The sequence below is a fragment of the Pezoporus wallicus genome, unplaced genomic scaffold (genome assembly GCF_028554395.1).
Source record: "Pezoporus wallicus isolate ANWC-B61680 ecotype Strahan unplaced genomic scaffold, APGP_CSIRO_Pwel_v1 contig_8542, whole genome shotgun sequence".
NCBI classification, from domain to species: domain Eukaryota; kingdom Metazoa; phylum Chordata; class Aves; order Psittaciformes; family Psittacidae; genus Pezoporus; species Pezoporus wallicus.
This window is the reverse complement of record NW_026640148.1, coordinates 3,187,983-3,242,647: the sequence shown is the minus strand read 5'-3', so window position 1 is coordinate 3,242,647 and position 54,665 is coordinate 3,187,983. Positions and strand designations below refer to the sequence as shown.

The 54,665-nt window shown below is 44.0% G+C and overlaps 4 protein-coding genes across 5 annotated transcripts; 1 reads left to right on the top strand and 3 right to left on the bottom strand.

Moving 5' to 3' along the window:
- Window positions 1-271: 271 nt before the first annotated feature.
- Window positions 272-10,875, top strand: ABHD6 (abhydrolase domain containing 6, acylglycerol lipase). 2 transcript variants are annotated; one of them, XM_057417694.1, is made up of 9 exons: window positions 272-816; window positions 2,439-2,586; window positions 5,898-6,054; window positions 6,471-6,584; window positions 6,788-6,920; window positions 8,151-8,308; window positions 9,128-9,182; window positions 9,642-9,742; window positions 10,145-10,875. In XM_057417694.1, the coding sequence occupies exons 2-9, from the start codon at window positions 2,468-2,470 to the stop codon at window positions 10,319-10,321; spliced, it is 1,014 nt and encodes a 337-aa protein (XP_057273677.1). In that variant the 5' UTR covers window positions 272-816; window positions 2,439-2,467; the 3' UTR covers window positions 10,322-10,875. The 2 variants fall into 2 exon arrangements, with proteins under 2 accessions (XP_057273677.1, XP_057273678.1); XM_057417695.1 differs by lacking the exon at window positions 272-816 and adding an exon at window positions 1,974-1,991.
- Window positions 10,876-19,453: 8,578 nt separating this feature from the next.
- IRAK2 (interleukin 1 receptor associated kinase 2) lies at window positions 19,454-36,806 on the bottom strand. The gene is made up of 13 exons (XM_057417673.1): window positions 36,589-36,806; window positions 35,409-35,588; window positions 29,449-29,616; window positions 28,665-28,777; window positions 27,096-27,290; window positions 26,592-26,656; window positions 26,017-26,131; window positions 25,196-25,305; window positions 24,622-24,817; window positions 23,866-23,928; window positions 22,625-22,825; window positions 21,949-22,459; window positions 19,454-21,623 (listed from the first exon to the last, which is right to left on the bottom strand). Exons 1-13 carry the CDS (start codon window positions 36,773-36,775, stop codon window positions 21,505-21,507), a joined length of 2,223 nt encoding a protein of 740 aa, XP_057273656.1. The 5' UTR covers window positions 36,776-36,806; the 3' UTR covers window positions 19,454-21,504.
- Window positions 36,807-41,681: 4,875 nt separating this feature from the next.
- VHL (von Hippel-Lindau tumor suppressor) lies at window positions 41,682-43,235 on the bottom strand. The gene is made up of 3 exons (XM_057417697.1): window positions 43,031-43,235; window positions 42,567-42,677; window positions 41,682-42,210 (listed from the first exon to the last, which is right to left on the bottom strand). Exons 1-3 carry the CDS (start codon window positions 43,215-43,217, stop codon window positions 42,026-42,028), a joined length of 483 nt encoding a protein of 160 aa, XP_057273680.1. The 5' UTR covers window positions 43,218-43,235; the 3' UTR covers window positions 41,682-42,025.
- Window positions 43,236-43,887: 652 nt separating this feature from the next.
- Window positions 43,888-49,233, bottom strand: THUMPD3 (THUMP domain containing 3). Its single transcript, XM_057417696.1, has 9 exons — window positions 49,001-49,233; window positions 48,680-48,757; window positions 47,646-48,185; window positions 46,465-46,595; window positions 45,997-46,066; window positions 45,526-45,641; window positions 45,222-45,332; window positions 44,859-44,982; window positions 43,888-44,604 (listed from the first exon to the last, which is right to left on the bottom strand). Exons 1-9 carry the CDS (start codon window positions 49,214-49,216, stop codon window positions 44,473-44,475), a joined length of 1,518 nt encoding a protein of 505 aa, XP_057273679.1. The 5' UTR covers window positions 49,217-49,233; the 3' UTR covers window positions 43,888-44,472.
- Window positions 49,234-54,665: the final 5,432 nt, after the last annotated feature.

The following is a 54,665-nucleotide window of genomic DNA, read 5'->3' as shown; positions in this document are numbered from 1 at the left end:
GGGGCTCACGTGGTGAGCAGTGGCTGCCATGGCCCTGCCAAAACTGCCAGCACAGCGGGGACGGGAACCCTGCAGCCATGGCAGAGGGGATCTATAGGGGGTTTTCTGCTTCAAAGCAGCCCTGGGCAGTCGTATGGGGGCTGGATCTGGTGCTCCCGCTGAGCCTCTAGCGTGATTTTCCGCGGCCGAAAGCTGCTGGCGAGTTCAGCCAGTGTTTCCCTGCCTCTCCACTAATTTCCTGCGGCTGCGCTGCCTTTCAGCCTGACTCGCATAGGGAAGGCTCGGGGAGGGGAGACACTGGGAGCGCTTGGAAAATTACATTTAAGACGAAGAGGAAGGAGATAGGAAGCAGCTTATCTGGCTTTGTTCTAATAGCTGTAATCACCTGAAGCGCAGCCATGAGCCTTGTTTCGCTGGGGGCTGTGCAGCCCTGCTGCGGCGGGGGCTGCTGGTGCTGGCTCTCCCCTCTGCACCGCGCTGGCTTTCAGTTCATCTCGGATGGCAGCTTGCACTTTGTTCCTGCTTGGAACAAGTGCCCTCGTTGGGCTTTATTGTACAAAAGACGACATTTACATAAACAGGGGAAGGGTTGGTCACAAGGTGAAGATGAGGCGTCTGGAGGGGAAGCCAGTGGCTTAAATACCCAAACTCGCTGTCCTCAAACTCGCCGTGTCACCAGCTACCGAGCCTGAAAGGAAGAGAAAAGCAGAAGTGTGATTTTAACCTTTTTTTTCCTCTTCTGACAGTGTTTTCAGGCACTGCCGCTACCCCCAGTGCGCGGGACCTGTGCCGAGAGGAGGAGGGGATCTCTGCAAAGTAAGCTGGGCTTTTTAAAGGCTTTTCCCTTGTTTTGCTTTCCAAGAGCGGTGGAGGCGGTGACCCCGTGCTGGGAACCACAGGGGCTCCTGTACCCCACGCTTTTCCCTAGCTGCAGCTTTCTCTTGTTACCGGTTGCCGATGGGAGTGACGGCAATATTCTGTGCTTCATTTCTTCCCGGTTTCAGTGACACAATGAAAGGCAGCAAGTGCTCTCAGGTGGGCTCCCGAGCCCCCCTGCTCTCCCGTATGCAGTTTATCTGTTGCACAGTGTTCAGCTATGCAGAGATCAAAGATCGTTCTGCAGAATGTTAATGAAACGAATAATGGTGTGTTGTTGGGGCTTGAAAAAGGAAATGAGGTTTAGCTTTGAAAAGGAGGTGCCTGGTGGAAATATTTACACTATTCCTCAGATTTCAGTTATTCCTATTTTCCCTGGGGAACGAGAGCAAACCTGGCTGCTGCTTCAGACGTTCTGTTGTTTTAATTAGTCATGTGTAAGGTGGGGGGGTGTGATGGCGTTGGAGGGGGAGAGGATGTGACTGCAGTGATTCTGTTCCTGTTTTACGGCGTAATACGCAACATGCCACATACTGCCATGAGTCTTGCAGGAAGCAGGAATTAATCTGCCTATCCTGGCATGGAAAAACGTGGGGTGGTGATGAAGGGTGATGGCTGGTGGGAGACCAAGCATTGAGGAGGTTTCGTTTTATGAATGTGTGTCAGAAGAGCTAGTGCCGAGGAGAAGGCAAGGCGTAAGTTGGTTAGCAAGGGGAATTAGAGGAGATGTGTGTGCCACAGGGTTTAATCTCTTAATAAGAATAATATCTCCCAGCTGCTCGTGGTGGGGCGAGCTCAGGGACTAGAATGGTGTTGCGTGAAGAGTCATCCTTGTACCATGTGTCCTCTGCCTGCCTCAACCCCCGAGATTTGTCTGAAGGATGCTCGGGAGCCAGGATGGGAGCCTGTGATTGACAAGTGCAAAACATCCGTGGGGCAGGACAGAGGATGTGGGGGTGGGGATGGGTTTGTCTCAGCTAAGGGCTAGTCACCAAGGAGTGCCCTGCCAGGTTGTTTCCTTCAGCCCCCGAGCCCATTAATAGGCTCTGCTCCCTTGATTAGTTCATGCCTGTGCGGAGTGGTAATGAGAGCCAGGCTCAAGCCATCAATTCTAGGTCAGTGGTTGTGTGCTGGGGATTTGGGACCGGGCAGGGGGAGGGGAGCTGGAGATGGACGCCTGCCTCCGAAAAGAAACGTAGAGCCTGTTTAATACAGCCCTGCCTGCACCCCTGGGGTGCTGTGCTGCCTGTGTCTGTAAACTGCCCCAGGGGCCATGTTGTGCTTTGTTGCCCCAGATGTGGTCCATGCCTGTTAGGAGGCTCATTGTGTGTTTGAGACGTGCTCTCCTGAAAGGTTAACATTGCAGTATTAGATCCATCAAGGAGCCGAATGAAATAATTGAGTTATTAAAAGTCAAAGACTTTTCTGTGGTCCTGCCTGGTATCCTTTGCCTCTCACAGAGCTGCTTTCCTCTCTCCATGGGAGCAGAGGGGGTGTACTACGTATAGCATTGACTTGTCATCATTTCTGATGTTTAATGTCTGATCCTTCCCTAAATGCAGGCAGGTGAGGCCGGGAAGTAAAAAGCAGCATGGACCTGGATGTACTGAACATGTTTGTCATCGCCGGTGGCACCCTGGCCATCCCCATCCTGGCCTTTGTGGCCTCATTCCTTCTCTGGCCCTCAGCGCTTATCCGCATCTACTACTGGTGAGTTCTTAGCCTGGCTGCTCTCATTTCAGCCCGGGGGTGGAATTACTGCTGCTCCCCAGCCGGTCCCCGCACGCACGCAGGCGCATGGGGCTTATTGCAGAGAGCCCGTGGGCAGCAAGGCAGTGTGGACAGAGGGGGGTGTTCCTGCCCATGATGGCGATTGCAGTGGGTGAGGTGGTGTTTCCAGGGGCTGTGTGGGGCTTTGAGCATCTCTGGGAGAAGGAAAGGGCACTTTCTCAATGCATTTTTGCTGCTGAGGCTTATGAGTGCAGGCTCGGCTGGGCTGCCGGCGTCTTGCTGTCCTGCAGCGGGGCTCCTGGGCTGCTGAAGCACCAGCTCGCAGGATGTCTCTGAGTTTCCTGGGTTGTTTTCCCCAAGGACAGGGCTGTGGTTGGGAAAAGCGTCATCGCTACTGTGGGCCCCCAGCCTGGTGACCTCCCACCTCATCAATGCAGCTGTCAGCAAGGGTGTCCTTGGCTCTGCCGCGGGTCCCTGGGCTCATGTGCTGCCTCATGTGCTGCTCAGCTGGCAGGGACTTTTCCCTTGCTAGCAGTTACAGATAAGGCTTTTTTCATTTTCTCCCTCTCTTCTGGGCTGCAGCAGCAGAGAAGATGGAGTGATGCTTTTCCTGACCCCCTTGCATCTCGTCCTTTCTGATACCAGGAGGCAGGCTTTACATCCTCCACCCTTCCATCCTCCTCTGTCCCTGGAAATCAGTGATAAGCATGTTGGCAGCTTTCCTGCCTGGATTTGTTGCAGGGGAAAGCTGGAATAAGGCTCCCTTCAGAAGCTGGGGCAGTGTCTCATCGCCTGGCGCAGGCAGCAGCAGGCAGCATGGCAGGCTGCCCTCACGTGCTGCTGGCAGATGGTGGTTCCTGCAGTTTTGCTCACGGGGTGTTTCCAAATCAAAGTGACCTCCTGTGAGAGGAGGACGTTAACCCACCCAAGCGCTCATGCAGCAGCGTGATGAAGCCTGTTTCTAGCGGCACGTTTATTACCAACCGTTTAATCAGAGCATCTGGAGGCTTGAGAGAGGAGGGAGGACGGGATGAAAACCCCAGTGATTAGGTTGACACAGGGGAGAATTTCTTACCATTGTGTGTTGTATGGGTAGGCCAAACGTTGTTCTCCAAAGGAGAGCAGGGTCCTGCCAGTGTTTTTGTTTCCCTTTGGACATAGAAGTGGTCGGTGGAAGCCAGGGAGGACCCTGATGGGCTGATGAACCTCATGGGTTCAGAGGAGGATCGCCAAAGGGATGCTGCTGCACCAGAGCAGAACCTTTGGAGGTCCACAGGCAGGGGTGGCAGGACAGGGAAAAAGAGGTGCAAAGGGATGAGTTTTGAGGAGCTGGGTTGAAAGGGAGGTGAGGAAGACCCTGTTGCCTTGTCCTTCAGGGTTGCAAGTTAGGGGCTGAATGTAAATGCACCGTGGGTAGGTGGGTCTGTGTTCAGCTGAGGGAGGGAGTGTGTGAGTGGAGATCAGCAGGGATGTTTTCTTTTGAAGGGTAAGGTCCCTCATCTCTTTTTCTTCCAGCATTTCTGGAAGGATCAGCTCCTTGCGGGAGTAACTGCGATGTTGTGCGTGTAAATGGGCTTCTGTTTTCTTTGGGTCATTGGAAAAAGAAGAGTGGGCTTGCCCTTCACTCTTCCTTTCCTATTTGTTTCTTTCTGAGTCACCTTTGTGGGGGGAAAGTCGTTGTGTTTCCCCATCAGCAGAGGCAGGAGAGAGGGCAGGCAGCATTCCGTGCTGCTCCCCCCTTTCAGCCCCATACAGCATCGCTCCTGGCAGGTCCCCGGGGGTCCCTGGGGGCACTTCTCCCTTCTCCCACCACTCACTGCCCCTCTTCTCCTCCCTGCCGCTGCTCTGCATGTCCTCAGCTGGCTCGGGCAAGGGTCACACTGGGCTCTGTCACTGGTGGCCTCTCTGCCTGCCCTGCTGCTAATGCGCCTCCATGACGTCCAGGCTGACCCCGGCCCCGAGCCTGCCTGCACTGCTGCCAGGGGTTAATCGGTTGAGCCGCTGCCGCTAAGCGTGTTAACACCTTGCGAGGGATCAGTTCAGCTTTGCACAGATTATTTTGCCTTCTCCTGAATTGATCCATCAGGATCAGTTGCTAAAAATGTTATCATCTTGCCCATCGGCAGTTTACACCGGTGCCTTTGAGGCGAGGGCTCTTAAGACACTTATTAGGGAGAAATTCACCTCTCCTTGTAGGACCAGCCCAGAGCTGAGATGCTGCTTAAGTCCCACTAACTCCCTCTAAAAAGAGATTATGCTAAAAGAGGATTGCACTATGCATAAGCTTTGAGTGGGCAGAGAGCTAGGACAGCCCAGCAGCGTTGGTGACCTTGCTCTTGTATCTCAAATAAATACTGCTATCACATATAGAAGTATTTGCCAGCATCTTGCCCATCAGGACCAGCCCAGCAGTTGTCTTGAAAAGGTTTACATCTGAGCACAGGGGAAATGCTGAGGAAGTGAGCCTGTTCCCCTGTCTTGGACTGCACACACACATCATGTGTCCAAAGTGTCACCGGTAATCTCTGTCTGGGTTCCCTCTGGGCAGTAGTTTCATTGCATCCTCTTCAAGCAGGCTGCAAGCACACGCTGCAGGAGCCATCTGCCTCTGCTTTCAGAGGAACAGCCTGGGCTTCCCTGGGGTTAACCCAGGAGTGTTTGACCCTGTGTAACGATGGTCCCTCTGGTCCTCTCTGTGTGTATGAATACATTTGAAAGATTGTACAGTTGTCATTTTGGAACTGGGTCTCTGTGTTATTCCTGGGTAACACAGTTGTTTTGGCTGGGATTCAATATGCTTGTCTGTGGGGTGATGTTCTGCCATTGATGTGGGACTGTGTCCAAATAAACCTGTGACAGATCCACCTTACCCACCTAGAACAAGTGCCTCCCTTGGCCTGCCCATCCTGCACACTGCCTCTGTTCTCATATCAACCTTTGGGCATTTTCAGTTTCAGGGTTGCTATTTTGGCCCATTTCCACTGCCAAATCAGTTGGTTAGGGTCTTTTTATAAGTTTTAAATAAGAGTGTCTCCAGAAGCCATCTGCAGTGCAGCCGTGAGTAACCAGCTGCCAGTACTGCACCTGTAAGGGACACATGTAATCCAGGGACCAGATGCTCAGGATTAGTCCCAGTTAGTCGCAGACAGTCCCATGACATGAGCACAACCTAACTGGCTTTAGCTAACTAGCCAGTCTGGAGCCTGAGTTTGAACTTGTCACCTGGTTTCTATTGCCTCTGGGTCCTGGTCTTGCCTCACTTATTGGTATTGTTTTCTCCTTGTTTCCAGGTACTGGCGCCGAGCCCTGGGTATGCAGGTTAGATACACAACCTACGATGACTATCAGTTCTGTTATTCCTATAGAGGGAGACCTGGATACCGACCATCCATCCTGATGCTACATGGGTTCTCAGCCCATAAAGACATGTGGCTGTCCATAGTGAAGGTGGGACTCCATTTCTACCACGTTGCTACTTAGTGAAAGTTGATGGTCCTGGGCTGGGGGGGGGAGGTGGGCACCCAGTGGTTGTGTTTATGGGATGTGACGATTGCTGTAACATGCTGGAAACACCATTCTTATCTCTGCGCTCATTGCTTGTTGGATCCCTTTCATCCCTGCGACGTGCAGAGCTGCAGGCGAATGGCAGTATGTACCTGCCTCCTCCATGGGAAGCAAGTCTTGGCAGTGGTTTCTTGTCATGTCATCCTTGGTACATCAGCTGACTTACTGTGGTGCATGAGTAACCAGGGGCTGCTAGGAGGAGAGCGACTCCCTGCTCCCACCCGTGGTCGTCAGTTCCCATCCCTGGGCTTCGCAGCAGATTTCCTGCACCAATAACCACCCCTGGTTTGTTTCTGCAGTTCCTGCCAAAGAACCTGCACTTGGTGTGTGTTGACATGCCCGGGCATGAGGGCACAACCCGCTCAGCCTCGGATGACTACTCCATTAGTGGACAAGCTAAGAGAATACACCAGGTAAAAGCCCAGCATTGCATTGCCTCTGCAGAGGGATGCAGGGACTTGAGGGTTGTAGGGACATGAGGGATGTTGCCTCATGCAGCCCCACTCCTTTCCTTCCCAGGCAGGCAGAGCCACCAGCCTCAGACCTTTGAGTTGCATTTCTCTAATGACCCCATGCTTGCTCTCCCCTAACAATGCTCCTTTTGCTCCCCTGCCAGTTTGTGGAATGCATCAACCTGAACAAAAGGCCCTTTCATCTGGTTGGCACGTCCATGGGGGGAAATGTTGCCGGTGTCTATGCTGCTCAGTACCCAGAGGACATTTGCAGCCTGACCCTCATCTGTCCTGCAGGTGGGCAATGATGGGGAGGTGAGATAGGCAGAGGGCACACAGGAGCCGGTGTGAAAGTCCAGAGCAGTGCTGGAGGCACATGAGGCTTTTAGGCTTTTGAACTGATTTGTATTTACAGTCTGAAAATCTCTGCAGGGCGCATGAGGAAATCACAGCCTTGTCCTGACTGCACTTCTCCAAGACTTTGGAATTTGCCCCACTGTGCCTTTGTGTGACTCGAGCTGGGACTTAGGGCAAATGGCACAAATTCTGCTCCGGGGAAAATGCCTTTTCCCTTTGATGGCAGGCATTTTACATGGCATGTCTGCAGCCTCTCGGGTCTGGAGGGGGAACCTGAGCAGCCTCCCCAGTCTGGCCTCTTGGGAGCCCTGGTGTGCTGGAAGGCTGGGGCTTCAGGAGCCAGAGAGCTCTGTCCCCACATGTTTGGGTGCTCTGAGTGGGAAGGGTGCTTGGTGGCTGGGTATGGGTCAGTGGGGTGCCCGTGTGCCCATGCAGCACCTCTCCATCCCCACCATCCCCTTGACCAGGGGCTTGGGAAGCCTGGGCATGATGTGATACAGGAGGCATGGGGAGCTTCTCTGCTGGGAAGGGCTTTGCTGCATCCCGGTTGTCATGGCAGCTCCTTCCCCCTCCCACACACGGAAAGCGGCTCCAGATAAGACACAAGTAATGAAGCACAGTGAATGTTACCTAGCTACCAGGCTCTGGAGGTGGCAAGGTGGGGGTAGGTCCTCTCTGGAGAGGGGTTAGCTGCCTGCTTGGATCTTTCTGGATGTAAAACCTCTGTGTGGGGGCTGCTGTTAGCTGTGGAGTTTAAGCTGCTGAGGGATTTTCCCCACAGTGCTGCCTACAGAAGGAGCATCTGAAATTTTCTGTCTGAGCCTGCACTGGGTGGCTGGGTGGGCATGGGCATTACTGTTTGCATCTGCTGGGTACATGGAAAATAATGCTATAGTTTTCGCCAAAGAATTAATGAATGTCTACAGGGAATATACCTCGTGTTGCTTCGAGGGGCTTGGCAGTGTCAAGCCCTGGAGCATCTCTGAGTGCACATTGAGGTGCTCTATGTACAGGTTGTTTTCCTTCCCCTGTTTTTCACTGTTATGTACTTTTTAATGAGTGACAGGCAGTAGGCCAGAGACAGGGATGAGGGAGGTTGGTACAGCGATGCTCTACCTCTGGGGGTCTCATATGGGTTTTAGCTCATGCCCCTTTCCTCCTTCAACACAGGTCTGCCAAGTACCACCGACAGCAAGTTCATTAAGCAGCTCCGGGAGCTGCAGGAGTCCGAACTCATCGACAGGATCCCTTTAATTCCCTCGACACCCGAGGAGATGGCGGACATGCTGAAGCTTTGCTCCTATGTGCGCTTCAAGGTGCCGCAGCAGGTGAGGAGCCCGGGCTGGCTGCAGCGACTGGGAAAGGGGGGGTCAGAGGTGGAGAGGGGTTTGCTTCTCCTGGAGCCTGCACGGTGGGAGATGAGGTGGTGCCAGGGCTGAAGCCAGCGCTGCCATTCCCCGGTCACCTGGGCGGGCGGCACAGCCCTGGCACCACTTCCATTGCTTTCCCTTCAAACTCACTTTTCCCACTCCCTCTGCCAGCGCCCACTGAAATTCTTCCTTCCCTGAGGTCTTTGGCAGCGAGCTGGGATGTCAAAGGGTTTTTTAAGCAAATATGGCTGGCAGGAAGCATTAAATAACTAAAGCGGCTGTTGTCCGGCTGGAAAGCAATTGTTTGTGGCTTTTTTAGCAAAAGTGATGGAAATGTTATTCCTCTATTGTCAGGGAAGAGGAACTTGGCGAGGAGCTGGCCATTAAGCTGGTTTTCCTTAGGAAGTCTGGCATCAGTAGATTGGAGAGTAAGAAAAAACCATAAGGGAACACCCTTCTGGCAAAATAATAAGGGAAGCAAGAAAAGCACGGTCATGGCTGAGGTGTGCTGCTGGCTGTGGGTAGCCGGCCTGGGGGAGAAACTTGGGTCTGCATCATAGAAGGCAAAAATACTTGTTGCTGAAATATGTGTTACTTAAGCGCAGTTGTGAGAGCCAGATGTGAATAGGAGGATGCTTGTGCTGGGGCCAGGCTGTGCAGGGCACATCGGGGCGGTGGGGGAACGGTTCCGGCTGCCTGCCACGCTCTTGGGTGCTCTTGGGAACACTCAGCCCCACACGGGTTCCACCTCAGCAGCTCTCCTCTTCTCCCCTGCAGATTCTCCAGGGCCTCGTTGATGTTCGCATCCCACACAATGATTTCTACCGGAAATGTAAGTGTGTCCAGCAGCCCCTCACCGGGCTTTCCAGCCAGACCTTGGGGTGTGGGGACAGGCTACCCCGTGTCCCCTGCTTGCTGCTCAGCCCCAGCACACCCCTGCAGCCTTGCTGAGGGTGGGAGGGGGCAACATCAATAACAGGTTTGGGGATGTGCCTTGGTCACTGGTAGCAGTGCACTGCCAGCCCCATGGGCAGTGGGGTGGCTGCTTCACCCTCACCCTCCCAGCTGGGTACATCAGTGCTAATACCTACAAGGAGATGGGCTTGGGAGAGGGTCCTTCCACAGCGGGACTTGGTGGCTATGCAGGGAGAGCCCACTGGGGCTCTGCACATCATCCCTGCCTGGGTTTCCCAGTGAGGGGACACTAGCAGGGCTGACCCACAGGGACCCTGTGAAAAGGGAAGGCAGAGCATCCCCCTGGTCGGACTGACTGTCCTCTTGTCCCCTCTAGTGTTTTTAGAAATCGCAAATGAGAAGTCCAGGCACTCTCTGCATGAGAACATGAGCAAGATCAAAGCGCCAACGCAGGTCATCTGGGGAAGGCAGGACCAGGTATGCAGCCCCCTTCTCTTTACCCACAGCACCACATTTCCATCCCTGCCCGTGCCCACCCACAGGGGCGCAGTGTGGCACATGTGTGTCCCTGTCCCCTATGCAAAGGGCTCTGTAAATACAGAAGTGTAAGCATTTGCCATGACTCCTTTGCACTGAGCTGCCAGTCAAAAAACATTTAAGAGTTCCTGGCTGTATGAGGAGACAGACACCATGCAGCCTCCCTGCCCTATTCCCAGGCATGGGTACCATGGGATGGAGCTGGCATCACAACGATTGTATCCACATCCCTGCTCAGCATCTCACTTGAGCTTGCAAAGTCACCTCCAGTGGGGTTTCTATGGTGTCCAGCAAAGCCCAGCTCTGCCTGTGGGACTGACTATGTTTTCCCCTGCCATCCAGGTCCTGGATGTTTCCGGTGCCAATGTTTTATCGAGCGCTATCCCAGACTGCCATGTGTACATCCTGGAGAACTGCGGGCACTCGGTGGTGGTGGAGCGGCCCCGCAAGACAGCCAACCTCATCCTGGAGTTCCTGGCACTGCTGCAGAGCACGGACAACAACAAGAAGCAGGCATGAGCGCGGCGGGTAGCCAAGCACCCATGCTGGGTCTTTTAAATTGTAAAGTACTGCAGCTTTGATAAGTTCTCAGGGATCTTGTATGAATCGGGTTGAATGTGCCAAAGTCCCTGAGGAAGGCAGAATCAGAACCACTGAGACCTAAACCTATAGCACCGCCAGCACAGCGACCTAGGGGTCATTGAGCATCCTCCATAGATACAGGAATGGAAGCAGAATCTCTCCCTTTTCTACTTAGAGATAAAGTAGAAACGAGCTGAAATCACCAAGCGCTAGCCATGCCGTGTGCTGAAGCTCCTTACGCAGTGGCCCGTCTTACCCAAGTTACCAGCACGTAGTTGTTAATGACTTTTACCTAAACTATATAAGTGTAGGAAGGTGGAAGAGTCCTGCACCGAGACTTAACAATATTTCTACTACTTAGAGTCCCGTCACGTTGCATGCTGCTGTGCTGTAAGAGAACCCCAGTGCTCCAGCTCGAGTGCTCTTTGTGTAGCTCCTTAACTCGTGATTTATGCAGAAAACAACAGAAAACTTCATGCGTAGGAGTCCAATGACTGTATGTGCAAAATGTTTACACTTTGAGTGGGTTTTCTAAATCCCTGAACAGCTCCCGTGTATATGTAATGCCTTAACATTGCCCAGGGTACGGCGTCCACGCACAGCCTGCCTTGCCCATGGGATGGTTCCCCCTGAGGGTGAACATAGAGAGTCAAAACTTGGGATGCAGATGGTGGCATGTGAGCCAGAGGGATGGAAACGACCCGGGGCAATTCGGCCCCCAAGCCTGAGTCAGCAATAAGCCCGTGGGCAGGGTGCGAGTCAGCAAACTCGGGCAAACTCTTGTCTCAGCTCTTCCATCACATCGCGCTGCTGAACACGTTGATGTAAATAGCGACTTCCTTAATGAATTCCGTGAATTCTGCGAACGCCAGCGTCGCTGAAACCAGGCGTGAGGGCTGGAGCAGGCTGTGTGTGTGCATAGCGCAGGGGATGCGGGCTCCTGGGCTTGCTGGGTGGGGAGGAGGGGGGCAGGTCTCCTGCGAGGCTCTGGACGGTGGATGTGGGAAGGTTTGGTGTGCCTGTGCGTCCTCTGGATGGTTGTAACTGCTGAGTGATGAATTGTAGGTGGAAATGGGAGATGCAGACAAGATACACTTTGCAGCCTGCGAGGAGACAGGTCCTGCATGTCCCTGGGTGAGACACTCACCACGGGGAAGGGGCTGGTCCTGTCTCGGGCAGGACTCAGGCTGTTGGAGGGCATGGAGGTGCATGGGTCTCTTGAAGGTGAATCAGCAGATGGCATCACCCCCAGTGCTCCTCGGGGCTGACACCCCTAGACCAGAGCCCTTCCGACTGGGTGCGCAGGCTTGCGGTGCTGACAGCCATCTTCGCGACGTCTCTCTGAGGTCCCCAGATCTGTACAGGTATCTGAAACTCCCTGTCAGCTTCTCTGCTCTTTTTGAGAGAAGAAGCATTGTTCTTTTAGCAGATCAGAGGTTTGCTGTTATTGCTTGGTTATTGTTTCTACTACAGGAGTTGATCTAAAAAAAACAAAATAAAAATTGCTGATAGTTTTATGTGGTTAAAGCCAGAAAATGTTGTTTGGTATCTCTATGGTTTCTCATATGCCACAGATTGCTGTATGCAAAGGATTTATATGGCTATTAAAATCTAGTGATTGAAGGAGTCTGCTATGCAATGATTATTTTTTCCTTTGAGGAATGCATTTAAGGTGAAAGAGAGTAGATTTTGATTATACATTGGGAAAAGGCTCTTCCCTGTGAGGGTGCTGAGGCGCTGGCACAGGGTGCCCAGAGAAGCTGTGGCTGCCCCATCTCTGGCAGTGCTCAAGGCCAGGTTGGACGGGGCTGGGAGCAACCTCCTCTAGTGGAAGGGGCCCCTGCTCTTGACAGGGGTTGGAACTGGGTGAGCTTTAAGGTCCCTTCAACCCAAACAGTTCTGTGATTCCGTGAATAAGAGGGCTGTGGTGTGGCATGATGCACAGCACAGGGGACTTGCTCTGCTGGAGGAAAGTCCTCCCCACATTTCTGGGAGATGCAGGTTTTGCCTTGAGCAATGGCGAGGAGATGGTGAAGAGCAGGAAGGCTCGAGCCTCATCTCTTCAAACACAATACAGATTTTGCTTTTTTCCCTTTTATTAAGAGGAGTCTCTAAACACTCGAGAAGCAAGATAGCGTGGTGCTACTCCTCCTGACTGAGCCCATGCCACCCCAAGCTGACCCCATAGCATCAGCTGAGCCCACTGATCAGAGGTAGAGAGACCCAGTAACACTGGCAGCTGTTCCCAATAGCCCCCATTTCCTGCTGGGAGCCATAAGAGCCCACACTCTGCAAAGGTTGCTTTCTTAGCACTGAGCCCTGCAGTGAGCCCCAGCAATGGCTCGGGTAAGGCTGTGCTCCTGGGGCAGAAGAAGGTGCTGCTGCTCCAGGTCGTTTTGGGGGTCCTGTGGACAGAACTGGGGGAGCCAAAAGGAAACCACTGGATCCCAGTCTTGGTGAGCCTGGCACTGGAACCTGCACATAGCCTGACCATGCTGGCATGCCAAGAGGGAGAGGTTTGCCTTTTGTTTTGTTGTTTGGTGTTTAAGTGTTGTTTTCCTTGTAGTTACATGAATAAACTGGGTCAGTACTGAGGATGGGCTGGGTTGCAAGGCTCATGGATGAAGAGACTCATAGGAAAGCTAAGTAAGGAGTCAGCCCTTGGCTGTTACGGGTCTTGCCAAGACTCATTCACTGTATCCTGAGAAAAGGCTGCAAAACACAACAGGGCTGGCTTGCTGAGAAACTTACCAATGCCTTAGAGCAAGCTGTTCTGCTGCTGAGAATCCAGGTCCATGGTGGTGCCCATCACCCTGCCCCTGGGGTGTCAGTGGGAGCAGAAGGGCAGAGCTGGTGGCAGCAGCTCCTGGCACTTTGTATGTACCCAGCTACTGCTGAAGAGGAAAATACGGTGCCCTCAAAACGTGGGCAAAATCACTTCATGCTTCTGCTTTCAACCTGCCTCTCAAGATTCCAAGCTCCAATCTCTGTTTTCCCCAGACTTCCTCCTGAAGGGCTGCTTCTATGGCCATTAAACAAGTAAGTCTTGCTCTGATGAAATGCAACTACGTGAAAGCCACCTTATCTTCTGCCTGCATAGAAACCTGGGTGAAAAAAACAATCAAAAAATCAAGGATGCTTGATTTGTCTTCAATTTTACTTTAAAATGAAATTATTACTGATTTCACAACTCTGAAGAATTATGTGAACCTGAATAGTTTGCCCTGACAGACACTGGAACAGATGATCTTTAAAGGAAGAATATAAGATCAAGGGCCAAAATAAAGGACAATGTTAATCACAGGCTGAATGTACATATAATTAATGTATAATACATGTTATATAACTATACCAATATATTTTATGTATTATAAACAATGCATTTATAAATATATACTTATATATTTACATGTAAATATGTATAAATATATATCATTATTACATATATGACTATATAATATATAAAAAGATATATTTATGTACTTATAAATATATAAAAACATACATAAATCATATACAAATATAGAACATTTATAAATTTGTTTTTAAAAATATATATAAAATATGAATTATTATTTATATACTTATATATATTTTATATACTTGTAAGTATATATAAGCATTTATGTCTGAATATATATAACTATAAATTATTGTTATAATTGTATGAAATATGAATATATAATATTTATGTATAGATATGAATTATTACTACAATTATATACAAAAAGGTTTAGATTTATAAATATCCATATATAAAAATAAGAATAAAATATATTTTAATTATATTATATTTATATTTAAATAATATTATATAATATTAATATATTCTATTATTATATGTTATTAGTATATTTATATATAATTTATTACAATATCAATATATAGTTAATATATTAATTTTATATAAACTATTAAGAATAATATATAATTATATAATATCATATATTATATGTACTTATTTTATATATGTATTTATAACCTGTGATTAGCATTGCCCTTTATTTTGGCTCTTGATCTTTTATTCTGCCTTAAAAGATAATCTGTTCCAGTGTCTGTCAGGGCAAACTGCTCAGGTTTTATTTAAACATAGATAATTTTTTATATATAAAATTAAGTATTTTATTTATATATTAAAAGTTTATATAAATATATATAACTATATATAAACATATTTTTATATAGATATATATAAATATATCATTAAATAAATTTTTATATAGTTATATGTACATATATCTTTAAATATATTTATATATAGTTATAGATATAACAGCTATATATTTTAATATAATATCTATATATTTTTATACATATATAAAATATATCTCCTAGAATACTATAAATAGATGTATAGCATATATATGATATAATGATGTTTAATAATATAGCTTTATAATATATATGTATCTAGGTATTGCTATAATTACATACGAATATTCATAAATATATGAATATGTATAGAAAATATGTCTTTATATTTATGTGTATGTTTTTATTTATATATAAAGACCACATAAATATATAAAACATAAATTTATATAAATATATATAAATATACAAGTATATAAATATATATTGATACATGATATATGTTGATTTATAAAATGTATATTAATAGATCTTTATATATTTTTGTATTATATATAATATATAGTTATATTTATTGGTATTTATAAATATGCTTCTATAGAAAATGTTTATATATTATATACTAGTATATATAAATAAAATATATGTATTATATATAGATAATATAAATTATATATAAAATATAAATGTATGTATAACATATTTATAATAATGAACATATAAATACATACAAATAAAAATATAAAATATAAATTTATAGATAAATTATTGTATAATTATGTAATATATAAAACATATAATGTATTATATACCTTTATATACATATAGTTATATGTTAAAATATATAAATATATGTACATAAATGTGTATATTTATATTTACATATAAATATATATCATGTATAACATGTAATATATATATTTTTAAGTGTGTGTGTATATATATATATATATATAAAACTAACTGGTGCAAGCCTCTTTTTATACTTGTAGAGTTGCTACCATAGAGAGTAAAGCTTTTGCTGAAACTGCACTTCTGGGTTTGTTTTGGTAGTTTAAGAGTAGCTCAAACTACAGTTTTTGTAACAAACTACACAAACGAGATGGACAAGGACTTAACTTGCCAAATGAGCTTCATTGCCAAGGGATTTGTGAAGATGGGTCTTATTAAGGAAACCAGCTAATGTCACTTTCAGTTTAAAAGAACCAACACACACATACACACACAAAGAAAACCAACCAAGAAAGTGAGTTTTCCAGTTTATTTGTTTGAATTCAGAATCGAATCCATACTGGTGCATATATCAGAGGTCCAAGGTAAGTTTTCGTGCCTTCAAATGCATCACCCTACATGCTCCAGTGTATCACTTGTTCCCTTCTCTACCTCAGTCTACCTCAGCACATAGAGATCTGTGATAATCCATGAATGTCTCCTATAATTTCCTCCTGAAGAGATTTGTAACAGACTAATGCAATGAATTAAGCACAATCACAGTTTTTATTGAACATATTCTCTTCTGTCACAGAATTATTCACCTAACTGAAGTGATCCCTTTGGCACCAGTACTGTCTGGTGCTATACTGCACCAGAAGGCAAACAAGAAATAGAAGTGAAGAGGGAAGTGGGTTAAAAAGGATTAATCTTGGGGGTGTAGCCCAGAGTAAGGATATGAACACGTACTTTTTGAATCCTGCAGAAGTGTTATAAAAAGGAAGAGTCAGAAAGACCACTGAAGCTACATGTATTAAGTTGAGCTCTAATCATCACTTCCACGGCAGATCTTTGGCTTGTGTTCTATTTATATTTCATGTTTTCTAAGCATATTCCATGGAAACAGCCAACCAATCGGCTGCCCAAAGTATAGGAAATGAACTGTCAGCTAGAGATACTGCATGAATCTTCTTAAAATAAACAGCTCTGTAGTCAGGATGGCTGTTCCTAGATCTCTGACAGTTGGGTAGGATACAGTCTACCCACTGAGAGGAAAAAGCCCTGGCTAAGCTAGGCCACAGAATAAAGAGCGTGGCACAGGCTATCATGCTGTGTTGCTGCTTCTCCAGCTTATTGATCTGTCTTAATAAAAATACAATAAAAAGGCAGCACAACCCCACCAACTTTTCCTGGTGATCTAGAGAAAAATATTCTTGGACCTATAAATCCGTGCCAGCACATTCTCTCTTGCAAATATGACATTAACCAGAAGAGGGTAGCATAAACCAGCCTACGTTACAATAGCTGAGCTAGGATTTTTTCCAAAGCAGCTATGAAATCCATTTGACAAAATAAGCTCAGTCTCTCCCCTCTGACACAGTACTGGTATTTTTGAAACTGGCATTCTCATTATCTTATTTCTAAGCAATGATTGAGGTGAAAAACCCCACGTCTAACAGAAGGTGGGTAAGCACCTGGCTATTGACTACAACTGGTTGTTCTGCATACAGTGGATGCCAAGGTGACCTTGTGAAGATGCAATGAATTAACAATGAACTAATTTAACAACAACAACAAACCCCCCTCAATCAAATGGTGTAGCTGAATATGCTTGTTTCTTTGTGGATCATTCTTACTAATAATTTGAGGTAATGAAATATATATGTATATGAATATATATATTTCATTATATATATTTATATAGAGACATAAAATTGTCTTCCACTAATTTGATTATTCAATTGTGAAAATGAAATAAGGTGACTAATTAGGCTATAATCAACCTAGTTCCTATGCAAAATAATATCTAAACAGTAATGTCCCATTAAAGTAGTAATAATCAAGAGTCACTCAAAATAGGTAATATTTTATAATTACTTGAAGTGTTTAATTCTTTACAGATAAGGGAAGTGGAAAATATCCAGTCACTTCAATTATAATAGTTCCTCAATCTAAAGCATGATCTAATGTTTCTCTTTTCTTGTAATGGCACATCACTGGACTGGGCTTTACAAAACCAGCCAACTCCTGAAGTAAAAAAGGTCTAAAAAACATTTCATCTTCCTAATTTTTTTCCAAAGCATTTGAACCACCACGATCCCACAAATACCTCAACACGTCTATTCACCCGTTTGTTTGGGTTTTGTTCATCCACAAATGCAGACTCAGATGCTCCTTCAGTGGCTGGGCTTGGACAAGTCACAGGGTGCCTTGAGTCATTCTGAACAGCCGCAGGTTCTTTCACCTGCTTTTGTTCTCTGTCTGGCTGAATACAGTTGCACTTGTCAGACACCTTCAAGTTCAGGAGCGATATGGATGCTTCTCAAGGTGCCACCTACCCTACAGACTCTTCCACACTGTGGTCTAACAGCCTGACCTTCATGCAGTCAAGATTTCTCCTTCCAACATTCTAAGTAGGCTCTGGAGTGCCTTAAGGAATATTACAGTGGATCACTGGCGCTTTGTTTTCTTCTTCCTGTGATTTTTATTCTGTTCTCTCAAGTTGAACTTATTTTTCTGCTCTTTGTACAGCATTTACCTCATTGCACTTTGGTTTAGTTTTCAAGCTAGACAGTAAATGATATTGTATGTAACGTGTTTAAGCAGTTACCAACAACTAAACAACGTGTGAGTTAAGGAGAACAACAATCCAAAGGATGAGGAAAAGGAAGGTGCTATGTAACTCCACAGCTAGCCAGTACAACAATTAGAAATGGAGCAGCCCGATTCCCTACAATTCTGCTGTCATCACATTATGCTTACAGTAAAACATATCATTATTTGTCTATCTGAATGGAAGTATTAAATGACCATTGGACATCACAGGATACTAAACAAGGTTCAGACAACATTATCAAGTTATACAGACAAAAGTAAAGGGTAAATAGTTAGAGACTACAATTGGTTTTGGACAGCACGAAACATAAATTCGATGTATTTCATCGCCTCACTTGTTCAGATAAAAATGTGCCTTTTGGTCCATAGAAAGCAACCAACTACAGCAAGCAAAACAAAACAATAAAGTAGCTCTGCTGCAACACAGGATTTTTACATCTGCTTTCTAATTCAAGTGGAATTGTTTCTCAACCCATTATGTTCATTCTTGACTTCCTGTTCCTATAAAAAATGACAAGGTTTGAAAGACTTCCACTGTAAAGTATTACTTCATACCTAAAAATACGAATGACAGGAACGATTCTAGAGGTCTTTAAGTGCACAAATGATGTTAGGCTGCCCTCTAAGAGTATTAACTGGCCAAAAGGGAATGATGACATAAAAGCGAAGGTTTCATTTACATGGGCACCTTCAGGCTTGTTTTTAATAATAGAACTCAAGACTACAAGATAACACCAATAATAAAAAGTTCTGTGGGACTGAATGATGGCAAAAAATAACCCTACACAATTAGGTATATGTATATATTTAAAGCCTGTGCCTAGATCTGTGCTTTTAGACACAGGCAACCATCAATTGATAGGCTTCAGCAAAAAGTATTACTCACAGACAAAGCACTGGCGTTGTTGCTGTTGGCAGTTTTCCTTGCACAGTTCCAGAACCACTGTGTTTAAAACAAAAATTATATTCTATGCCCTTATTCTAGTGTTTATGGATAAAAACAAAGCAGAGTTTTCCTTAATTTTTGACTAACAGCTACGATGTCTTAAGGATAAAGGATACTTCAGATTGTGCATCTGAACATCAGAAAATGTCAGTTGTATCTCAGTAATGCTCTTAAGAATTAATTTTAGAGAGAAATTTTTCTCTAGGCACATCTCAAAGGAAAAAAAATCAGCTATTCAACAGTGAACAAAAACCAAATAACCATGTCTGCACTAATTATCACAAAGTTATCTAAACAGAGTGGATTGAAACGCATTTTCTGTGCCATAAATCACAAAAAAGCAAGCTATAAAGATTTTTTTTCTTTTTTGTTTATTCACAAAATATTAGTAAATGGTAATGTACAAATTTGCTGAGTTGAGATTAAAAACATACATTATACAGAATAGCCAAGATACGCAGCAGAGTACCATTATTCTCAGACTTAAGACAGTGTCTTATAGATGTTCGTTCCATTATGTACTCATGTAACTCCACCAGACCATGTGTATTACCTCAGAATACTTTAAAACTAACATGGAACAAGGCAAAAAAATAACAGCTTCATTTTGTGACTGCAAGAGAACAAAACCATTAAAGCATTTTCATGAAACAGAACTGTATAAACTATGTTTCTCCATTTAAAAACCTTAGGTTTTTCCATTCAGCCCTGGGGTGTGGCTGTGAGCATTTCTTCCTGGAGGACACCTGAGGTATTTAACATGGATCTCACAAAATATACCCATGAAAACCAACAAATATTACAGTTTCAGCACCACAAAATATCTCAGTTAAATCTCATGTAGAATTAAGCAGTTATTGACCAATCTGAATATACTCAATGCTTCTTATGTCAGTACCAATGTTGTCTTGGTTTGATTCTTGTAAAATAAAGAATCTGACACTGGCAAATATACAGACAGTATCCAAGGCACTTCTAAATATGGCATTTTACCAGTTTCTAGTGTAGAAATCAATATGCTAAACGTGTAGGATGATTCCAATACTCAGGTCTCTAGTTAAAATACTTTTACTTGCTCCGAATAATACCTACAATAAACTAGGTACTGTACAGATATAGAAGATATGAGGTATTTCTCAGCGACCTTCATCTAAAATTAGGAAAACCAGACCATTACAATTCCAGTGAAAAGAATTACACCAAAATTCATGGATTTCAAAAAATATTCTCTCAACTCCATTGTGAATTCTAACCACCTCTGTACATCAGGCCATATCAGCTAAGCTAAAGAGGCAGCAGTGATCTGTCTGTAAGCCGAGCTACATGTTCCAATAGTTTTGTTTATAATAAAACTGCATTTCCTTAGACTGCACAAGAGTGGAATATGCTAACAATATCACATGTAATAAATAGTTGTAGCAATGAAAGTGACACTTTCTTAAGGGGCTTTCACTTGCTAATAAATATGATAGAATACAAGGCTGTTGCTTTTTTAATTCTTTTAAGCATGATCACCAAGCCTGACCCCAAGGCTGCTAATGCTGGGTAAGCCAAGAGACACACAGAACTAGTCCTCTCTCAGAATATATGGTGAGTGTGGCACCATGACCAGATCCACTCACTAGCTCATCTTTCACTGATAGCCAAAATAAATATAACAAACCAAACCTCAAGCGACCTATAACAAAATTAAAGACATTTTAAATTAAAATCTTGTCCCTAATCCAAAATATACAACAGTTACCGTGTGAAGCACAATGAGAAACCTTAACAACATATAAAGGACACTTAGAAAAAATTAACCTCCAAGAATCAATTGTGAAGCATTAAACACCATCTCCTAACGGTGAAGCTGAAAGGTTAAAACTTCCAAAGGTGTCATATCTATGTAGTAGAGAAGCTCATAGACTAATATGGCTTAAATTATTTACTTACTGCTACGTTCAGTGCAATTCAAATTGCGATTGAGTCATGTAGAATACATCTGAGAACTTGCATAAAAAAATCCCCTCTCTGGTAATGTAGTAGTTCTGAGTATGTGGGCTAAGATTAGATGGAATAGGATAAATTCTTTGGGAAACTGAAACCTCCAATCTCTCTGGAGATTTCTGTCTATTTGTACAATAACAGTAAAGAGCACTGCTAACTGGTTACTGATCAGTGCTTGCCCTATAACTCCTAGGACTGTGTTTTTAAATAAGACATACATTTTACGTAGATGCTTTCTGAAACACACTGCAAAAGGATGGTAAATTATTTTGGCAGTTTGTGTTTGCCATATCTCTACATTACACATGAGAAGGAAGAAGGCATTTCTGTTTACAGAGTGGCATTGTGCTTTTTATCTGCTTTAGAACAGATGTTTCCTGTTTCTTCTCAGTGTGATCACTTTTGTTTTCTTTAGTCAGGGTTACTGATACTGATCCAAATCTGCTACTTAGCCTTACAAGAAAGGTAGAATTTTACCATTGTTCTAATGAGGAGACGGTATTTATTTCTTCTTCAGAGCTGGCCACTGTTTGTGAATCCATCTGATTTATGATTCAAAAAGTTCAGAACTGTTTAATTTGTCTTCTTCATACAGCAAAATATTTTCCATGAGCTTCTTTTTTTTATCATTTATCTTTATTTTCCAAGATGTCTCTCTGGCTAATGCTGAAAAACAAAAAAAGAAAAGCCCAAATATTAAGAAAAAAATCCACTTGTGTAAGGAGTAGATAATAAAATAATCCAAAAATGGATTAGGAAAAAAACAGCTGATAGAAAACCAGAAAACATTTTGTAGATTTATTGGTAAAATCATGACTAAGGCAAAAAGATTTACTGAGATGTGTTCGGAAGTAGGAAGAAGAACCTAAGCAATCCTGGAGAAGAGAGTAATTTGTCCCCACTATTGTGATACTAGAGCACTTTTATAAAGGCTTCAGATGGTGCGTGTTTGAATGTTCCTCATACACCCTTCAGATTGATCTCGATTTACCTTGTGAAGAGCATGGAGAGTCACCGGCTGTGTGTTTTTGTTGAGACGTGCTCTGTGCTGTAGATGCTGCTTCCAAGATGTCCTCACTTTTGGCACATGCCGCATTTCTTTCCTGGAGTCCATGTACAGGCTTTTCCTGCTTGATCCTGTAATCAGAGGCTGCCACATTTTCAGCACCGTTACAGCTAGATAGCTCATCTGTAGATTTTTCTGAAGGGTTCCATATAAAACTACTTAATTCATCTGATTCACAAGGCACCCTTGACATCTGTTCACAGTAAACGTCAGGCAACACAACACCTACTGAAGGTGGGCATGGATTGGCACTGGTCAGGATGGCAGGCTGTGTGCTGTCCTCTTTATTCTTCCCCGCAGAAGGCACGTCCATGCTGAGACTCACTGTCTCATCATCAGTTTCTTCGGGAGTGTTCATGGAGAATCCAGAAGTGCTGCCTCCACAGATGTAATGTTCTCTTAGTTTATTTTCAGCCATTTCCATCACTTCAAGAACCTGTTTGTAAGAACAAAACCTGTGAATGCAGAGTAATTCCTGTACTCCTCCTTACACATGTTCTCATATGTCAACACTCCCACAAATAAGCAAGGCATGAATGTGGAGCTTTAGACCTTGCTGTCAAGAAGACTAAAATCTTGGTCAATGTATTTTAAATATTACCTCTGCTGTGTTAGAATTCTTCTTTTTCAGACAAAAGCAGATGGCTGAGGCAAAATCAATAGCAACCTCTTCCAGCAAGTGTCCTGCTTTCTTGTCTAGATATTTAGAGCATATTTCCTTGGCAGCTAGCTTTTCCAATTTTTTTACTTTGGAATATGAGCTTTCTTTTGCTATCTGGATTTCATCAGCAATCATATCTTTCTGTTCAAAGGAAACAGATACATTAGTGAAGGCAAAATGAACACAAACACTCTTTTCTGCTTGAATCACTGAGAATATGAATCTTGCCATATATTTGTTATTATTGCTCCTTAATGGTGGGTTTACAGACCTAAAAGCTTTAAGAATCTCCATTCATGCAGCTGACAGAAATGTTTGTTTTCACAAAAAGGCCAAAGGTTTTCTCTGCATGTGTCTAATGTCAAGTTCACTAAACCAGACCCAGCTCCTCTAGGCCTATGCCTATTTATAGGAATGAAAAAGATACATATAGAGCAGCATTCTTGCTCAGGACTTTTCAAACGTGTTAAAGAAATCATAAACCTGGGATCCTTTCTTTTCTGAACCTATTTGAACATTGATGAATTGCTTAGAAATAGTAAATAAGAATACTACAGTTTTCCCTTCAAAGGCTTCAATGAGATGGGGAGTCAGGAGCACATCCCACAAGGAATATTGGTGGAGTCTGTTCTCATGAGGATGGTGTTAATGGCATTCAGTGAGCCTGGCCAATTCTGATTGCTGTGTAGTTCTAATCACAGCTTGGGCAAATTGGCCAAGATAGAAATTCCAGACAGTAGTGCAACACATAAGCACCTGATAAACACGATGCTGAGCAACTGTGGTTACCGCCTGCCCACGTTTGCCCATTCAGTTTGGCTCATAAGACATCTTTCTGGCACATAAAAAAAACCCATGCAGCAGCATTTCAGCACAAAGTCTTCTCTCTTAAATAAATACACATGTATTTAAACACCAGTATTCTGGAGTATCCCCTACTACGATGATCAGGCCAGTACTCATGAGTGTGGTGTGTGAAATGAGAATAAGTATCCAGCCTCTGTCTAAAGGCAGGTAGGCTACTGATGTTAATGGAACTGCAATATGGCTTCTAAATATCCCTTTTTCAGGATGTGTACAGCAGACTCCAAATAATGAACTATTATATAAAATGAAAATTCATTCTATGACAGTAACCCCATTCACTTGTGTTGGTATTAGTTATTCCTGCTTCTTCTTACCAGATAAATAGGGTTTCTCCCTTCATCCAGGGCCTTAATCCCTGTCAGTATCTCTGCTAAAACCTAGAAAGAATATATGGAAGATAAAACAATCTGTTCAGAATTAATTCTGTTTTTTAAAGTGCGTTTTGTAGCTAAAGAAATATTGCACTGCCAGGGCATTTAAATTTGTATTTTTACTTCAGATGGTTTAACAATGCCAGATCTGGGCAATAGTCATGATTTTGATCTTTATGATTTGTGATCTTTATGGTCTATCTCCAAAGCTAAGTCTATTTTATAGTTAGGTACAAAAGACATTGTTGAAACTAAGGATGATAAGGAAGTCATTCTACATCTAGATAAAAAATCACACTGGACTATTTAAATGGAAATACCCAGATACAGGTAACAAGCCTATCAATTGTTTTACTTGAAATTCCAAATTGACAGGTGATGTCTGTAGCAGTTCCTGTGGCAAATCTGCAAGAATTCCAAGAACCCAACTGCAGGCATCCTGCTGCTCTTTGTGTTTGGGTTTTTAAATGATCAGCAAGAACTTTCTCCAGCAAGAAACAATTTTGTTTGTGTTGTTCAAAAGATTCACCTCACTTGGCCAAAACTGAATATATTTGGAGTGTGAACATAATTAGAACCAGTATTTCAACACATTATGTAGTCAGCAATATGAAACTGTCAGCAAATCCAGTCTTATATCCAATTTCCTGTCTAGAAGCACCAAAGAATGCAATGGAATGTGTTAAAAAGGCCACATACCACACCACAGCTGAATGTATCGACTTTCTCTGTTAACTTCCCATGCCTGATAAAATCTTCTGGCAGGTAAGTAAGAGAAGCCTGTAGGACTTTGGTTTTCATTGTGGCATATTCTGATTTTTTATCAACAGAATACAGTCGCAGACCTGAATGTCCAAGCTTTGGTGTAAAGTTTTCATCCAACAAGACATTTGAGCTGTGATAAAGACAAATAACAATACTGGTCAAGTAATCACTTTAACTTGAGACAAAAAATTACAGTTCTACACTTTAAAAGAAAAGCGCTGAAAGCTTCCAGCATTTGGCCTGCTGTGTATGAGTGAAAGGATAAAGAATGGCAGAAAGGGAGAGGGGGAAGAACAAGCAGTCCAGAAATAACCTCAAAAGAATATACTTCCATCACTCAGAAAAGAGATGGCTTAAACATAAAATGGTAAAGACCCCACAGAACAAGAGACAGCAGAAAGACACTGCAAATGGATTTCACAATTGTGCAGCCTTTCAGCCATTAGTGTTAAAGAAATCCTGGAAATAAGAGGTGACGATGGAAGAGCTGAGTTGCCAAATCCCTCACCTTTTGATATTCCCATGAAGAATTCCGGAATTATGTAAATACTCTGTAGCTCGGAGGAGCCCTACAGCAATGCTAATTCGCAACGCCCAGGTCAGTGGAGCAGAATCCTCCTGCAAGGAAATGAAGAAAATGGTATATCATAGAACAAAAGACTCCAAGACATCAGTAGTTTTGAAAACCAAAGGCTTAGCTTTAGTCCCACTCAAAACTCCTGCTGACCTAAATCAAAAGTTTGGTCCAAGGCAGAATGTGACGATTTCTAGGCCAAGGAAAGAACCTATCCTTGCATATTGTGCTACACATTTTAATGCTATGGGACACAGTGAGATAAGGATCACACTTGCCCAAAGCGTCAGGTACTGCCCATTACTGAGGCACAGCACTGGCTTTGATGGACTGCTGCTCTAAGGTTCCTCTGCCCTACCATCTCCTCTGCAGATGCTCTTTGAATAGGTGTAAACATCTCAACCTGTTCCCTCGTAACCCTCGTGAAACTTCCTAGCACATTATGCCAATGAATATGATTGTAGATTCTACAGAAACAAACCCAAATAAAACATTACATATGAATAGACACAGTTTCAAGATTCCTTATAACTTGAAAAGGCTAAAGGCTGCACAGCAGAAACTTCTTGTTGACCTGGTCTGCTTTGCAGTTGGAAACTGGAAATGAGCTGCAGCCTTTGTAGAACTTGTAGTCAAGATATCTGGCAATTTCTGGCTGTTTCTCAGTATTCCAAAGGATATAATTGCTTTTCATACAATAACAGGCCAGGATTTGTAATCACACGTAGATTAACAGACCCAGATTATTTGCTTACTTGACACTGCAGTCTGTTTTGTAGTGATCCATTAGGCAGGTATGGATATATCAGACAGTGCAATCCAGTTTCTACTGAGAAACCCAGCAGCTGCAAGATGTTGACATGACAGCACCTGCAGGCACAGATCAGCAGTGGTTTGCAAATGAAATATGAGCAACACAGAAAATACTCCTGAGCTGGAATAAATGCCTAAATTCAAGGCAACTGGAAATTTTCCTGCAGCTGGAAGCAGAGAATGGCCCTGAGCAGGACAGCAGAGGGCTGACTAATCTAGCAGCAAAGAGAATGGTTAAGTGCAGCCCATTCTGTGCAGGTAGGAGGGATGCGAGCTGCAGAAGACACTGCTTCTTCACCACCTCAAGGGCTGGCAGAGCATGGTGTCTGCTCAGCATTGCCCTGCAGCATCAACAGGAGGCATGCTCTTTACCATGGCCCCAGTAGAGGCTGTGCATAACCCTCTTATTGAGGGCAGCACAGCACTCAAGACAGAGGCTCATCAGTCTTAAACTAAAGATATGGGCACAGGCCACAAGCAGGAAATGCACTGATTGCACCTGAAAGCCAACACTTACCGAAAGCAAATCTGTACTTCGGTATGGAAGAACCTTTGGGTGGAATCTGGGCTTGTGCATTCCGTCTGAAAAATGAAAACATGCGCTAGAATGTCAATAGTAATTATTAAAATGTTGCATTTGTAGAGATCTTTCAGTCTCTATATGACAAGCTACCTCGGAAAACCGTCAAGTATCACTGAAGGCAACTTAGGGTCAAACACAACAATTAACTGAAAATTAGAACAAAAACCAGCCTAAGGACACATCTGATTCAATCATCAATGCAAGCAGCTATATTGCAGGCTACTCCCATGGCTAGAGTTAATAACACCAGTCACTTAAGTATCTCTCATATGTGTTTGCTGAATCTAGGTTTACTTACTTTACATCCTTTCCTTTTTACCTCTCCTCTCGTGTAGCCCTTCTGGTTCCTTGCCCATACAATAGTAAACAACAACTAATGTTTCAGAGATAATAATAACATACCCCCTTCAAAGAAAAAGAAAAAGGTGGAGTACTTGCCTCTTTCAGTCTTTTGATGATATACTCTATGTTGTTCCTCCGACCTTTGTAGACATCTGCAAAAGTACCTTCACAAATTCTGCTCTTGTCACTGAAACCACTTGTGGCATTAGTAACTTCCCTCTGGGTCCACAAAAGACTTCCACTGGGGAGATCCGTCCTTGTCTCCTGCTGAGGAGCAAGAGAGCTGCAGGGCTACACATGTGCAGAAGAAACAAGTTTCTCTTATGAAAATTCATATGCTTTTTCCTTCTTTCAGTTGTATTTGCTTTTGCATGATCTAAGCAATCACTGTGATTGTTGAAAGAAACTGTGAAAAGTACTGTACATGTGATGCTTTCCCTTTGTTATAACTGTCTTGATGTGTTTTGCTGATATAAAACTTTTGCCTTGTAGAAGAGTCAATTACCAATTTGCATGTCCACCTTTCCCAGAAAATAGACTTAATTTTGTTTAAAAGTCCATATATTTTTTTTGAAGTAATGTTAATTTAAGTTACAAAGAAACTAATCTTTATGGCTGGGGCATACACTAAGAAACAGTTGGATCAGAAAGTAGGGCCCCTCATAATGTATTTATGCTCTGGTAGGAACTTCACATCTACTTCTGAAGCATCTGGCATCAGTTGCACAATAATTTGTTGCTTCCAGTGTGGCAAGTCCTAATGCCAATTGTTATTACAGTTCCACTGTAATAACACACAGCTTTCACAACCTTAATGTGCTCCAGACTTGAGAAAACAAAACATTAGCTCCCTCTCAAAAGCTCTGAGACTACTACATTCTTTGTCGCAATCTTCTCTTCTGGCTGGTACCCTTGAACCAGGTTATTCTGGAAGAGTTTAAACCACAGTCTTCTTCAAAACAAAACAAAACAAAGGAACCAGGCCAAAACAGCACTATGATGGGACCAGGGCGTGCACATGGATCTGTGAAACACTCTGAGAACCCACAGAACAGATCTAACTGGACTATCTTACAGACAAGAGAGCTGTAGGGAGGCAGGAACAGAGATTGTGATGAAATCATTAGGAACATGGGAAAAGCTTGTCACAGTGAGATGGTTAGGCACTAGAACAGCCCAACCTTGGAGATTTTCAATTGTCAGCTACACGAGGCTCTGGGCAACCTGACTTAAACTTGATACTAGCCCAGGTTTCAGGAAAAAACACATTTTAAGTATATAATCAAACTAATAGAAGTCTGCTGTTCTGACTAGTCAGTGGTATATGTGGTACTGTCCTGTGCTCATAGCAGGAATGTTAAGTCCTCTGCAAAATCTATGCTAGAAATTCCTCCAAAATTATTTGCTATTTGTGGGCATGTTTTCCATGCAATATGGTTAATTTTTAACTTCAGTGGTCCATCACTGGCAAAAATTATGCACACTGCAAGTAATCTAATTGAAGCATTAGTAATCCATCGGTATTCAGTCCAAACAACTTGTAATCAACCCCTACTTTTCCACTCTATTTTATACAAATAGAGGGACAAACTTTAACTGAGAAAACATGGAATGTAATGAAGACAATTTTCATTGTTATAGTCAATAAGGACTAACAGGATTTACCTTCACACTTGATGAGACAGGAGGATTTGACTGTAAGGATTTCAAAAGGTCCCTTGGGGGAGGGGGTGGCAAAGGGAGTGAATACAAGGCTCCTTCAGAAACAGCACCTGAAACTGAAATAAGAGCATTGAAAGTACAGGTTCTTTTTACAGTGCCACAGCCTGCGGCTGATTATGGAGGTCTGGGATATTTTGCTGAATTTCCTAACTAGGGATAATCTGTCAAAATGAGCAATACTGTGTGAAGACAGGCAGCTGTTTTCCTGGTTCCTCTTTGCAAGATGACTGTGCACATCCTTCTAGTCCTGGCTTGGGGACACAGAGCTCCCTCTGTCTATACTATTGTTCTTTTCAATCTGTCCTGTGGTTCTACTGCCTCCCGTTCCCAGGCAGAGGGGCCTGCTGACCTGTGCATGGCTCCCTTCTGGCCTAGATTTATTCTGCATGGCAACAGGGACATGGGGCAGGAAATGTATGCACTGGTCTAGTTGTAGTACGGAGCCAGGATGGGACCCATGTGTTCACAAAGACCTGGAAAATGCCTTTAGATCCCACAGGATAGATATAGCCAGCATCCCTCAAGGCCAAGAGAGGTGTAGGAAAGAGAAACAGGAGGCCATGTGATAAAGTTACAAAGAAACACAAAGTTAAAAGGCAAATATTCAAATGCTACCCTTCTGAAAAGAAATATATTCATTATACTATACTGAAAGCAAATGGGAAGCAGTCTTACCTACATGGTCATTTCAATGTTAGCGCAAATTCAGAATGTGTTTCGTTACTACCTGCTGGTGGTACTCCCGGGCGTGAAGAGTCTGTGGATGGCAACAGACTTATCTCGTTTTCTCTGTCTATCTTCTTGTTTTCTGTGGGAATTAAAGATCTGTTCTCTGGTTTAGGTGGCTCTACCAGCTCTTCTTTTCCAGAGTCGGCAATATTAGAGGCTGATGTCCCTTCAAAAGAGAACAAAGGAAAGATGAAGATTACCAGGGAAAACACAGCCCGACTCTAATCAGCTATCAGGAAACAACCCTAGTCAGGAAAACAGACTGTACATTAATATGAACATTAAAACAAACATTCAAGCAATTCACTGAGAAATTGCTGGAATATTGTTGGTACTTAAATTCAGACCATACTTATGACATTAACTACTACTGAAAATCAGTAAGAAGTCAGAGTTTCAAACAAATACCAGTGATGACTATGCAAAATATACACAGCCCCTTACAATAAAACATTAACAATATATTTATTGTGTCATTTTCTGTATAGCATCCTTCAGCCAATGATCTCAAATCACAAATACATCCCAGCCTAGAGAAGGCATCTAGTTCTTTGTTAATTGTTGTGGGACTGGGAGGAAGTTTAACAGAATTGTGTTTGGTTTAGCCAGTTAAATGTTTTAGGACTGTTTTCAAGTGTGTGGTTTTAGTGTCATGACCCTGCTCATTCCCAGAAAACACTTTCCTATATAGAACTATTTGCAATAAAGAATCATTCTGTTACTCATGAACAGAAAGAAACAAGCTGGAGACAACCTAGGGAAAACATAAAAATCAAAGTTCAAGACTTACTAATATATCAGTAAAAAAATAAAGGCTGAATTATTGATTCACTGCAGCTCTAAAAGACCCTGTGCTGTATACAGCGTGGTAAAAATCTCAGAATCAGGCCTGAAAAACCAACTTGAAGTCTGGTTAAAAGACACAAAGATGCTTTCAGTGTACAGGAACACAAAAATACGTACATCTTAGAATTATTGAAATTAGATTAGGTTAAAGTCAGGATGGTAAAAAATGAAGTTAAAAAAAAAAAATCAAGATACTGTGATATCTTGAATCTGTCAAAATCTCCTGAAGGAGCAGATAAATTCTTATCTGTGAATACATTCAAAACTGAGGCTGAAAAAGAGCTTGGAAATGCCCCGTGTGCACTGGGGATGAAAGAAAGACTTCCTATATGCTAACAACTTTTCCTGGTTGTAGTTGTAAATTTTTGTTTCCACCTGCCACCTTTTTCCAGCAACACCTTGTGAATTTTCCTAAAAATAAAAATTAAAGTTTTATTTTGCTATAAAGGAAAATAAGCACAGGTATTAATACAAGGTTTCTTTGTCATGCTGTTTTATCAGCTTTCTATCTTAAGCATGGTGGTGATCTTGGAATCAAAAGCCACACACCTCTATTTGAATGTGAAATTAGACAACAGTTTTGTGTCCTTTTTTCTGTACAAAGCATTAGAATATCTGAGACAAGCAGGAAGCAGTATGCTTCGTTTTAATCAGTACTGCTCACAAGAAGCCAGGGCTCAGTAGAACTGTTTAAGAGAAGACAAGCTATGCACATTTCAGTGCACTAAAGATTGAAGAGTAGATGAAAAGCAGTAATGGTAGAAGTGGCCACGGTCGTGACAGGCAAGTTTTGCCTTCTGACCTCTGTTTGGGTTTTGCATCCACTATCTTCATTCATGTATCAATGTAGGTTTGAATAAAGCCAGGCTTTAGAATTAAGACAAAAAAAACAAGTATGTTTCTTTATTCCTGTATCAGAATGCTAAGAAATCCCGAATTTCACGAGGGCTCAAAATCAGTCACTGAACAAGTCTGCAGGCCTTTAGCTAAAACTGACAGTCCCTGCATTCTGCAGATGGTAGCTTTTCCCTCCTGTATTTCAACCTAGAAGTCTCTAAAATTAGAATCACTTCCCTCTTTCAACCTACTTTTCAGGGTTTGTCATCAATTTAGCAACTTCCTGCACATCAGACAAACAGGTCATCACTGCAGCTAAAGAGCTGACATAAGAAAAAAATCAATTATTATGGGAGTTCAGAAGTGGGCCTAGAGTAGTGCAAGAAATTGTTGACGGGACGTACAGTTCTCCTGGAATTAATCTGCCAGGAAAACCAACCTGTGTGTTGTGTCTGATTCCTTTAGGTCAGAATGAATAGAATTACAGTGATGAAGGACCACCTGGTTTTCAAAAGTGCCCAGTAGAACAAGCAATGTATTCTTCGTATCTGCCCCAAAGGAATGACCTGAGTGAGCATTTTCAGATATAAATAAAAAAGCAGAAATAGAGGGTAAAGGCTTCAAAGATTTGCCTAAATCTAAAAAGATCATGCTAGAAATCACTGCGGCTTGTGACTGAGCCCACTGTGGAATGTCCGCATTGGGTTAATTCCAAAAAAACATAACTACTTCCACATGCCAGAACAACAAAACAATCCAGACTAACAAAACAATCCAGACTCTCTGCCACTCAAATTAATATGAAGCTTTGCTATGGACTTCAATATAAAAGACAACTATAATAAGTGTTTTTAAAAGATCATTTCATTGTAGTTTCACAACTTACTGCATTTGAGTTGATCTGAGACTAACATTAATATCCATCATCCAGAAATGTAAGTAAAAGTTGATCACTCCACAGGATTTGTCTCTTCCCATCCTCTTTTAAGCCCTCTTTATCTAGCTTTCATGCTGCTTTACAGAGTCAACCCCCAAATCACGTAACTCCTTATGCAGCTCTTTGTGGAACAGTCCAATATTGTAGTTCACCCACTATCATAAAGGAAATCTGAGAAACAAAGGTATCTTAGATTTATTACATCAGTTCAGTGTCTTAATAAGCTGAATTGAGCATGTCCATTTCTATCCAAGATCTATTAATATTTACTTTCCCCGTTTACTATTCAGCCTGCAGATACCCTTATAAAGACCCTTGTTTACTTGCATCAGCCAGCTACAATCTCTACAAACCGAGTTTTTCCTTGGTAATTACAAAACATTCTCTTCCAGCCTGCAGGAATTTGATTGGGGTTTATTTTTAACAGGGGAAACCCTCAGGGTTTTCAGCTTGCGGCAAGTGAAGTCCAAAAAGTCTCAGGAACGTTTCTGAGAAAGCTAAAACAAAGCCCAAAACCTTAAGGTAAATCACAGAGGCAGAGAAAAAACAGGTTATACCTCTTGTACCAGAGGCTGACCTCAGCTGCATCTTGTGCAAGCTACAGCAATACAGTGATACTGACATACCACACAGTGATACGGACAGTCAGACAAGCAGAAGGATAATGACTTTCTGTGCTGGGATGATTATTTTTGTTTGTGTTCTATCTTTAAGGTTCTATCTTTAAATTACTGGAAGTTGCTCTGGGATTGGAAGCCCAATTCTTTGCATTTTACATAAGCACCGAGACAAATCTTAGTTGGTTCTTGTGTAAGCGATCTTGTCAGAGCTTTACAATGCCGCCTCTCAGGGTTTGATCCAGTGCCACATTCTGGCCTCTGCACACAGGCCCAGACCTAACAATCAGAGACCCCCTGCACAGCCTCTGGGCTTCAGGGGGTCATTTCACTAAATGTGCTAAACATCAGCTCGAAGCCACCAACGTTGTGGTTTGCAAGCAAGTGCTCTCTGAAATTAAATACATGGAGCTTCTGTTGAAGTGATTCACCCCTGCAATGTGCTGAACTAACCTCAGTTTGAAATCTGTTCAGGGGCTTGTTTTAAAGGCCTGTAACAGAAGAGAAACCCCCCTACCCAGAGGCAAAAGCAGCAGCATCTCAGTTGTTACAAGAAGTATAAACAAAGGTGGGCCCCAGAATGTGCTCCACAGGGAAAGAATGCAAGGCTTGTAACTAATTAGAGCTTAAGGTGTGGTAGGTTAAACTGTGTTATATAAGAGCACCCACAACCTCTCTGTATGGACCGGGAATTGATGGTGTTAAATACTGAAGAGGCACAGAGCAAAAACCTCATCACGTCATGAAAGTCACTCCCTACTCCAGAGCATCCTTAAAAATACCATTATCAGAGAGCCAGGGTTATTTCAGTGCTGATATCTAGATCAGATTCAATACAAATGATAAAATTAATATTAAATTTAAGTATAAATTAAAAAAAAATTAAATCAAGATTTTATCTTCAATCCTGTCAACTGAGACATGACCCTCACAGTGACTAAATTAACAACTGGATTACCAAGATACAGCTTAAACCAGATTCGAACCAAATAATAGAACCATAGAATAGTTAGGGTTGGAAAGGACCTTAAAATCATCCAGTTCCAACCCCCCTGCCATGGGCAGGGACACCTCACATTAAACCATGTCACCCAAGGCTATAGAAGCATAGAATGATTAGGGTTGGAAATCCTGTAGCTCTATGTGTTTTGCTGAAGAATGAGGAGTAGGAATTGCTATGGTCTTCTATGCTGAATGCTGTGAGTGAATTCAGTCAGGAGGTCGATCTGCTGAATCAAAGTGCTGCACAGGGTGGCAGCAAAATCAGTTACATTAACTGAGCAACACTCTCATTAGGGTCTGTGGTTACCGTGTTAGATGTACTAAGACATAATTTGCTGCTTGAGCTTTAGCACTTACTATTCCTTTAAAAACACCCAATAAAATTACATAATTTAGAATGCCATTGTCAGATTTTTCCACCATACCCAGATGAAGGTTTACAGTCACACTAATTCCCGGAAACTACAGAACACAGCAGTGCCACACAAACCAACGCTGTGGCAAGAAACCCACGATGCAGAGCTGGACTTCCCATGCATGCCAGCTGGCAGCCCTGCCCGGTGGAGATGGGCTGCTGTTGAGCAAGAGCCGCTCGTGATGTCACTCAAAATGACTCGTGGCAGACAGCTTCTCCATCACAGAACGGGAGAAGCAGATGGGGCTCCCACACATTCCTCACCTATGGAAGCATGTGCCCTCGTGAGCACACCTGGATAGAGTTTCTCTAACCATTTTCAGCCACGTAACAACAATCTGTAATGTTTCTTTCTAGTAATTCCCCATGGAAAACTGGTGAAAATCATACAAACATCTGGTTTCCAGACCGTAGACTTTGTGTGGGAATATGTGTTAAAAAGGGAACGTGGTCCACTCTCAACTTTTTGGGGCTACTCAATACAGAAACACAGTATGCTGTCCAGGCTTCAACAGATTTCATGGTAGCACTGGGTTAAGGTACAATTTGGTTTACAAAAATTGACAAAAACCCTGCAATTTAAACATAATTTTCAATGGAAAAAAATGGAAAGTTACATTTAAGAGTGTTGTGATTTCTATAAGTCAATAGTTTACCTTAACCAGGCACACTGAGCTCAAACTCTAACCATCCTACCTCAAAAAGATAAACCTGAAATACAGCAAACTGGAGATTGCTGAAAAGAATCTCACGCAGAGTTACAAAGTTAAGCTTTCCCCAAGTTAAACTAAAGTTTAATCTGGGGAGAGACAGAGGTGAACATACGATAGGAACAGAGAAAATATGAGATGGAATAAACAAAGAGTAATGTAGGTAGTTGATAAAGCATTTCTCCTTTTCATAATCTTTTTCTCATGGTGCAGGGCAGCAACCTGCATAGGAAAACTGATTATATGTTCTTCTGCTCTTCTGGGTTTGCTGACTGAGTATAGTGACAAAGTTTCACAGAGAAACAAGAACGTATGAAGAATTAAAACATGCAGAATCAAGCTCTGTTTAGAAACCCTGACTGAAGCATTAAAGTACCAGCCCTGGCTCGGAGCACAGCCAATCTCTGTGGCACCTCTCAAAGCCACTGAAAAGGTGGGATGATGACTGAGAGGGACCTGTGATTCTTTCTCTATGTCACTTCTTAAGCATCAGACACCCAGCAAAAGGTTTCGTCAGTCAGTGAGATCCACTGGACTGGGGCTGGTGCTCTGGAAGAACACAGATTCCCACAGGAGGAAGGAGCAGCTACTCACAGTCCAGAATGACTTGGGCCGCTCGGTAGAGCTGCAGTGCTCGCAGCAGGTCCAGGAGCTGTGGCACCGTTGCCAGCCTCACTCCCCACCACCACATCAGCTCCCTTGTTATGCTGATCCCAGTCTTCTCCATGCACTTGATTTTCCGTAGCTCTGTTTGGTCAGTTATCACGTAGGAGGCTATTGGGAGACAAAGGACAGTTCTGTTTAAACCAGAAAATACAAGCAGGTGCAACAGGGAAAACTAAGGTGTGAGACGCACTTTGCCTTTGCACGCTTTTACAATGAAGGATGGCAATAACTGAACTATATGGACATGAAGAAAGGTCAGTTTGTGTAAGTTCAGTTGTGTGCTCATTTGTGGTCCCTGGGGCTGGTGGAGATGCCACCAAAGGTGTCTGTCCAAATCAGCCCGCCTCAGTTGATCCACATCTACCTGAAGGAGAGGTGTGGGGGCCTGGAGTGTGGGAACAAAGATTGTCCTCAGCTGGCTTTAGAGGACGCTGGACATAGGTTTACGCATGCAAAGATAGCGGAAGTGAATCCCACCCTAAGTCAGCAAGTTTAACTGGGGTAAGAGTTCAGTCAGTAGACAGAGTTAGTGAAGTCTTGAATGAAATTATGTCATGTTAAATAAGAAAGGGAGGACAACTGAGGAAAGGTTCAGGTTAGAACTGTTTGGACTGGGATACAGAAAAAAAGAATAAAAACCTCAGGGACTGCATTTTCTATGCTTACTAACTGGACACAGCAGGACCAAGAAAAATGGGGCAGTAAGTATGAGGGAATATACATGAAGTGAAGAGAGAAAGAAAACAATAGATCATCTAAGCAAGGCAAACACTGGGAGAAGCAGAAGATAAAGTGCAGAGAGGGGAGTGCTAAAGAGCAGAGCGCGAGAGGCGGGAGCCTGGCTGCGCAGAGAAGCCAAGCAAACACAGAAGTCCGGAATTCCACCTATGAACCAGCAGTTTCACTTGATCCCAAAACCAGAGTGGTGCATGGGAACTCCCTGTCTACAGGATGTGAGTGCTGGGCAGCGGCTGGGCCAGAGGCCCTGCATGGGGCAGCTGTGTGCCCTGCCAGTACCCCGCACCCTTCCACTGCCCGTCCCAGCCATGCTGTCGCGCAGTGCCCCTATGGCACTCCATCAGCCCACCTCCCCGCATGCCAAGCTCACCGAACCGCATCCAGTCGTAGTCACTCAGGCAGTCCATCTTCTGGCAGAAGTCCTCCAGCACCCAGGCAGGCATGCTGTGGATGTACAGCACCGGGGGGGAGCCCCCTTTCAGGGCCAGGGGCGGCTGCTGCAGGGTCATTGCTTCGCAGGCCCTCTCCGGAGTGTCTTTTGTCCCCGCCGCGGCCATCAGCCACGGCTACACATGGTGCATACCCAGAGCAGGGACACTCGCCACTCTCTGCCTCCTGTGCGGCTTGTGGAGGGTTGATTTTCTTCAAACGCTTCCTCTTCTCAAAGGGGCTGTCCTTCACAGCCTGTCCCCTCCCCACCACACTCACTCTTTGCTGGCGGAAGAGTCGAGCGACACGGGCAAGCGTTTCTTGGCAGACTCAGACCGCGCTCCTGCTTCCTGCTCTGGCTGACGTCAGGCCCCAGTTGCAAATCAGATTTTCCTTTCCATTGAGTGCCGATTGCTCCAGCCCGATTGCCAAATGCCAGGTTTCACGGGATGAAGGTGAAAGGTGCTTTCCTGCCTGTTACGCGCAGCTGGTATTGCCGACAGGCTGGGCAATGGCTGCTCGCAAAGCGAGGGCTGGTAGGCAAGGAGCTTGCCCGCTCAGCCCAGCCATTGGCCACATTCCCAGGGCAGTCTGCTAGTGGCTTGGTCACCTGTGTGGGTATAGATATGTCTGTGTGTTTAAACATAGATCCCCCCAAGAGCTGCACCGACTGTGCTCCCACTGTGCTGGATGCTGTACGACCAGGGATAGAGGAAGTTTCAAATATCCCACAAGATCTAAGCAACGAACATGTACAAGCAGGAGGGCAGTAAAAACCTCTGTCAGCAAATACTGAGCAGTGACGCCTCTGCCTAACCGCTGCCAGGCTTTCGCACTCATTGCAGCATATAGGATTTCACTTACCATAATATGTAGCACAGTAGCAGATGCAGGGCGCGAGAAGTGGTCATCTAGCCAGGCTAGTCGAGGATTGGGTTTAAAATGTGGTCTTAAAGCCAGTAATTTTTCTAAATGCATAGATTTTTCCTTTGTTTTTGTATTGAAGCTGCTTTCTATAAAGATTTGTAATGACTTTGCCAGGGTAAATGCTACAGATCCTGCTGGCAAAACCATCTACTTGGACAGCCTTAAAGCAGTACCTCTGCCAGCATGGGACAGTTCACCAAACACAATTGTGACCCATTCCTCTTCCTATTCTTTTCGTTCACGTTCAGCCCTAGGTCTTTTTGTATTTACTGCAAACATTACTGTAAGTTTAGAGAGCTTTTAACTTACTATTTCTTTATAATCTGCTCGTATTTCACAGCAGAGCTAACTCTTGTTTTCAGGATCAAACTTTCACACTTCGGCAATTTTCCATACTTCTAACCTCAGAAATCGCAAGCCTTTCAAGTACCATTAAAGTAACAATGAATTTCTTACCCCCACTGTGGCAAGGAAAAGCTGAAAAATGTGATATTAATGTAGCTACAAGGTCAAAAGACAGGGAAAAAAGACTATCCGAATTGTGTAACTTGAAAGACCACAATTCAAAGATTCCTCAGGACCTCCCTGTTTTAGCAGCAGCACTATTTCAATAATAACAGTTGAATTTATGGGGGTTTCCCCTCCTTTTCCCTGCTTAGTGTCCTTCTGACACACAGCCATGGGAAAACGATCAGAGCATCTCTGAAAATCACGCAAGATGAGATTGAAATGTGTGTTGCAAAGAAGTGGATAAAAGGAGGAAGAGAAGACTCTTCTTTCCCTTGGGTACTGGAAAGAAACTGAAACGTTCTGGACTATTTGCCTCATGGGAGAGCAAGGGGAAAGAACACATTGACAAAGCGTGAAGGGTTTTACAAAGGAAGTGAAATTTACTTTTTCACATGCAGACTGGAATGATCTTACTCCTGCTATTCAGCCTCCACTTGCAAATAATGAGGTATTAATTAGGCAGGACCCTGCCCTCCTCGAGCCTCCGGGAACTAAACAAGCAACTTGTTTGTGTCTGTGGTGTTTTGCACCTTCAGCTGTTACCCACCACTTCCTGCAGCAGCTCATTTCCACCACCACTGCTGTTGAGCTGGAGCATAGCCAGGCCCTGACCTTTGCCGCTCCCTGCCTGCCAACAAGACACTAACATGACTCCAACTGAATACTACCCAAGTTTGTAATGCACTTGTCACAACCAAATGGCAACTTTCACTCATCACTAATCCAGCTGAGTAATTACTAGGAGGCTCCATTTCCCATCTATTATATCCAGCTGGGTTTATTTCCTCGTCTTTTCTTACCCTGACCCAAAGGAGCAGTCCAAAAATACACTTTTGTGCATATGCTGAGCATTTCTCCATGTTTACCTATAACATCTGGGTTTTCTTTCTGGTTTTTTAAACATTTTGTAAATAGTTCTTTAATGACCAAACCTTCCTAGTTGGCATTTATGCACCTGCTTTAACAATTCTAATTGAAGAGGCTTTTATGTCAATTACCTTCTTACATCTGTTAGCACTTTGAATAAATAACCCATGCGTTTGGCTGAAGAATGAAAACCAAACGATACCAAAAATGTTAGGAGCTATTGCATTCCAACATCAAACATGTAATCAAATTGGGTTTTTGCTACAATGCCTCTGGGTAACAAATATAAAGCCATACAGCTGGGCTAATGTTATTACTGAACTAATCCATGGCAGGGCCTCTGAGCATTCAACCAGCCCATGAATGGTATTATTAAATGAAGGTTATTAATGGTGTTATTAAATGAAGGTGTTATTTAACATGCTCACAATTACTGCCATGTTTTTTAAAAAGACAAAAAAGAACCCACACAACCTGTAACAGTACTGTCAGACTGTGGCACAAGAGTCAAATGGAACATCAGATGTTACTCAATGGGCTGTGAAAACAAAACCTTGTCACCTGTTTGTGAGAGATGCTGTAAAGTGCTGCTCATTGTAGAGAGGAAGTTGCTAAGCTTTTAAACCTGATGTATGGCAGGGGGGTGGGGGGCATTCCATGACTTGTCAAGAGGAAAAATCAACACTTACAACACATCTGAAAGCTAAAATTAGCTAAGTATTCACAGAATTCACATCACAAGAAAACATACCCACATTGCAAGAGGAATAGGGGAGGCAGATGCATGAACAGGCTTCTGCCTCAGACTTCATATCTGTGTTCAGTCCTTTCCTCTCCCAAACTTCTGGCATAACTTTGGAATACTCAATTTCATCCGCAAAATGGAAATAATATTTCTATTGTTATCTTGTCTCAGGAAACTATAAGATTTCAAGCATGGATTGCCTCTTGCTATACATTAAGGAAATGATTTAACTAAATGTAAAGTTCAGCAAAGACAGGATACTCCTATGATCAATGAGATCAGGAGGCAGTTTATATGTTTTTGGCAAGTCACAGATATGTAAGTATGCTTTTCTGTCTGCCAACATGCAGAAATCCAAGGAATCTGATCCAAAAGCAGCCAAACATTGTACTAGAAAAGCATCACTGACTGGCTCTGTACTGGAGGAAGTCACAGACTAATGAAATAAACTTAAATTATTAAACGAAGCAACACAGGAGATCATAGACCCCACATAAATCAGGAACACACAGAAGGTTTGTGATATGTACAGATCTGTAAAACCTAATACCTACTGCGGTAAAACTAGAGTTGTGCAACCAGTTTTCTGCACCAGTTTGGCCGTGCTGTCGCAGTAACCATAACACAGAGTATCACAAGGACATCAGGAGAGAAACTCCTTTCTTGAACCTGCAGGACCCCAACTGCAGGAGCACCCAAGGTCTTCCAGGAGCCGGGTGACATCCTGCTGTCTGCTCCCAGTGCCTGCACAGGCAGATCTGCAAAAGGTGGCGAATGCACAAATTGTTGTGTAGCTACATTTGTGCGCAAGCACGGGCTGAAGCTGTGCTATGTTTTTAGTTTTAGCCACCACTCAGTCTCACAGCTACAGGAGGCTGCACAGTTTGTAAACTCAGTCCAGGAGTATCTGTCACTGATTAGCTATAATGACTTTCAGGAGTATCACAGGAATACAAGAATAAAGACACAAACACTGTGAGGCTGTGTGAAAGAATCAAACAGCATGGATTTACATTTTTACGACAAAGATCAATTCATACACTTCAAATATGTAAGAAAAAACAAGTCTACAAAAAGGGGAGACATTTCATACTTACAGAACATGTCGACAGTCTTCAGTTTCACAGCTGTTTCTTAGAATGTGTAACTGGAAAGAAACGTGTCACAGAAATAACCTGCTATAATCTTCTACCACTCTGCTTCTAACAGTGAACAGCACTGCATCTGTTACTTGGTGGACAATTCACATATCTGTAAAAAAACTACACTGCTTGGAATGACGTGCATGTTCACACAAATACACATCCTAATTGAGGCATGAGGGAAGAGAACATTGGTAAGCAAATGTTTTCCCTGCTTATCTAGCCTGCAATAAAGCATAAAGCATGGATCTGTGAGACAGATCTAGCAACAGGCCCATCTGAGCTGATGCAATTTGCTATCTGTTCCTTAGGAGACACCAGCAGCTCAAGTGGTCCCTGCTCCCCTGAAAAGGCCTCCCAACTACTGGACTACTGCACTGCCACGGGAAAAGGCAGGATCAAAGCATCTACTGTCTATAAGCACAACCTGTAACGGGAAGCTCTACAGAGGAGAGAAGTGCCCCTGAACTAGGACCCCAGAACTATGTCTACATGGCTGACTGGGTTGATGACCTTCAGATCCAAGCATGAAGGATAAATAAGGCATCCAAGGTACAATCTGTGTAAAAACGCGTCAGCCTGAGTGGGCTTACACATGTAAAGCCAAAAGGCAGGAAAACCCCCAAGCATTTACACGTGTCATCTTTCCACCAGCATGATGTTTTGATGTTTCATGTCAGGTCCCAAGAAGGGGTGTCTGAAACTCTCATGTACACAAACACCCCCCACGCTTGGTTGGTCACAGGCAAATCCAGGCCAAGTGTGAGAGTGAAATTCCATTGAATGCAAATTATTCAAATGAAAATGGTGTGGGTCTGCCACTTACAATCATTAGAGTCTGAATTAAATTAATCTTTAGCGTAATTTACTGTCTAATACAATGAAAGCTAATCTGTATGCTCCAAACAGATGACCTGATCTTACATCCCTGTGCGGCGTTCTGATGCAGTCCAAATAAAACTTCTGAGCTTCCTCCTCCAGAGTTGCTGGTTTGCAACACGCATAACAAACCATCATGATCCTGGTGTGCTTCTATGCACTGTTTAGTCTTTGGGAGCAGACTTATCAAGTTAACTGAGCTCATGTCTCAGAACATAAAATACAGACAACAGATCTTAGCATGTTTGGTGGCATGCTCCCTGCTTAAACTCTGTGGTTTGCTATATGAATGGTCCGGAGTAATCATATTATTCCAGAACTCCATTCCTCAGTATTTCACTTCTCTCCAGAGAAAGCCGCTGAAGATCCTTCTTAACATCAGGATGATCTTCCAGCTCTTCGTATAACGACCGAACAATGTCCAGTTTCCTGTAGTCCACTGGTTTGACCAGACTGCGAACAACCTGAAGACACCGTTCTTTCAGGGTGAACACTGTAGTTAAATACAGACATACACATAGCCTCATCACAAGGGTGCTTGTTAGCTGCTGACTCTAACACAGACAGTACTTCCCCAAGTACATGACCCCAGAACATGGCACGCTACCCCAAGTGTGAAGAACTTGTTTCCTGTGGCAAGGCACAGTACAAAACCCATCACAGACCTCTTTAAAACTGCAAACAGCCCTGTTAACACCACAGCTCTGTCAAGAAATCCTCTCTCTCTCTTTATATTTGAAGCAGACCTTATATGAGGATCCCATTTCTCACTAGACCCTGATGATGCCCAAAGAGACCAAATTCTTAGCCCACCCATCCCCATAGCATGCATGCTCCCTCTTCACTTACCTGGCAGCGTGATGTCTGCTTTGTTCACATTGGGAGCTGCTATGAACAGCTCCTGCTGGTTGACAAGGAGCCCATCGTTTGTCCCTGCATCCCGAAACAGCCAGAGATGACCTGGGAGGAAAGGAAAACACCAGCCTTATAGTGCTTTTTAATGAGTGGTTTGAGGAGCTACTGAATCAAAACGCTCTCCAGCTGGGCTCCCTGCTTACAGGCAATCACTGCAGCCCTGGCCACCTGCGTGACTGGGTGTCACCGAGGAGGGAGAAGGGGAAGACAAGCACGGTTGCGCCCTCCGGAGCCGAACCGAGAGGCCCAGTGGCGGAGCGCAGGCCCTGCTCCCCGGGCAGCCGCAGCTGCTGTATCTGACCCCAAGCACCCAAGGGGAAGCCCGGTGGAGCCCTTCCACCGCCCCCCCGAGTACCGCCCGTCCTCAATCAGGCCCCATCCCGTCCCGCCGCACGCACCCCGGTAGCTGTGCATGACCCGCCCGGTGCGCGGCTGCAGGACCGGGTAGTGACGGGGCTTGCCGTCGAAATCCACCCACACCGGGAGGACGGAGCGAGGGCTACGGTTGTTGAAGACGACTTCGGAGAGCTCACGGGTGTTAACGGAGCGCAAGCACGGCCCGACGCCCGGCACCGGCGGCGCCATCACCGCACCCGCTCCCCTTCGCGACGGCCGGGAGCGCGCATGCGCCAGGGGGGCGGGCCCGCCCCCCTGGCGCATGCGCGCTCCCGGCCGCTGCGAAGGGGAGCGCGCTCATGCCGGTTAGCGGCACTCGGACACCCGCATCACCGTTGTCATCGCTTTATCACACACAACGATGTAGTAACAAAGGGCTCCGGATACGGAGCATAAAAGAACACAGTAAAGACAATGCCTCCTATGGAAAACCTGAAAAACTTTAATAGTTGTTAATTCATCCGTAAACACAATGAGCGTGAACAGTTTTCAATGGCAAACTCATGTTCCGAGCCAAGGAAGAGGCTTGGGAAATCGCAGTACATTTACAGGAGGAAAAAATGTTTGCAACGTCAAGTTATTCAACGGGTAAGATTTTGGTAAGTACTGTGGCACTTAAATCACTTCAAATTTAAACATAATGCCACGTGGATGTGCCTACAGCAGACACTGAAAACACTAACTTGCTAACAGAACTGCTAAACGTTTCATTCTCCAGTAGTAACTATAGTTAGTTAGCTAAGGCTGTGTGTGTGTGTCCCCTCACCCACGGCAGTGGTACATTAAAAGATGGATGAGATGTTTTCTAATAGCTTGCACTAAGTTGAGGTAACAGGCATGAAAAACAGTAGCATCGGCATCCTGTTTGCTAATTGGCATCTGCTTATCAGACCGTAATGAAACAGACAGTGGTTTATTATCTTAGTGTACATTTGGGCAACTGTATAAACTATAAAACTTCAATCTGGAAAAATCCTACATTCAAGAGACACTATTGCTAAGCCCTTCAAGGCGGCAGTCTGAGTAGTCTTGTTAGTCACTTTCAGATACATATACAATTTCCACAGTTTGGGAAATAAATTAACCATTACCTCCAGAGCTGCCTCAACATGTTTTCTACTGTAAGCAGAGGAAATAAACATTGAACTGAAAACTACACTGGAACATGGTGGAGAAGACTCAGGCAAAGGAAAGCATTACTAATTCCACTACAAACTTTCACCACTTTGGGGTGGTGGGGAGTAAAGAGGTGATTTAAATAACAACATTTCAGAACATAGTACAGGCAGTAGCTCTGAAGTTGATCCCTGGTTTAGTATTTGTGTTACACAATTCTACACAGGTCGTTGGGTTTTTATTTAGGAAATGACAGGTGTACGCTCTTGGATGTCTGCTTTACCAAACTGCAATTCAACAAGTTCTGGAGGTGTCCCTTCTGTGCAGGTTACCAGAACGATCGTTTTTCTTCTGCTCTTTCCCAGGTGCGTTTCAGGAGGTACACTGAAGCGTGAAGGCCCCCGACGTTCACCCATAAAGTCTGAGCTCTGCGCCAGATGTGGCCCAGTCGTGACAAGGCCTACACGGCAAAACACACAGCCAAAGAGTAGTGGTGGCTTCCAGACAAGCACAAATTTGCTTTAAATTATTTTTTATTATTCTAAATTGTATCTGAACAAAATGTCAAATGGCTGCTCAGGTCCAAAACTGTGTTTAAATGTTACTAATTATTGCTCTAAAAATAGATCACCTTCTGTCATAAAGACAGCTTTCAATTTTTCCTCAATATATTTCCAACTGTAAGCAGGTTTGATTTTATTTCACAGAACATACCTTGGCAAAGCATTTCTTGTCCTGTGTAAGCAGCACAGCCCTCCCTGTCCCTGGTGTGCAGATCCGGCCCATCTCCGTCAAGCAGGCTGGATACAGATCCCAGTTCTTCTTCTTGGACCCAATTCTGCAACATAAATTAAGATGCCCTTTGTGATCACTGAAGAACAGTTAAGTGTTGTTGGTCTTTCACACACGGATTAGCTCATTCAGGACTATGTTTACTATTAATTTCAACCTCAATTTTTAATATAAAGTGTATAATACTTCTCAATTAGCTAAGTAACTAAGTAGGGAGAATAGTGGACAGGATGGCATATGCAGCAGCAGCACCTCAGCACAGCACCTTTACCAGCAACACCTCACCTCTTTCCAAATGGCATGTCTGACACAATGATGTCCACAGATCCAGTCCGCAAAGGGAGATTGCAAATATCCCACTGGATGATGTCTAAGGGTACGCCTGGGGAAGTATTGCTGCAAGTGCAAAGATGGTTATCTCAGACATGGTTTACAGAGAGTATTTTTAGATTAAGGAGGTCTATAATGTGGTCAAAAAGAACAAATGTGAAAATACAAACAAGACAGTCAAATGCATGAATGCAAAATGGATTTCTCTGCACACAATATTACAGGAAAAGAAAATCACTTCTCTCTTTGCACTTCTCACCTTTCTTTATTCTCATTTTTCTTTAGTAAAGAACAGATGTTGTTTGCTGCTCTCTTTACAGCTTGAGGGTTGTTATCACCAGCGATGTGGTAGCAGCTAGGCCATTCTGTAGCTCCCTGGGGGGAAATATTGACAACAAGCAACACTAGCTGATGAATTTAAACTGATGAATTTAAAACAAAACAAAACAAACAGAAGAATCACTCAAACATGACAGAATACAGTGATTTTAAAATCCTGTATCTGTTACAGGTATTATGAACCTTAAAATTTTAATGTACTTTCAGACTTAGTTTCTTCCTGCTACAGGTTTGGGAAGCAAAAAAACATCCCTTACAAAAAGTGCACCTGTTTGAAAGCTGCCGAGACACTTCATTAGTTCACTGCTCAGTTATTAACAAGGGAACTTACATATCATTCAGCTGCAGATACTGTCATGTTTTGTAAGTTATAAAATAAAGGAGGAATCACCTCTATTGGTATTGCACCTGTACCACACATAGGATCAATTATGATGTCCGTTGGCTGTGGATCACAGAGCCTAAGGAGCAGAAGAAAAGATGTGGTGAGAACTCTTAAAACCATGAATTTCTGTAAGAAAGGAAAATGGAACTATTTCAATCACTCTGATTAGAACAAAAAAACCTCCTATGTGATTCTCCCCAACCCCCCATTCATTAATTAGCATTTTATAAATAGCAGTACAGGGAAATACTTTCAAGCATGTGATACATAATTTTGTTGGCTAACACAGCAAACAATTGACATCCGCTGTCAATTACAAAGCACACTGCTTCAGCAACTATGCTTATTTTCTTTCTTTCTTAAGAATTAACAGAAAAGGCTTTTGAAGAAGGGGTGGGTGGACAAAGGATCTAATTTCCAAAACAAAATGACTTGTTAACTGAGAATACTACAACACTATGCAATTGCACTGACCTAAGCATGCCATAAGCGAGAGTTGAACGCAGAGTTGTGGGTCCAAAATGTGTAATATTTCGTCTGTGAAGACTCTCTTCTGTTAATGCAATACCCACAACTACTTCATTATTGTGAATATTCAGAAGAACCTAGAGAAAAAAGCTTGAGCTATATTTCAGGAGTAAAGAGAAGTTATCCACAGTACTACTGGTAAATATGAGACTCAAAAGTGGCAATTTAAAAAACATGAACTACACATAAAAGAGCACTCCTTGAAGAAAAGCAATGCACCGTTTTATGGCAACAACGGACAACATTCTGGAGAGCATTCACACATTTGCTCATTCACACAGAACCTTTTACACAAGAGTTCAGAAACTGCTATAACCACAATGCTGATTTTTTGAAAGTTGTGTTTTATAAGTACGGGGAGAAGCTGGGTTCTGCAAATCACAGTGAAGCATCTACAAAGCAGCAATTAAATCACATTTCTAGTCCCCTCCATTGTATTAATCTGGAAGGTGAAAAGCTTGCTGTAGGGCAGCAGGCCACCTCTTCACATACATGCAAGAAAAAATTGGGGTTTCTGACCCTCAAAAACAGTGGACCAGTCCTCACCTAACTTCTGCCTTCCCTATGAAAAGGAGTAGATACTGGACAGTTTAACAGTTTCTGCCCCCTCACCCATAAACTACAGCTTCCAGGTAGTGTATCTTCTGCTAACTTACATACAAAACAGCAGATTAAGGAAAGATCCATTGAGGGTGAAAGTAAAGCAGAAAGCACTTATGTTGTATTTAAATATGAGTAAGACCAAGTGATAGAGGAGGAAGCAATACTCGGTACTCGAGCTTTTGCTGCAATTGAGGGAGAGGGGAAAGGTTTTGGGCACCAACTTGGGTGATGTTAGCTGACTCAAGAAGACAACAGCATTTGCAGAGCAAAAGAGGGACCCAGAGAAGGGGACATGTGGGGGAGCACACTGGGCCAACAAAAGGGATCACTATGATGGATGGCTAAGGCAACTGGTGGGATGTCAGGACACACACAATGTGCCCATAAAATAAGTGCCTCTGAGGAGGCCATGACTTCAGCATTTCAATTTTCAGTTCCAGAGTCATCTGGAGATCTGTATGCATCAGAACTAAGAGTTTTTACAAAAAAAAAAATGCAGGTATTTCCAAGGCACAACACTGTACCTCCACATCAAAGTTAGTCATGTCAGCTTTCCACTGGAAGTGCTCCTGCACAGCTCCACCGAAGTCTCTCGCAGCCTCGTTTGAGGTAAAACTGTGCTTGTCTCCTGCTCTATTGCAGGTCACACGGAACTTCAACACCTTCGCCTCTCCATCACTCGTCCTGCTGTCATCAGCCTTGGTTTCAGTCCCAGCACCTGCCTGCAATTCATCTTTAGCATCTGATTGTTCATTGTTACCCTCCTCCTCTTTTTCCTCATTTTGAGATGCCACTTCTGGTGTCTTTTCTGTATCCTGACCATCAGCAGGTTCCACACCTGCAGTGTCTTGGGCATAGTCCTCCTCTTCCTTGCTGTCTTTTTGATCCACTTCTTTGTCTTCTCCGTCACTATTCAGCTTCTCTTTCCTCACAGTACTCTGTGGATTGTGTTTTTTGCGTTTTGTCTTTTTCTTTTTTAAGCTGTTGTTCAGCTCCCAGACTTTCAATGGATCATTCCAGGGCAGCTTTTTAACCAAATCTTCCAAATCCTTCAGAGCATCCTCCTTTAACAGACAAAAAAAAATTGTGATTTATAGTCATTCTATCCCTTCAAAAGCTATCATTTTCCAAAAAGCCTCTCAAACTAGTTTCTTAACCATATGCCCGTATTTAAGAAAAGCTTATGGCTTTTTGTGCTTACGGCATAACGACACTGAATGACACAGAACTCGTATTTCATAACTGTCTTGTCGAATAAACACCTAACACTAAAATGACTGAAGTGATACTTCACTGTCTTGTGTCTGTGTGACCTACAAGCATGGCATTAGCTTTCATCCCAGATTTTGTCCATACAACATATTTAACTGAAGAAATGATGGTAGACAACATGACCATGCTTCTGTTTGACAGATCAGCAACGAGGAATCAGGATAATACCATAAATAACCCCCCAACTTGCTCATAAAACACAATACTTTCTGTAACTAGTGCTACGTTAAAAAAAAACAAAACACTACAAACCCCAGAAACAGTTGAGGGATGAGGAGTAACTCACCTTGGTTTCTTTAAATTGATAGTCTTTGAACTCCTGAACAACAACAAACAAGTTATCCACTGACCTTAGGCGATGGACCTGGAAGAAACGAGAAACCGCGGCGCACGTTACCGACCAGGCCTGCGGAGGGGGCTGCGCTTGCTGCCGTTAGCCGGGAACCTTACGGCCCCAGTTCAGGGACCGCGCTCTCCCACTCCACCTCGGGAGCGGGGTGCCCGGCTCAGCGTGGGCCGGGCCCTGCCGCTGCCCACAGCCACAGCGGCGAGCGCGGCACAACCGCCCCGGTACCAGCCGCGGCCCCGGCAGCGGGAGGGAGCGGACCTGCGGCAGGCCCTGTGCCGGGACCTCGAAGTAGATCTTCCCGCGGTCCCTGCTGATGCGGGAGGTCGAGCCCAGCTTCTCCTGCACCTCCTCGGCCGCCATCAGCTCGAACCCGGTGGGCACGGTGGCGCCGATAACGGCAGCCAGCTCCGCGCCCTCCCCAGCCGGGGCTACACCGGGACCAGGCGATCCCGCATGGCCGGCCGCCTCCGCCATGTCCCCGCGCCGAGGGGCCGAGGGACCGAAGGACCGGACCGGAGCGGGTCTGACCGGACGCTCCCACCACCCAGCCGGCCCCGCCGACAGCACACACAGCGCCACGCGCCGCCGCCGCCCGCCCCTTCCGCTTCCGGGCCGCGCACCGGCCAACTAGCCGCAGGGCGACAGCGCCGCCTGCTGCCCGGCGGCTCCGGCCCCGGGCCTCGGGGCGCTCGGTGGGGCGGGCGGCCGGTCCCGGCTCTGCGGTCGTCAGCACGGCAGGCCGCCACGGGCGGGAGAGCCCTCTGCCTCCGGGTGTCAAACCGTGGGTGGACACTGCCTGATTTGCCCATGTTATAGAAGTACCGAATTCCCTGGATCTTCGGGATGCTGCTCTGGGAATGCGTCCAGCACCAGGACTGATTTGTAAATAAGAACCTAACCGCTATACGGGCTTTTTTAGGAGGCACAGAGGGAGAGACAGGCCACTCTAAATATCTTCATAACCGTGGCTGCATCAGTGTGATGAAGTACGAACTGCATGAAACTGAAGGAGCACTGTTTTCCATCCTCTCCTCTCCAAATCATAGAATCAATCAATCACAGACTGGTTTGTGTTCGAAGGGACCTTGAAGCTCATCTAGTTCCAGCTGCCTGCCATGGGCGTCTTCACCTGTTCCCAGCATTGGATTTATAAATGTAAACCCAGCTCGCCCCTGCAGCTCGCTCTTCCTCAGTGGCAGTACTGGCAACAGCACTGTTTGTTTTCGTTTTCCCACGTACGGTCTGATTCCGCTCTGGCATTTCAGTAACAAGCAGGGTGCCTCAAGCACTGCACTTGCCATTGAGCCTTCTGAAGCACTGCTTTGCTTTCACATGAGAAGTATGTGTGTGAGAGTGTGTCTCAGAGAGGGAAGGTGTGGGGTTTATGCCATTAGTTTATTTTTAACTTGTGATTCGAGTCTGAAAATGCAGAATTTAAACCATGGGATTTGGGTCATAAACACACTGGAGAAAGTTCCTGTGAAATGGGTTCTATGATGAGAATTTAAAAATAAGCTAAAGCAGAGAGAACCACTGGGGTATGCTTGCATCTTGTGATCTATAGCTGGCACCCTGAGAGATCTTTCCAGTGTGGTGGCAGTTCCACGATACCGGCTGTGATGGCACTGCATAAACTTATATCCCCATGCAACTGCTGAAGCAGCCCGTGGTGCTGCCCCTTTACTGCAGTATTTACAAGGTGCAGATGAAGTTGGTGTGGTTTGCCAGCCAGGGGATCAGAGCATCCTGCTCCATGCCTGCAGCACTACAAGGGCACACCAACAGCAGTAGGAGCCCCAGCAGGCTGGGTCCTGGGGTGTGCGTCTTGCTGCTCACATCAATGTTACAGGTTTTGCTTAGCTCTATGCTGCAGCAATGCCTGTAGTGGGGGAGAGCTTTGTGGATCAAGTGAGATAACGAACTCGTACTGCTGAGCTACTCTCAACAGCAGACTTTTCAGCATATTTTGGTGAAGGTATTTGCCAGACACTTAAATTAATCCCATATGTCTGGTCTATCAGCAGCAGCTCTGACCCTTCCCAGCTGGTCTCAGATTGAAAGGTGAGAACCGGTAATGAGCCTGCCTTGCTTCACCTCCTGAAATCTGTCCAAGCATCACTCGCAGAACCATTTCCTGCCAGTGGCCAGGTCCTGCAGTAGCTGAAGACAGCTGTTTGTCTAATACCCATACAAGACTCTTAGCATAATGCCCCACTTTGCTTGCAGCTTTCCTCCCAGAAACTCCTGACATGCTCTGTGGATGTAGAGCTGAAGCATCTTTCAGTTTAAACAGGGGGAGATGTCACCTTTGTGAATGACAGAGGCAAAACCACTCAGACCAGCACTGCACAGCGCAATATGTGACAGTGGGAGTGAGGAGAGATTTTTGCCTGAGGATTCAGGACGAACCCTCCTGTGTGGGAGACACGCTGGCAGTGTTCTGTTCAGATCTTATCCTGAGAAGGGTCCCACACAGTGAATTAGAGGACAGGCCTCCCACACGATCTGGAAGGTGCAGACTCAGCCGTCTGCATGTCCTTGGCTGCCGCTGAAATCTATGTTATTTGTTGAACCCTTAGGAAAACTCTGCAGTTGCTTTCAGTGGGAACGTGGCGATGCCCTGTGGTGATGGCACAGCAGCGCTCTATGGGACAGAAGAGAGCTGACCTGGCAAAACTAAGAACAGTTTCCGTGGAATCTAAGTACTTTAATTCTCATTCCTTGATCAACCTTCGGTTATAGAAAGCTCCTGTATATTTCAAAGGCTTCTTGAGTGAATGTGAGATAGCACCTTTTGTATTCCATTGTGTATTATGTCATTTCTATCTCTTTCAGTAAAACCACACCATAGATATGTTGGTCATTGGGGCTGCATAAATATATAAGCTGGGAGATAGTGTTGCAAATGTAGATGGAAAAAAGGATTGTTGCCATACTGTTCTAGGAGTAGCAACATGCATGTTCTCATTTATCCAAGCAGCCAATTAATTTTTTACATATAGATAATATCGGACATGTGTTTTGGTAGGAGAGAAAAACAACAAACTGCCTTCAAGAGAAACCGGAGTTGTATTTTCATGCCCATTATGAACCCCTGTTCCCAGAACCAAGAAATCAGACTGGCTCACACAAGAGCAAACCTCCAGTTAAAGCAAGAAGGTACCTGTTGGGTGGACCTGTTAGGCTTGTTACAGACTGAAGCGGTTCCTGATGAGCTGGCAGCATCGATTTCACAGCTGGTTTAGTGCATACCTGAAGAGGAGCATTACTGTCCATTTGTCTGTAAGGTTTTGTGCGCTGGGTGAATTGGGTCTGTCCATTTGGAAGGTGCGCTTCCAACAGCAGGCTGAATCCCAGAGGATACGGTGGTTTTCTTCACTCTTGCTCATCAGGGCTAATCAGCAGAGTGATGGAAACAGCAACCATCCAACTAAAGAAAGTGTGCTAATATTATCCTGGAGTAAATTATTTGTCTTATAATGTTGGCATATAACTGAAGAACATTCACAGCAAACTTAACGTGCTAATAACTTATGCTATAATTGGGACTATAGAATGAATATAAACAAAGAATAAACTGGATTTTGCATCATCATGTACCTCAGAATAGGCGTATGAGTGTGCACAGAGCTCTGTGGTTAGTTTGCCACTGACTTGCTGTCTGGCATAATTCGCAGATTTGTTTTTAAAAAGCACAGTTTGGGTCTCTATGTGGTGAATTGGGGTTTTCTTTTCATTTTTGTTGCTAGCTTCCCCCATGAGAAAATTTGGGGTTTCTGTCTTTTTTGGGTGTTTGGGTTTTCTTCATAGGTGACCTGTTGGATAACTGGATGGATTCTTTCAGTTCAGACCTAAATAAGGCAACTCGGTGACAAACCGTTCAGAAATGTTCCGTTTTCAAAAGATGTTGTTTGGCTGGAGATAGTGAAGCAAACAAACAAACAAAACTCCCAAGAACCTCAAACAGCCAAATCCTTTCCTTTCTCCAAAGCTCAGTTGCCACTTTTGGACTGTTTGTGCACCACCGTGCCCCTGTTTTGCAGGGTTCAGAGTTTTCTCCAGAAAGTCTCTGGAGTCCTTTGGTGAACAGCTCTGAATCTTAGAAGTGAAAATCAAGCAAATGAATGCTTGTTGGCTTTAGGGCAGCATGAGAAGGATGCACTGTGCTGGGACAAGGTGCACTGCAGCAAGTTGGATTTCAGCAAAACCTATGGGGCAGGGGGAGATGTTAGCATGGACTGTGGGGGATTGAAATGCTGGTGTGTTTGCAAACCACTGTCAGTCAGACAGCTTGCAAGAGCAGCTTCCCTCTGTGCTGCTGGTGAGGGGCTGGCACGGTTCCATTTGGAACTGCAGTGCCAGCCTTCCAGTGAGCCAGAGCCAGCTCTTGCGAGTAGGAGCACTGGGCAGTGAGGCAGGCAGTGGGATTGAGACCTGATGGCTCTTCCTGCTGCCACACGAGGCTGGCAGAGCAGTGGGCTGCAGGGCAGAGCTGGGAAGCCATTCCCTAGCAGTGTTCTTCATCGAGTTACTTCATTTTTCTTATTTCCTATGTGGGAGAGAAAGATAATATAGTATAGTGTTTGGGATTCTCCAGCTGAAGTATAAAGTCATGTTATTTTAAACCCCAGAGTTCAGAAGAGAGGTGAATTGTCAACTTAATGGTTACCGGATGGCAGAGAGTTAGTATTTATGGTGAGCCCTGTGCCTTGCTCAGAAGAGGTGTGAACTGAAACTAGTGGGTGATAAGCCGAGCCAAATAGTTAACAACTTAAAATGAGAAATTGCATAGCAAACCCTTGTTACTGGAGGTATTTTGTTAACAAGGGGATGGTCCCACCTTTCCTGTCCCCAGCAGATTTCGCACATGAATAAACCTCAATTAGCAGCCTCTGTATGGGCAGCATGGAGGTTGCAGAGCTGTGTGCAGATGAGTGATAAGGCCATAAAAGAACAACAATCTTATACTATACAATGTAGAAGATGTGCTTAAAATGTCATACTGATGAAGCCATTCAGTGCTGGATCGTGCACATCTCTGCCTCGAGAAACCCAGGTTTGTTCTCTATGAGGTGTGTTAAATGAAAACTCTGCTGAGGGAGCATCATCTAGCAAGAAACATAATGTGCACACAGAAGTTCACACCATCAACAGTTTCATGAAAGCAGTGAAAGGTGTTAAAAGTTCTTGCTTGACTTGGACCAGAATAAATGAAATTAACTTCTTGGATTGGTTTAATTAATTTGGTAGGGCATAAACAGATTTAGAGATGGCAAGTTTTGTTTGCACCTGCCTTGCCTGGAGAATCTGCTTATATTGAGTTAATTTTAGAGCTGTAGGATTAATTTGGTGTGAACGGGTGTGATTTGTCCTGCAGTGACAGGGATGTGTTGTATAAATCCCATCCAGCACTTGATTTTGCAAAGGCTGAAGTTCTCTGAGAAAGGAAATATATTTTCTTCTAACCCAGTCCCTCAACACACAGCTGCAAAGCCTGTGACTTTCAAGACATACCTGAGGAGGATCCTGGTCTTCATGAGAAGAACAGCACAAGTGGGGCTCCTCAGAGAAGCCCAGTTTTATAAAAAAGCATAAAGGAGTGCTGGGATCCCTAAATATTCCAGGCCATCATGGGAAAGCTGGAGGATAGGAATAGTTAATATCCGTGACACATCATCTTAAGAAATCCACATCAAACAAAACCTTTAAAGTGAGACAGTTGATCTTTTTCAGTGTCTGGAATTTGCTACAGACCATCTCAGTTTTTACTTTGGACTGAAAAACATCATGATTAATCCAAATTAAACATCACAATTGATCCAAATCCTTGGCATCTTCTCACAGCAAAGTCCCATGTAAGCGAAGTCCCATGTGTCAGCCGTTCAGTCAAGCAAAAGCCGGTCTACATTAGTGATGTGCAGCT

Excerpts from the sequence above, each read along its gene's own strand:
- ABHD6 (XM_057417694.1), top strand. The coding sequence starts at position 2,468 with ATGGACCTGGATGTACTGAACATGTTTGTCATCGCCGGTGGCACCCTG. Across the intron at positions 2,587-5,897 it reads CTTATCCGCATCTACTACTG|GTACTGGCGCCGAGCCCTGG; the intron begins GTGAGTTCTTAG and ends CCTTGTTTCCAG. Across the intron at positions 8,309-9,127 it reads GCTTCAAGGTGCCGCAGCAG|ATTCTCCAGGGCCTCGTTGA; the intron begins GTGAGGAGCCCG and ends TCTCCCCTGCAG.
- IRAK2 (XM_057417673.1), bottom strand. The coding sequence starts at position 36,775 with ATGGCCGCGGCGGGGACAAAAGACACTCCGGAGAGGGCCTGCGAAGCA. Across the intron at positions 29,617-35,408 it reads GGCCCAAGTCATTCTGGACT|GGACATCAGCCTCTAATATT; the intron begins GTGAGTAGCTGC and ends TCTCTTTTGAAG. Across the intron at positions 21,624-21,948 it reads CTCTCCATGCTCTTCACAAG|CATTAGCCAGAGAGACATCT; the intron begins GTAAATCGAGAT and ends TTTGTTTTTCAG.
- VHL (XM_057417697.1), bottom strand. The coding sequence starts at position 43,217 with ATGGCGCCGCCGGTGCCGGGCGTCGGGCCGTGCTTGCGCTCCGTTAAC. Across the intron at positions 42,678-43,030 it reads GGTCATGCACAGCTACCGGG|GTCATCTCTGGCTGTTTCGG; the intron begins GTGCGTGCGGCG and ends CTTTCCTCCCAG. Across the intron at positions 42,211-42,566 it reads AGCAGACATCACGCTGCCAG|TGTTCACCCTGAAAGAACGG; the intron begins GTAAGTGAAGAG and ends ATTTAACTACAG.
- THUMPD3 (XM_057417696.1), bottom strand. The coding sequence starts at position 49,216 with ATGGCGGAGGCGGCCGGCCATGCGGGATCGCCTGGTCCCGGTGTAGCC. Across the intron at positions 45,642-45,996 it reads CAGGTGCAATACCAATAGAG|GGAGCTACAGAATGGCCTAG; the intron begins GTGATTCCTCCT and ends ATTTCCCCCCAG. Across the intron at positions 44,605-44,858 it reads ACAAGAAATGCTTTGCCAAG|GCCTTGTCACGACTGGGCCA; the intron begins GTATGTTCTGTG and ends TTTGCCGTGTAG.